Source organism: Pleurodeles waltl, chromosome 8, assembly GCF_031143425.1.
Source record: "Pleurodeles waltl isolate 20211129_DDA chromosome 8, aPleWal1.hap1.20221129, whole genome shotgun sequence".
In the NCBI taxonomy this organism is placed as follows: domain Eukaryota; kingdom Metazoa; phylum Chordata; class Amphibia; order Caudata; family Salamandridae; genus Pleurodeles; species Pleurodeles waltl.
The window spans coordinates 1,434,529,917-1,434,602,005 of record NC_090447.1 but is presented as its reverse complement, the minus strand read 5'-3'; the positions used below and the strand labels follow the sequence as shown (position 1 = coordinate 1,434,602,005).

The window sequence follows — 72,089 nt, the reverse complement described above, 5'->3', positions numbered from 1 at the left end:
CCTGCATCCCCCACTCCAAAATCTGGAGTTGGATAAATCCCTCTGTTCCCCACAGATCCACACCCCGTGGATATGACGCATCACACAGAGGGTGTGTAGTGTGGTCAGTTTTACATATCCTTTGTGCATTAGCTTTCAGGCTTTAGGCCTTTGTGCACTTTGCCCTGGATATATTTTATTCATTTGCTTGCAGCTTAGATCCTCTGTGCACTTTGCTCTAAACACTTTTTATTAGGCTTTGTACTGTTATTTTTCAAATAGCCAGTTTTACGGTCTTGTTTTATATTCATATCACACTGTTTAGCCTACTTCAGCACTGGTGTTCTCCATAACACATTCCTGTTCACTCTGTGCTTCAGTCAAGGATACAGTCTGGTACATTGCCGATAGACTTGGTAGGAGTTTAGTGTTAGGGTTTGTACACAGCAAAGAGCATGTCCCCTCTCACTGCACTAGTGGGTTCTGTAATAGCTCCCTTTTAAACTTACTATTGAAAGCCTTTCTTGTTATCTCACCTTCCCCCCCCCTAGGCTTCTGTGTATGTTGTTTAATGTGCTGTTTTGTTTACACATTGGGCCTTGCTTTTACCAAGGCTTCTTTAAAATACTCCTCCCTAGGCCATGTGTTAATCCAACTCATTTGTATAATAACTGAAACTCTGCACACCTTTCAAGAACATGTGTAGCATGTGAGGACCACACCCAGCTCTTCAAACCACACCCAGCTCTGCACACCTTCCAAGAACATGTGCAGCATGTGAGGACCACACCCAGCCCTGTCTATAAAAGGCATCCCGAGCCTCACCCAGTGCTTGTGCTCGTCTACCTCCCGCTTACCTGAGAACAGATCCCTCGGCGCTGGCACTCCTGCTCTTTACAGACTTTCATTGACTTCAATGGGCGCAGCTTCTGGCTCTTCCTTCTTCCGGTTTCCGGTTCCTCCTTGCTTCAGCCTCTCTCCTATGAGTAACCTGCAAAAGAGAAAGAAGACAAGGTTAGACTGATCAGTATCTCTTGCCAGCAACAAGTAAGTGCAAAACCTTTTATTACCTGAAAGAACTTTGACAACAATTTCTGGATTCGTGTATAGACAATTTGAAACGAAATACCTTCCACGAACATTGTGATTCAAACTCTTTGTTACAAGAATATTTTGCAGAACTTTGTGAAGCAAACATTGTTTTTTTCTCATGGAACTTTTAAGAATCGAACAGTGGAAACCATTAACAGCAAGGCAAACAGTAAATCAAGGACTTGCACAAATTACATGCTGTATTTTGATGTAAAAGTACAGTATTTGTTTTATAAAAGATTCTGGAAATATGGGAAAATGAGTCTGCTATTGGGAATTTAGGCTTTAGTTATATTATGATGAATGTTTGATATTGGTAATTCTGATAACGGTATTTGTTTAATGTTTTAGAAGCTTTACAGTAATAGAAAACACATCCCAGAGCAGTAACATTCCAAACCTGGAAACTAGAGACCAGGATCCAAGAGGTACTTTTAGAAGAGAATTTCTAATAAATAAAGGGATAGTCAGGAACCCATTTAGGAATGGGTTGCACTTATCTGTTCTTTGTTTATGTTTCATTAGGCACCAGTTTCTACAGAAGTCAGAAAGGGCCGCAGATTTGTGCAGCACTTCAACAGTGGAAACGCAAGAACGGTGTTGTCTCTCTTTTTTATTTTATCCACTTCCCCCCTTCCCTTGAGCTTCTGTTCTTAGTGCACTGTTTTAAAAACTAGTGTGCTGGAACAAGCAGTTTCAGGGTGGGGTCGGATTGTCTTCAACCTCCATCAGAACTGAACAAGAACTCAGGTGAGCTGGGCTTTGACAGAAGCACAAGCCTTAAAAAATTTCAGTTCTGGTGGACGATGAATACCGGGGAAGAAATAGAGGGCATTGACGTCACGGATATGGCGCAGGCCCTAAATGAGGACTTGGCTCATAATGAATCAGTGTCTGGCATCTTGCAACATATGCAAGAGGAAATAGAGAGATTAAAGATGGAGAATACCTCTTTAAAACAGGGTTTAAGCAGGTATAAATTTAGGGGATCTCAGTGGAACACAGCTTCTACGCCTTTGTTTAAAACCTCCTCAGAGACAGGGGCGCCATCAAAACATACAACTTTGCCTTCCCCAGTTGAGGTTACTGTTAATGTTCCTAATGTTGTGCCCTTAGCAGCACCTGAACGTTTTCATGGAGATAGTAACAAATTCCATGTTTTTATCAATCAATGTCAATTACACTTCATTTGTAAGCCACAACAGTTCCCTACTGATGATACGAAAGTGGCATTCGTCTTGTCTTATTTGGGTGGCACAGCAGCCAATTGGTCAATTCCTTTCGTGGATAGAGATGATCCCATCCTCCATAATTGGAATCAATTTAAACGTACCATGACCAGCCTTTTTGCAAAACACACTTTCATGCAGGCAAGTGATAATGAGCTTTTAAATCTTAAACAAGGTAACAAGGATTTATTGACCTATCTCACTAGTTTTAATCGTTTACTCACCGAGACACAGTGGCCAGAAGAAAAGCGTGTCTCCCTTTTTTATAAAGGTTTGAGAGATGAGTTAAAAGACGCGCTGGCTCATATCGTTGATTTGCCAAAAGACTATTCGGACTTTGTAGATTTAGTTGTGAAATTAGAACATAGACTAGGAGAAAGAAAGGGAGATAAATACAAACTGGAATCACGGTTAACTTTTATTAGACACGAGAAGAAAGACACAGATAATAAACTCCCTGAACCAGAGCCTATGCAAATAGGGACACTCAGAGGTCCACTCACATCAGAGGAAAAAGAAAGAAGGAGAAAATTTCAATTATGTTTATATTGTGGCAGGGCAGGTCACTTTGCCAGAGAATGTCCAGTAAAGCCTAAAACTCCACGAAAGGGTGCTGTTTCCTCCACCTCCTCAACTGAATCGGGAAACGATTAAGCTCGACAAGGGGAGAGGTTACTTGTTCGAGAAAACATCTTAATCAAACCTCTAATGCTGCAGCCTTCATGGTACCGCACATACCTAGACATTTCATAATTCAGGTCGTTTTAATTGTTACTACCCAAGTGAGGCATTCTCTCCCTGTCCTACTAGACTCAGGCGCGACAGGAAATTTTGTGGATAATAAGTTAGCTGAAATCTTAGGACTTCCTATGTGCCTAAAGCCTTGTCCAGAAGCAGTATGTGCAGTGGATGGGTCAGAATTGACCTCTGGATTAATCACAAAACAAACAAGTCCACTTGTTATGGTCTGTCAGAACGGGCACACAGAGGTGATTAGCTTTGATCTGATAGATACTCCTAATTTTGGTTTGATTCTCGGGGTACCCTGGTTAACAACTCATAACCCAAAAATTGATTGGGTGAATAGAACTGTTACTTTGGATTCCTCTTTCTGTAGAACCAATTGCTATCAAGAAGCAGGTACAGAACAGAGCACAGTATTACACTGTGCTAGTGTTACACAAGATGAACCAAGTCTCCCTCCTGAATATTCTGACTTTAAAGACGTCTTTGATCCAGTAAAGGCTAGTGTGCTGCCCCCACATCGGTCTTATGACTGCCGTATAGATCTTATCCCAGGGGCCCCTTTACCTAATAACAGAGTATATGCTTTGACTGACGAAGAAACCAAATACTTAAGAACCTACCTAGATGACCTACTACAGACTGGGTTCATCCGTCATTCCACATCTCCGGTGTCATCTCCACTCTTTTTTATCCCGAAGCCGGATAAATCCCTGCGCGCGTGTATCGATTATAGAGGACTAAATAAGGCTACAATAAAGAATAAATATCCTCTTCCTCTAATACCTGTGTTGTTGGATCAATTAAGACATTCTACTGTATACACTAAACTAGATCTGCGGGGAGCTTAACACCTGGTCCGAGTAAAAGAGGGGGATGAGTGGAAAACAGCTTTCAAGACAAAGTTTGGTTTATTTGAGTACACAGTAATGCCCTTTGGGTTATGTAATGCCCCTGCGGCCTTTCAGTTCTTTATAAATGAGGTCCTACACGAATTCCTGGACGTTTGTGTCATAGTATACATAGACGACATCCTCATTTACTCTAAGAACTCAGAAGAACATACCCAACATGTTCGTGCAGTATTATCAAAGTTAAAAGAAAATCATCTTTTTGCTAAGTTAGAAAAGTGTACTTTTAATGTCAACAAGGTGGACTTTTTAGGATACTGCCTGTCACCTCAAGGAATAACTATGGATGTAAAGAAAATCAGTGCTATTGCTGATTGGCCAGAACCATCCTCTGTAAAAGATATTCAGAAATTTCTGGGTTTCGCCAATTTTTATAGGAGGTTTATTGCACATTTTGCAGACATTGCGGCCCCAATAACTACCTTGTTGCGGAAAGGGCAACGATTTCTTTGGACTGATGAGGCGGCACACGCCTTTCAACTCCTAAAACAAAAGTTCACTTCAGCCCCAATTCTGAAACATCCTGATCCTGACTTGCCTTTTTTTGTTGAAGCGGATGCTTCACAAGTAGCTTTAGGAGGAGTTCTCTCTCAACGAGATGCAGTAGATGGCCAGTTACATCCTATAGCCTTCTATTCTAAAAAGTTATTGCCAGCTGAACAAAATTACACTGTGGCTGAAAGGGAACTACTAGCTATCAAAGTAGCCTTTTCAGAATGGAGGCACCATTTAATGGGAGCCAAGTACCCAGTTACAATCTTTTCTGACCATAAGAACCTACAGTTTTTTGGATCACTTAAAGCACTAACACCACGTCAGATGCGCTGGTTAATTTTTTTTAGCACATTTGACTTTGTTATAACCTATAGACCAGGTGCACAACAAATTCAATCTGATCTGTTATCTAGATACGGACATACCTCAGACATTAAACAAGATAAAATAGGAGAACCCATTATTCCTCCCCAAAAGTTGTTGGCACCAGTACAACAGAAGGATTTCATCACAGATCTATATAATGCACACATGCAAATAGCACCTCAGGATTGGTTAAAGGATTCCCATAACACAATACAACGAGGTTTATTGTATCACGACAACATGCTGTTAGTGCCCACCTCTGAATTGCAAACACAGGTGATAATTTGGCATCACGCCTCACCGTTGGCAGGTCATCCTGGTTGGGTAAAAACCCTGGAAAATGTGCAAAAACACTTTTGGTGGGACACTATAAGAAAGGACATTAAGCAATTTGTCACTACCTGTCCAATTTGTGCAAGACATAAATCTTCTCATAAGGCTCCTGACGGCTTGTTAATACCAATGCCAACACCCAAACAACCTTGGCACACTGTGAGCGTAGACTTTATTGTAGGTTTACCACCCGTAAAATCCTTCACAACAGTGTTGGTTATAGTGGATTTTTTATCTAAAATGGCACATTTTGTACCATTACGGAAATTACCCACGGCGGCAGAATTTGCCGATATTTTTATAAGGGAAATTGTGCGTTTACATGGTTTGCCAAGCAAAGTGGTGTCAGACCGAGGGAGCCAGTTCAACTCCAGATTTTGGAAACAATTATGTGAAAAACTGAAAATAGATGTGGCCTTATCCACTGCTTTCCACCCAGAGACAGGTGGACAGACTGAACGACTGAACCAAACCTTACTTCAAACGCTACGTTGTTTATTGGCTGATTATTCTAGTGAATGGTTGGAAGCTCTCCCTGTAGCAGAGTTTGTTTATAATAATACTGAGCATTCAGCTCTACTTTGCTCACCATTCTATTTCTTGCAGGGGTATCATCCAAGATCTATACCCATTTTGTTAGAAGATTCCCTGTTGCCTACAGTAACGGATAGACTAACGAGGTTAGGTGACATACAAGACAAAACCAGGAAACATTTATTAAAGTACAAGGAAAGCATGAAAAGACAAGCAGACAAACACAGGTCTGAGGCCCCAATGTATAAAATTGGTGACAAGGTATGGCTCTCCACAAAGAACCTAAACATAGAGGGATCCCGAAAGCTGCAACCACGTTTCATTGGACCCTTTAGTATAACTGCCATAGTAAACCCTGTAACAGTAAAATTAGATTTACCAAAAGAATATCCAGTACATACTACATTCCATGTGTCCTTGCTTAAGCCGTACAACTCAAAAACCCGACCTGAACCACCACCTCCACCCATACCAATTAAGGGAAATCTGGAATATGAAGTGAAAAGCATAAAAGACTCAAAAAGAATTAGTGGACGTCTGTTTTATTTAGTAGAATGGAAAGGATATGATGAATCTGAGAATTCATGGGAACCAGCATCATATGTACATGCCCCACAGCTGATTAGACGGTTTTATTTAAAAAATCCAGGAAAACCCCGTCCTGTAGGAGGGCCTTTGAGGGGGGCAACTGTTAGGGTTTGTACACAGCAAAGAGCATGTCCCCTCTCACTGCACTAGTGGGTTCTGTAATAGCTCCCTTTTAAACTTACTATTGAAAGCCTTTCTTGTTATCTCACCTTCCCCCCCCCCCCAAGGCTTCTGTGTATGTTGTTTAATGTGCTGTTTTGTTTACACATTGGGCCTTGCTTTTACCAAGGCTTCTTTAAAATACTCCTCCCTAGGCCATGTGTTAATCCAACTCATTTGTATAATAACTGAAACTCTGCACACCTTTCAAGAACATGTGCAGCATGTGAGGACCACACCCAGCTCTTCAAACCACACCCAGCTCTGCACACCTTCCAAGAACATGTGCAGCATGTGAGGACCACACCCAGCCCTGTCTATAAAAGGCATCCCCCGAGCCTCACCCAGTGCTTGTGCTCGTCTACCTCCCGCTTACCTGAGAACAGATCCCTCGGCGCTGGCACTCCTGCTCTTTACAGACTTTCATTGACTTCAATGGGCGCAGCTTCTGGCTCTTCCTTCTTCCGGTTTCCGGTTCCTCCTTGCTTCAGCCTCTCTCCTATGAGTAACCTGCAAAAGAGAAAGAAGACAAGGTTAGACTGATCAGTATCTCTTGCCAGCAACAAGTAAGTGCAAAACCTTTTATTACCTGAAAGAACTTTGACAACAATTTCTGGATTCGTGTATAGACAATTTGAAACGAAATACCTTCCACGAACATTGTGATTCAAACTCTTTGTTACAAGAATATTTTGCAGAACTTTGTGAAGCAAACATTGTTTTTTTCTCATGGAACTTTTAAGAATCGAACAGTGGAAACCATTAACAGCAAGGCAAACAGTAAATCAAGGACTTGCACAAATTACATGCTGTATTTTGATGTAAAAGTACAGTATTTGTTTTATAAAAGATTCTGGAAATATGGGAAAAGTGAGTCTGCTATTGGGAATTTAGGCTTTAGTTATATTATGATGAATGTTTGATATTGGTAATTCTGATAACGGTATTTGTTTAATGTTTTAGAAGCTTTACAGTAATAGAAAACCAATCCCAGAGCAGTAACACATTCCAAACCTGGAAACTAGAGACCAGGATCCAAGAGGTACTTTTAGAAGAGAATTTCTAATAAATAAAGGGATAGTCAGGAACCCATTTAGGAATAGGTTGCACTTATCTGTTCTTTGTTTATGTTTCATTAGGCACCAGTTTCTACAGAAGTCAGAAAGGGCCGCAGATTTGTGCAGCACTTCAACAGTGGAAACGCAAGAACGGTGTTGTCTCTCTTTTTTATTTTATCCACTTCCCCCCTTCCCTTGAGCTTCTGTTCTTAGTGCACTGTTTTAAAAACTAGTGTGCTGGAACAAGCAGTTTCAGGGTGGGGTCGGATTGTCTTCAACCTCCATCAGAACTGAACAAGAACTCAGGTGAGCTGGGCTTTGACATTTAGTCTTTGGCATTTCTGCGTAGGGACATTTTGTGATCACGCTGACATGTTAGTTATAAAAACACTTCCTTGTCCCAATACACGCAAGAGGGAGATTCCGACCAGGGAACCACAACTAGACGCTGACTGCCTCGTTGCAGATGCTGAACCAAGATCACAGGCCTTTGCTCAGGTATGAGGGCTGATGTCTCCCCAGTGATTCAGAAAGGCAAGTTAGAAGCTTAACATGCTGTGCTCGAAATAGAACAAGCAGAGGGAGAGTAGAACCTATTAGACACGATGATAGCTTTGTTCTTATGTTTTACTCTCCTGGTGACTATTTCAATCCTACTGTGTTGTATGGTTCTGGTTATTGCGGCTCACGCCTTATTATCTAAAATGCAGTCGTTTTATTAAAACATTATATAAAACTTATACTGCCTTTGTCATTTGTATATGAGATCATACTGTAAATGAGAGAGTTGGTTTGGATCTGAGTGACCACGACTTCCCTGAGAAGTTCCAAAGATGTCATGCGCTCGGCTGCCCAATCATCTCTTCCCTGTGGGAGAAATGAGGCATTGCTAGTTAGCCGGAGCAAAAACCGGATTTAGGGTGACAGAGTTCCTTACACGTGGGTCAGACTCAGTCCCCCACACCGTTATCGATCCTGCTGCCTAGAAATCCAGTAGTCTCATTTAGGATAATGAGAGCCCACGCGACATGGCGCCACCAACGATTGGTCTGGCTCTAATTTTTAGGTCCGGCTGACTCTCTCGGTCTCATATATATATTGACTCCTCAGTTCCGTAAGCGGAGACGTCCGTGGGGCTGAGGATTTCCGCCACCACGGGATAGGCATCCTATTACTTAGTGATTGGTTGTTCAAGCTTGAACTTTGAAAGGAAAACCCCAATATTGGTGTGCCTTCTCTGACCTGGTGCTGTTTTTTCAAATGGCGAATCCTAATGTAGTGAATATAGCGCCTAATATGCGACACCCGCTCACAGGACATCTGATAGCACATGGACTGACGGTCCAGGGGGGTCCGGTCACTTTTGTGGTGGACGCCCATGCAGCCTATAGGACAGAACTTTTTTATTCTTGGGTCGTATTTCCAGCTGTTGATTGAGGTACAAACACTTTTCACGAATACACTGTTGCGAATGCCCCTGGACAATACAGGGCTTATGCATACTTAGAGATACCTTTATCTTATCAAGAACACCATAATTGGCTTGATGGCGCCCTCCCACACACAGTAGCACAAGTTAGGTTAGGTCCACTAAGTAATGATGGTCCTACCTGGCGTTTAATGGCTACATATACACCACATCCTGCGGTTACTCAATTGGCAGTGGCTGAAGTTCGTAGTTTATATGCAGACTTAACGGCTACATATAGACGATTAGTTCAATTTGTGATGCAGACACTAAATACAAACGCAGCGCGTGCTGCTCCGGCGCACCCACAGGCAGTGGTTCCGGGTATTAATCCGGCCACTGTACACTCAGTTATGGGTAGAGTACCGGCTAAACGTGAGGAAACTTCGTTTTGGCTGGCGCAAAAAAATAATACGCTGGAAGCAGTATTTCCCCATACGGGACCTCAGGATAAACATAGAATTTTGACGATGTGTTTGCCGTATGGGATGGTTCCTACTGTGGATCATTGTAATACCTGGGGCACGGTGTTTGCCGCGCTCTACACTATGGCACATGGAACACCGACATTAGCTAATTTACCGGAGGTACTTAAACAAATTCAAGATGAATATGGGGCTGCCCCTGCCTTAGATTTGGGCATGCAGGTGATGGGCAATTTTGCTGCAGTTTCTTCTATTATTTTGAGTAATCTCAAGGGAGAGGCAGTAGCACTAGCAGTGCGAATGCGTCTTCGGGACGTTCCACAGGTTAATCAGGAACGGGAACTCCCGAGAATAATAGCAAAAACATATTCCAGTATTGGTCGCGATAGCCTAGCGGCTAGACCGCAAAAACCCCAATTACAGGGTAAAAATAATAAAGATAATGCTAAACAGCAGCAACCTGAGGGTACTAAAAAGCGCTGGGAAAAGAAACAGCAAACACCTAAGAAAGATGGGGGACTGTCTCCGCAACCGGAGACCCCGCAAAATAGGTATAATCTCAGGAATAGGGATGATTTGAAGACGCCTGATAGATATCAATATACTGATACACGCCAATATCGTTCCTTTCAGGACTCCTCGGACAAGAGAAGTGAGAGAGGTGGGCGGTCTCAGCGCAGAACTGAGTAAGTGAAACCGAGACAGGACTCACAACGCTCAACAGAGGTTTCTATTAAACATGAAGAGAAACCGCTGCAACAAAAACAACAATTTAAGAAGAAGAAAGTGGCAGCAGTCTCAGTTAGACATGCCGCTCAAGAAGAGAGTTCTCTTGACGAACAAGACATGGGCGTTAGCACTATTAGACAGCGTGGCAGAGGTCACAATAGTTCGCCGGAGTCTTCTAGGGCATCTGGAGGTGAAAGCAACTGATGACTTCATACAAGTCGAAACGGCGGATATGCGAGTCTCTGATCCTGATAGAGTATATAACGTGACTTTGCGATTTGAAGGGGACATTGACCGCGTTGTGCACGTCATCTTTTGGGATCATGTGGTAAAATCATATGATGTTCTGCTGGCCGAACAAGATTGGCCACCTGACTTTGTTCGCGACTGTCCGGTTGGGGAGGAGGTTATTACACCTTCCTTCTCACCACTTGTTCTGAGAGAACTAGCGGAGTCCTATAGTAAAAAATGGTCTCTAGCACAGGCCCCTGCCCTATATAGAAATAACGTGGGGTGGGGTAGACAATCACCTTATCATGTAATTCCAATAAAGGGCGAACCTCAGCCGCAGCCGCAGTATCCTATCAAATTTGAGGCAAGGGCATCGGTTAGGAAAATTCTTACACAATTGGAGTACCAGGGTGTAATTGAACCCTGTGTCTCACCGATGAATAATCCCTTATTTCCAGTTGCTAAACCGGACCATTCATATAGGATAGTGGTGGATTACAGACATTTAAATGGACATACACGCACATATGCAATACAGAATTCACATAGCGCAGCGCTTATGAATAATATTGTGCGTAAAAAATACAGAACAACATTAGATATCTCGAATGGATTTTTCTGCCAAAATATAGCGCCCGAAAGTCGGGACTATACCAGTTTCAGTGCGTTTGGCTCTCAGAAAAAGTTTTGTTGTTTGCCTCAGGGGTATAAGAATAGCCCAGGACTATTTTCGGCTTGTGTTACTGAAATTCTGCACGAGTTGGACCCTGAAGCGTTATCATATGTTGATGATATACATTTGACGGATGATGAGATTCTGCAACATCTAAGGCGTGTAGCACGCATTGTTGTGGGGTTTGCTGAAATTGGCTATAAGTTTAATTTTAAGAAATCAAAGATTGCCTTCCTCAGCGTCATTTTCCTGGGATATGAATTGTCGAGTGAGGGCAAGAGCTTAGCACCACATTTTTTAGAGAAATGTGCTCAGTTGCAGCCTCCTAATATGGTTCGGAAGCTCCAGTCATTGCTGGGGTTTCTGAATTTTGGCAGAACTTACATTACTGATTATGCTACGCGTATAAAACCCTTATACGGGTTGATTCGCCCAAATTTTTCGAGTAGATTTTGGACGATTGAGCATACACATATACTACGAGATTTGCAAACTGATCTCTTAGCAGTTCAACATTTACACACACGGGACAATAAAACGCATTTAGTCATCAGGGTGATACCTGGGGCTGTTGGGTTTACATATGTCACCTTTAATGAGGGTGAGACAGTCCCGATTGCATACAAGTCCCACTTGTATTCTGCTGCAGAACAACGATTTGCACAAACTGAGAAAATACTCACTGAAGTACAGATGGCTGTGATTAAAGAAAGACCGCTTGCCCAGGGAGAACGCATCATTGTCGTTTCCCCGATTCCAGCCTTAGAGGCTGTTACAAAAGCGAGTGTTCCTAATTCGAAAGCCTTACACCTGCGATGGATACAATGGGCTACGTCTTTAACAGCCACTGATGTAGAGTACATATTTGACCCTAAACTGCAGACTCAAGAATTTCTTCAATATGAAATGGAATACCCAGTTCCTGCTGGCACATTGCCTATTGACCAATATCAGGTGGTCATGTATACCGATGGCTCTGCGCAACCAGCGGTTGGGACTAAACAACAATATTCTGCTGCATGTGCGGTGGTGAGCGGCACTATGGAGGGGGAAGTGTTCTGCCCCCGACATACTTATACTCAAACTTTGGGAGATTGTACAGCACAGCTGGCTGAGCTCAAAGCTCTATTGTTAGCATTGGAGCACGCGGATCCGGCGACTTTAACCTTTCTGGTCTGTGACTCCTACTACTGTGTTCAGTTTTTTAATGAATATTTGCACTATTGGAAGTTGAATGGGTTCAGAGATTCTAAAGGCAACACCATTAAACACAAATTGTTGTGGGGTAAGGTTACAGATCTGAAAGAAACGCTTCCTAAGGTCCATGTGGTACATACACTTGGACACCAGCGCGTTGGAATACACGTTGCTGAGAATACTTTGGCTGATGAAGCCGCGAAGTCGGCAGTGGCTGTCGCCACTGTGGCCGCAGTGACTCGTTCGAGTTCCAAACCAGACACAGAGATTTCAGCTGCGATAAGGGCTACGGCTGATGGCACGCCCTTTCCTAAAGGATTTCCTTCTAAATATAGTTACTGCTTGAGTAGTGCGCTAAATGCTGTTGTTAACATTCCAGGCATTGGTGTACGTGAAATGCCCAATAGAATTGAGAGACCTCGATTAATTTCTGCAGCACATGAGGGGGCGGCATCTGCACATGCTGGTGTGGCTGCCACAATTTCACTTTTACAGGCTTGTTACTGGTGGCCTGGTCTCTATAAAGAGACAAAGCAGTATGTCCTTTGTTGTGACTTTTGTCAACAAATTAAAGCTTCGGCGGCTAGACGCCCGCAGCAGACGCCCCTTCTGATTTCAAATAAACCTTTACAGTGTGTGCTTGGATCATTGTGGTCCACTGACACCAGATAGTGCATACAAATATATTTTGGTTGCTGTAGATTCGTGCTCCAGATTTGTGTGGGTCTGGCCACAACGCTCGGCTGACGCTCAAACTGTTATTAAAGATTTGCGCATCTTTGTCGATACATTTGCAGTTGCGGCTTTTCATTTGGACCAGGGCCCTGCTTTTGCCTCCAAGGCATTCAGGGACACCATGGCTTCGCTGGGGGTCCAACTCCAATTCTCGTCTCCATTTCATCCCGAGGGAAATTCTGTCGTGGAGCGTTTAAATCGTGATTTAAAGCAGTCCTTAACGGCCAGAGTTATAGGTACGGGTCGTGGTTGGCTAGCCCACCTGTATGGAGTACAGAGAGCACTTAATAACTTGCCTAGGAGGTCACTGGGGGGTCGTACTTCATGAGTGCCTGTTCGGAACACGAATGTATGTTCCTGATCTAGATGGTCCTGGTGTGGAGGCGGCAGATACGCCTTTTGACATAAGTGATCGTGTCACTGTTTTGCAGGATTTACAACAATTCCGTGAAGATAACTCTTCTGCGAGTGCTGCCTCCTCAGGAATTAAGGATGAGCCAGTAACACCTACTGGTTGTATACCCAGGATTGGGGATCTAGTGCGTGAAAAGGTTGCAGTAAAGAAAGAATTTGGTCCTTCTTATTGAGCACCAGTCCCTGTATTAGGGGTTAGCGGCACGAGAACTGTAATTTTACCGCCGCTGCACGGGGCCAAAGGAGATCGCTTTGTTTCCATTGATAATGTCAAGTTACAACATGTGGCCGATTCTGTACAGCAGACCAAGAGGGAAACCCAGTAGTTCCGGAATCCCTCTCACTACTGGGGAAGAAGTCCTGCTGCAGGTGATTTGCACCGATGCTGTTTCCTCTCCGACCTTGGGGAGGGTGGAAGATGATCTTGCGATTGTTCCACAGACGACGATCAATTTGGAATCTTTTGATCAAGTTGCTGTACGTTCTACTGATGTTTCTGAACATGTGGTTTACAGTGTGCTAAGGCGGGAGCCTCCATCTGCTTCTTTGTTCACAGTTGCACCTTTTGCAAGAACTGCCTCTGGCTGCTTCAACGACACTGATGATGCCGTCTCAGGATCCTCGTCCTCACTATCTTCAATCCGAGGTCCACGTAAGCTGCTGTGTTGGCTTAAACGCACATACTTTGTTTTTCCTTGGAACTATTTGTGGCTTTTTATGGCTGTAATGACTTTTTTTTTGTGGTTGGGATTTGTGGTTACTTTTTTTCTAGTGATACATGGTCATTTTCTTCTTGATCGATCTGATATTGAGCACGTGGAAACTGTGTTAAAACCACATTTTTCGTCTCATATGGTTCGAAGAGACTTGTCCAATGTAAACATTTCTGCGATACCGATTCCGGATGGGATTGTGTGGGATAAGGTGATGTTTGATATATATGGTCCTACTGAATTGATTCAAATACCGTATGTTCTCAAGTTATCAATGAATGATGTTGTTATACCAGGCATTGTTTCTGATGATTGGGATATGAAGACAGTAGATTCTATGCTGACAGAATTGCAATATTATACTGTCTATGACGATGAAGATGCTTACCTATTTAGAGATAATCATGATGACATGTTTTGCTACAACTATCACGGACACCACTTTATTCATAAAGCAAGTAGCCCTAAGTCCATATTTGATTATGTGCAATGGGAACATTGCCCGACTCCTCCACAGGGGAGTTCAAAAACATATTATGATAAATTTGCATATTTTTCTGGGCATAATCAACGAAATGCTAGGTCTTACTTTTTTAAAGTTACTCCGTATGCTAATAAGCAAATGTTGTTAACCGATACTAAATTGTTGTATTTGAATTTATTTGTGTCTAGACTTTTGGTTGAGGGGTATGAATATTGGTATAAGACTGTTGACTTAAAAAGTGTCTGGGGTACGAAAAATTGGCAGATGCCAGGCAAGGACACGTTATTTAGAGCGTGTATTATCCCTGTGCAGATGATTTTCCTCAATGACACAGTACAACAGGCTAGCTGTCTGGGCTTGGCGACGATTAGAGAGTTAAATTTGCCTAGTATACCTGTCCCTTCCAAATTGAACAATTGGCAGCGGTATGTTAATGCCACATTTAATGAGTTTACACACTGGGTCCAGAATGGTACGCTTAACACTTCATTGATACATCCGGGCGGGTGGTTATTATGGCCTGTAGACACTAATAAGTGTCATCAACGTTTTGTCACCTCTTCAGGGGGGTTCATGACTAGTAGGGCAGACCCTCGCTACATTTCACCAGAACATGCTGATATCATAACTACATACAGCGTGGGAAAGCTTTGTCAGCAATGGTTGAAATCATCCACGCTGGATGCAGTTAAATCACATCTCACGTTACTGTCTAATGATACTGACTTACAAGATTTTTTGTCAGGACCTAAGGTACCTCAGAAGAAACGATTTTTATACGAAGTATATAATGAGATTTGGAAGCTTTCACAACAGGAGGCAGCGGCCCGGCTGAGGCAAATTGATCAGAAAAACCTGATACAGGCTTTATCTGTTGTGGATAATGGCATGCATACCCTTTCTGACCATGTTTACACTATTGACAGCATAATTTCCTCTGCTATCGACATTATTAAATCAGATATGTCTTCTTTATATCATGGGCAGAGTCAGACGCGGTCCATCATGCAGCTGGGTTGGACTCTTCAGACCTTGAAGGCAGGTCGCGTTCAGTGGCAGCACATTCGTGCAGGAGAGATCTTTGTCTCCTTTAATTTAACTCGTCAACAACAGCTGATGGCAAAAAAGGAAGCGACGTATGTCATGTTGAATATTGAAAAATTGGAGAAACTGCCTTTCACAGTTGCTGAGATTCCGTCAGCTGAGTGGTTGATTCATGGGGTAATTAATCTGCCTATCTCCACTCTGCAATTTACTTCTTGTTTGAAGCATATTCCGGTGGGTAGATACAAATGGTTGGGAAACAGTTACATACACGAGGTGTGGGAGCTTCCCTTTCTATACAGATGTATTAATGGTTTGAGGGAGGTTTTTCTTAGCGGTAGTGAATGCGAAACTTCTGTCAGCCATTCCATGGTTTGTAAACAGCTGTCCTTGCACGGGGCGTGTAACGCTTCGATTGCTAACTTAGCTTGTTATCTGAAGGGAGTTCCAGTCCCGGTTATTAAAAACACTTTCCAGGTGCTTTCTAATGGCAGTTACATTGTTCTTAACAGCGAACGCTGCTGTGGCATGCGTGCCGGAATAGTTTACGTTGTCGTTGTCACCAAGGCCGTTACGTGCTGCGGGAATGTGTTGTTTCCCCCCACTCAAATTAGGGAGGTAGCGGACATCTGGCCTCATATTGCTACTTCCAAGGTTAATTTCGACAAGTTGAGTCGACTGAAGGCTTTATTGTTTCAAAAGCATGTGGCCCTTACATCTGCTAGTGAGACCTACGCACTTCAAGTGGCAAGGTCATCGGCGGAAATACAGTCCCTTTTGAATACTAACTTTCCGAGTCACTTTGGTGAACTTGTGGGACGTATATTTAATGCGTCCAGCACTGCTGGTATTGCAAATTTTTTCAAAGCTGTTGGTGTTGGTTTTGCTCACACCTTCTCTTACATATTCAGTTTAATACCTTCGGCTATACACTCTATTTTCGGAAGCATTTTGGGGGGTTTCCCGATTACTTTGGCTTTATTGGCTGGAGTCTTGTTATTGCTGCTGTTCTTCCGCAATGGCTGTCCTGCCACAACGAGATCCTATATTGATGCTCCCGTCGGCGCAGCTGTGTCGTGAACGCATGATGCAGCATTTTGGAGCAACACTCCTGGGACATTTGGAGTGTGACTGGTCTCTGTCATTCCGACCAGTTTTGGATTGTGTGCAACCCGTGTTTCGGTGCCTTCGGTGCTCGTTTGAACATGCACTGGCTCTCTGTCTCTCACTGCAGCGCCCTCCGATGGTCGATACTGATCTGTTGATGTACCCGATTAGGGCTCATTCCCAGGCTTGTGTACTACGGTTGCGTTTGCTTCGTGAGGCAGTTTATGAGATTCCCTTCCTGGAGGAAGATGGTATTGTCTCATTTATAGGCCCGGCACGGGGCGCCGCCCTGAATGGTTTTGGGGCTTTGGAACACACCTGCTCCATGGTACTTTTTGGCGTGGATCTTCCGATATTGACATATATCGAAGTGGAGGAGCTCCTGCTTGCTATTGCTTCTGTCTGACGATTGGATATATATTTTTTTTTTCTCGAAAATTGACATTCTTTTTGAATTTGGCTTTCTTGTCACATGCTTCCCAAATTTATGACTTTGTTGTCCTCTGACCTTGTCGAAATATCATACTTTTATGTTATTGGAACCACTTGCTACCGGCAAGGGGAGGGTGTAGTGTGGTTAGTTTTACGTATCCTTTGCGCATTAGCTTTCAGGCTTTAGGCCTTTGTGCACTTTGGCCTGGATATATTTTATTCATTTGCTTGCAGCTTAGAGCCTCTGTGCACTTTGCTCTAAATACTTTTTATTAGGCTTTGTACTGTTATTTTTCAAATAGCCAGTTTTACGGTCTTGTTTTATATTCATATCACACTGTTTAGCCTACTTCAGCACTGGTGTTCTCCATAACACATTCCTGTTCACTCTGCGCTTCAGTCAAGGATACAGTCCGGTACATTGCCGATAGACGTGGTAGGAGTTTTGTCTTTGGCATTTCTGCGTAGGGACATTTTGTGATCACGCTGACATGTTAGTTATAAAAACACTTCCTTGTCCCAATACACGCAAGAGGGAGATTGCGACCAGGGAACCACAACTAGACGCTGACTGCCTCGTTGCAGATGCTGAACCAAGATCACAGGCCTTTGCTCAGGTATGAGGGCTGATGTCTCCCTAGTGATTCAGAAAGGCAAGTTAGAAGCTTAACATGCTGTGCTCGAAATAGAACAAGCAGAGGGAGAGTAGAAACTATTAGACACGATGATAGCTTTGTTCTTATGTTTTACTCTCCTGGTGACTATTTCAATCCTACTGTGTTGTATGGTTCTGGTTATTGCGGCTCACGCCTTATTATCTAAAATGCAGTTGTTTTATTAAAACATTGTATACAACTTATACTGCCTTTGTCATTTGTATATGAGATCATACTGTAAATGAGAGAGTTGGTTTGGATCTGAGTGACCACGACTTCCCTGAGAAGTTCCAAAGATGTCATGCGCTCGGCTGCCCAATCATCTCTTCCCCGTGGGAGAAATGAGGCACTGCTAGTTAGCCGGAGCAAAAACCGGATTTAGGGTGACAGAGTTCCTTACACGTGGGTCAGACTCAGTCCCCCACACAGTTATCGATCCTGCTGCCTAGAAATCCAGTAGTCTCATGTAGGATAATGAGAGCCCACGCGACAGGTGATCACCATCTTCAAAAACAGCAGACAACTGGCTCCATTTCAGGCAGTACCTGAGCCAGGCTGTAGACTCAGCACCGAGGATCGAAGTGGGAGACAAAGCACAAAGGAGACAGCAGGTGATACAAGGACGGGGGGGAAGAGCTGGGCCAGATGTGCAAGCAGAGAACCTGGGGAAGAGAAGACGGGGGCTGACAACTGAGGCATGCAGGCAAAACCAGTGAGATCAGAAACGTCATGAACACTGGAGGCGGGAGGGCAATATAATTACCAGGAGATAACAGGCCAAAACAAGAGTGGTGAAAGGTGCTGCCTTCTGGAGGAAGATTGAGGAGGCAAGGAAATGTTAATTATTGAAGGGGGGCAGGCAAAGAAGTGAGGAGAGAGCAATGTAGGCCAGTCAAGGAGAAAGATAGAGTAAGGAAGTGAGGAGCGAGTAGACAAAGAAGGGTAGAGGTGGAGAAGAACATTTCTCACGAAGAAATGTCATTTTAAAAAGTCCTGTTTCCCGACCTCCCTGGAGGGTTCTGGCCCTTTACAACCACAGACTACATAAGGTGTGCCCTGCTCAGTGAATTAAGAAAATATTTTCAACCATTTCTAGAATGCTGGGGCCATTCTCTGATACACGTCCCCACCACAAGTGCCCGTGCTTGCCTGCCCCACCCAAGCCTCCATCGTAAGGTCAGGCATGTTTAATGTGACGCGTTCCCTGCGTGGGCTTTAAATGCACACAAGTATAAGATGGAGACTGTCATGCTGTGCCGGGGGAGGGAGAGAAGAGTTGACCAAAGGGGACCGGGTAGGATGAGGGAGGGAAGAGGAGAGAAGGAGGGAATATGCCATCAATTTCAGTCGGTATTTCCTAAAGGCTGCATGCCATTGCTGTTTTCAGCAGTGCCCACAGGCTTTGGTAATTGGTATGTAGATTGAAGCAATACTTTGCGTCTGTTAGACTTGGCATCCTTGGTGTGGTCTCCCCTAACTTTTACTTCTGCTTCCCAGGTTGTTGATGTGTGCTGGACTCTATTTTTGCTGTTTTTGATACTCTGGGCTCTTTACCAGTGTTAACCAGTACTAGAGTGCAGGTGCTCCTGTATAGAATATATGTGTAATTGGCTATCCATGATTGGCATATTTGATTTACTAGTAAGCCCCTAGTAGAGTGCAATAGAGGTGCCCAGGGCCTGTAAATCAAATACTACTAGTAGGCCTGCAGCACTGGTTGTGCCACCCACGTTAGTAGTCCTGTAAACATGGCTCAGACCTGCCACTGAAGTGCCTATAGGTGCAGTTTTAAACTGCCAATTCGGCTTGGCAAGTGTACCCACTTGCCAGGACTAAACCTTCCCTTTTTATACATGTAAGGCACCCTTAAGGTAGGCCCCAGATAGCCCCATGGGCAGAGTGAAGTGCATGTTGAAGGTAGGACATGTACTTGTGTGGTCTTACATGTCTTAACATTGAAATACTGCTAAATTCAGTTTTCACTGTCATAGGTTAACATGGGGGCTGCCTTTAAATATCTTTAAAGTGCAAATTCCATTTGAGAGCAGATAGAAATATGGAGTTTGGGGTCTCTTAACTCACAATTTAAAAATACCACTCTTAGTGAAGTTGGTTTTTAGAGTTAGTTTGAAAATGCCACTTTTAGAAATTAGGCATTTTCTTGCGTTAACCATTCTGTGACTGCCTTTTTGTGAATTCCCTGTCTGGGTCAGCCTGACAGTTGGGCTGTTTGGTGAATTCCCTCTAGACAGTGACACAAAGGGACCTGGGTGTAGCCTGCATATCCTGATGAGCCATCTGAGCGAGAGTGGAAGGAGGAATGGTCATTTACACCTGAATGGGCTGTGCCTGCCCTCTCACTGCAGTCTCCAACCCCCTGGTATGTATCTGGGGCTAGTCCTGGACAAGGCAGGATCTTGTGAAAAACAGAGACTTTCCTTTGAGGTTTACCTACTTCAAAGGCAGAAAAGGGTATAAGTATTGGACCCAAAACCCCAGACTTTTAGATCACTTCTGGGTTCAAGAGGAACCTCTGCCAAGGAGAAGAGCTGAGGAGAAGTGCTGCCCCTGCCTGTGACTGTGCTTTGTTGGGCTATCCTGCAGTTGCTGCTTCTGCCTGTGAAAGGGGACACAGACTGGACTTTGTTGTGCATTCCTGCTTGAGAAGACTCTCCAAGGGCTTGAACTGAGCTTGCCTCCTGTTTTGAAGTCTCAGGACCATCATAGACTACCTCTGCCAGCACCTGGACTCTCTGCTGAGACTGCTACCTAGCCAAGTGGTGCCCTATCCAGTCCCTGGGCCCTTGAAAGGTGAAGTTGGCACAACAAGAGCTGAAAATCCACACACAAAACGCTGTGCGGGTAATTTTTCAACGCACCATCTGCAAAATGGCTCACAAACGACGTGCCGTCGGGTTTGCGGCTGAAATCGAAACTCCACCTGCATCGCAGCTGGGAGATCGACGCATTGTGGCTGGAGAAACAACGTGCAACACCTGCTTGCAGCTGATGATAACGATGCGAACCCCACACAGCACACAGCGCGGTTTTCTAACACTGAGCAACCAGATTTTCCACGCATCATCCCTGGGCATCAAGGTCATCTCGACTCTGCGCAGATTCGAGGTGCCCTGTCCGGAAATCGACGCATTGTTCTCTTGTGAGGGAGAAAAGGACGTATCGCAGAACAAAGGATGCACAGCCTCTCTTGCGAGGAAGGAATTGACGCATCGCTGACTTTTCCGATGCACGCTCGCCTGTGTGGCTTTATTTTTGATGCAAACCAGGTGCTTTGTGCGAAATCATGGTTTCCATTGTTTTCTAAGGAGTAAGACTCTTAGGGGGTGATTCTAACTTTGGCGGGCGGCGGAGGCCGCCCGCCAAAGTTCCCCCAACAGAATACCGCTACGCAGTCAGAAGACCGCCGCAGTTATTCTGTGTTTCCCGCTGGGCTGGCGGGCGACCGCCAGAAGGCCGCCCGCCAGCCCAGCGGGAAACCCCTTCCCACGAGGAAGCCGGCTCCGAATGGAGCCGGCGGAGTGGGAAGTGTGCGACGGGTGCAGTAGCACCAGTCGCGATTTTCAGTGTCTGCATGGCAGACACTGAAAATCTTTTAAGGGCCCTCTTACGGGGGCCCCTGCAGTGCCCATGCCATTGGCATGGGCACTGCAGGGGCCCCCAGGGGCCCCACGACACCCCTCACCGCCATCCTGATCCTGGCGGTCAAAACCACCAGGAACAGGATGGCGGTGAGGGGGTCGGAATCCCCATGGCGGCGCAGCAAGCTGCGCCACCATGGAGGATTCCTCAGGGCAGCGGAAAACCGGCGGGAGACCGCCGGTTTTCCGTTTCTGACCGCGGCCATACCGCCGCGGTCAGAATGCCCTTGGGAGCGCCGCCAGCCTGTTGGCGGTGCTCCCGCGGTCGTTGACCCTGGCGGTCAATGACCGCCAGGGTCAGAATGACAACCTTATTCTTTTGAAAATTCATATTTGGACTTGTGTATGTTGGATATTTGTCGTTTTGGTCTTGATTTAGATAAATATCACCTATTTTTCTAAACTGGTGTGGTGTCCATTTTATAGTGTTTTCATTTTATTACTGTGTGTGTTAGTACAAATACTTTACACATTGCTTCAGAGTTAAGCCTGCCTGCTCGTGCCAAGCTGCCACGGGGCGAGTGGGGGTCAACCAAGTGTGTTTCTCCTTTGCCCTGACTAGAGTGAAGGTCCTTGCTTGGACAGGGGGTAACCTGACTGCCAACCAAAGATCCCATTTCTAACAGTGTAGTTTTGCCCCACATGCAAAACCTTAGTAAATAGTCCCCACAATTTGCCAGAGAGGGAGGAAATTAACCCATTACTGGCAAAACCACATCTATGAGGTATAGTAAAGAAAAAATGGAAGTGCTACAACTCAGGTGTCATCAGAGAGAGGGAAAGTACAACATAAAGGGAGAGTCTGTGGGAGAAATAAAAAGGGAAAGACAGTATTACAGCTACAACTCCCAGGTACTGTAGAGAAAGAGAATATTCATGCCTCCCAAATGTGATTAGAGAGACAAAGACAGGGCTCAAGTACATTACAAAAAAGTATGGGAACTGTGATGCAGGGTGAGTGAGCGTGTGGGCGAGGCCAAAGGTGTGGCTAAAAAAACGAAATATTCTGTAACATTTTCGTTTTCTCACGTTTAAGAAACTACATATAAAATAAGGCACAGCTTAAATGAAAAGTAAATGCAAGGTAGGTTAAGCAGTTGGAAATTAACCATTGCACATTATGAAACTTCTGTTAGTTAAAGCACTACAGAGGTCTGTATCCAGAGAGCCACAGAAATGAATCTTGGTTGATTAGGTGGAGAACACTGATTTGTGCTTCCAAAATACAGATTTTAGTAATACCCAGACTGTACATAGTGCATTTTTAAAGCTGTCTATAAAGCACACCTTTCGCTGCTCAGTTGGTAACTCTCTTGCAATACCACTCAAAAAGAATAAATATGTGTCATCAGGAAGCTTCAAGGGATTCCATCCATTAAAGCCAATACCGGCTTCCAAGCACCATTTACATTTACAGATTAAACAGCTGTGCACATTTACATTTCTTTCAGGTAAGCTGGCAGCCTAGCAAAAAGGCTTATTTAGTTGTCTGCCCCTCCCTTGGTTTTGCAACACAGAACACTCTCTCTGCCTTACATTTCAGCTGAATAATTTAAACTGTTGGTTGCCTTTTCAGAAAATGTAGGGTAACTGTTTTTCTTAAATTAGAAAAGTATGGGCAAGTTGTGCCCCTCAGATATGTCCACTGTGACCATTGAACAAATAGAGAAAAAATAGAGGATGTGCCTTCTAGGGGAATGAGTGCTAGGATGCTAACTGTCCATCAAACACTTGCACACTGCCCTGCTTAGGCAGTAGCCCCACCCTGCCCAATGGTTTTATTTCACTGCCTGGCACGTAAGTGCTTTGCCCCTGCATTAAGTGAAAATTTCTGAACATGAACTTACGATACATTCATGACACCCCACTCCACTCATGGCATGAAGATACCATGAGTAAACCAAGAGACTAATCAGTTGTCATGTGTCCCTTGTATGTAGTCAATAGTTATGAGAAAGGAGATAATATACTCTGTCAATCCATATAAAAGTGAGGTATTGTGCAGAGCACGTCTTGAACTGAATTACGTCACAGTGGGCTTAGGTGTGACAGCCAAGTGAAATGAGACCAAGTGAATAAATTGACAAAGTTGCCACAATTTGGTCAAGCAGAGAATCAGCATATTTGAACACAAATTTCTCAGTTAAACATTATGCAAGTTTTGTTTTGTTTTTCTTGTATTCTAGCAGTAGCTAAATTTCAGGACCTAAATTACACACTTTGTTAAATAAATTGATTACATATTAAATCAGTCTGATAGAAAACATCTGTAGCAAATGGGTTCCACCCCTTTGGTCCACCAGGACCTTCGCCATTGACTGTTTTTGTGAACAAGCCTCACTACCTGAGTGTCACTCATGGTAAATTCACAGTGATTGGACTGAGCATGCTAATCACCAGTGTCCGCTTTCTAATGTAAGGCTGCTGCTGCACATCTAGGATAAGAGGAACTGGGCTGGTTACACATGAGCACACATGTGCATACATGTGTAGGTTGTGCGTGAGACTACTGTCATGCCCAGCCCAGTGTCTGTGCTCAGATAGCCTGCTGCAGAAGGCACTCTTCCAGGACTGATACCGACCTGGGGTAGGCCTTATAATGTGAGTGGGCATTCATAGTGTAGGTCTGTAATGCTTACACTGTGTACACATCACAGGGGAAATCTTCACTAAATTCAGTTTTGGTCCACTTAGGTCTGCAAGGTCCAGCAAGGTATCAAAGGCATCCTCACACAATAGGGCAACTAACAGCGCTTGACCCAGTTCCAGGGAAAGGAAGGGTTGTGAAGAACATAAGTCTGCATCGGTTAATTAGCTTGTCACACTGCACCTGGACTGTGACAACCCAGATCCTCTGGTATGAGAGCCAAACCTCTGGAACATACACAGGAGGGGTTTGCCTTTGATGTTTTGGTGGGAAGGGAACAGGCAACTATGTCATCAATGAGCAAAACTGAAGCTCTCAGTGGAGCTCTTTCCACAGGCAACTTGAGGTTGTCATGTTGGTTTGTCCCAAAGTGCTATGTAGGAGGGCTAGAGGAATGGTGTGGCATCCTAGGATTGGTCATGGCTGCCTGCCTCCTAAAACTTTCCAGCCCTACTTAAAATCTCTTGCACAAGGGAGAGACAGTTGGGAAGATCTTGGACCTGGGGGCAACAAAGGAGAAACAATGCCCAGCTAGAAGGAGGAGCCATCTGATGCTCTGCAAGGATGGACTAAAAACTCTGATTCTACCTGGCTCCCAGCACTAGGAAGGGTCTCTCCTGGGCTAATAGTGCTGACCCCCTTATGCCCTCTGATTAAAGGTTGGGGAAATAGATTTGCTGGGGGACCCTGGATGAGTCTCCTAGGGCGTCCGTGGACTGGCCATGAACACCAGTGATACAATTGTGCCCTTCAAGGATCCAAGAGGCTCTGCGACTTGGGGAGTGCAGCATGGATGGTGCTTTACTGGCTGAATAAAGAGAGGCTGCACAAGATGCCTCCACCAGCAGGAACAGAACACCAGGAATTAGTCAGAGGACAGATCTGGTGCAAGGAGACAAAAATTCAGCTCCCCAGAAAAAAGCACACTGTGGAGGCCAGGAGGCCTGAAGAAAAGGCAATCTAGAAATGAGATACGCAGGTTTAGTTTTTGCCCCTTTTAAAAGGAAACAAGTGCACAGCGCTCTGCCCAAACTTGCAAGAATTCTTCTAGGGAGCGCCATGTTCCTGGGGGTCACCTCAAACCTGTTTACTTGTGTTAAATGGGGAGATGGCGTGCTTGGGACCCCCTCCCGAGAGGCTCTGTTGGCCATCTCCCAGGGCCTGAAGGAATTATCAGTGTTGAAGGGACCCCATCCCCAGGACAAAGAAGGGAAGCTCGCAGTGCACCATAGTGCTCTACTTTCTGCTCCTGGAGGAAGTCAGAGCCCTAGAAGCGATGTCTTGTGTTTTTTCTAACTCCCATGACAATGTTTGGGGGGTGGGCAGAGAGCCTCAAGCAAGCAATGTCCCACCCACAGTCCAAGCCCACGGTAGCAGAAGCACCAGCAGGAGTGGGTCAGAGGAGCCAGCCAGGTAGTGTGGAAGTGGGCTCCTCATGCTGCCCTAGAAAACTAAAAAGGGGAAAAAAGCTTGTGGATGCCACAGGTGATACCAGGGCACCCAATAAAAGAAGAGAAAACAAAAAGAAAACGACGTGTGGAGGGCCATTTGCAGATCACAGACTAATTTATCAGTAATTCATTAAACAGGTCTTCGAAGAGGCAAATTTGCATATATTTTATCTTCTGTGTTGCCCTGAACTGGGCAGTGGCACCAACAACATTTATCAGAGACTGTTTGGGAGGCTGCAGAAAGGCAGAAGCACCTCTCAACTATATTTTTTAAAAGTAACTACGGGCTACATGTACGTACGTTTTGCAACTCGCAAATTGGTCGCAGCGCTATTTGCGACCGTGCAAAAAGCTAAATGGTATGTACCAATGCCATTTTGGAGTCCCAAATAGCGATGCGACCAATTACCGAATCTCAAAAATTTGCGGCTTGTGATTGCGACTCGCAATTAAGAAATTGCAATTTGTGAGTCACAAACCGCATTGTACAAGGCAGTCGCAAATTGCGAATAGTCACAAAAAGCCAGTTTTGCACACCCAGATTAGCACGGATTCCAAGCAGGTGGTAACCAGAACCAAAGTATAAAGGCAGATCCAGAAGGCATCTGGGTTACTCAAAATGGCTGCACTCTACATGATTGCATGGAGGAGGCGAGTCCAGGCTGCCTAGCAGAGGAGGAGGAGGCGGAGACAGGAGAGGATCTACAGTACCAGTTAGACCATATTTCAACAAACTGAGGAGGAAATATATGACAAATACAGACTGAGCAGCGCAGTTATCTTAGAGATTATTGAACTGCTGAAACCTAAGCTAGAACGCTAGACCTTGCCCAGCTGCTCCATCCCCACACATGAGCATGTGCTCTGCTCACTGCACCTCGTGGCCTCAGGTAGCTACCCGGGGGTGATTGCAGTTGCTGGTGGGCTGTCCCAAAGTGCACTGTCATGATTTCTTTAGACGGTTCTTAGATGCCATACTCACACACATGTCCAGATACATATACCTACCCAGGAATGAGGGGGAAATACACAACACCAAATTGGGCTACTACAGAATTGCCAACTTTCCCCATGTAATAGGGTGTGTGGACGGGACACATATACCCATTTGCACACCTGCAAATCTGGAATATGTGTTCCACGATAGGAAATGCACTCACTCACTCAACATCCAGGTGGTATGTGATGCCCATAATGTCATAACTGATATAGTGGCAAAACTTCCAGGGAGCACACATGATGCATACATATTCAGGCACAGTGGGATACATCAACGCCTAGAACGTGGGGAGTTTGGTGAAGGATATTTATTAGGTACAGTGTAGTACACACCAATGTCATAGATACTTGTCACTGCATAACCATGTGAAGCCATGCTCATAGCTGCTGTTTTGTTCCACAGGTGACAGTGCATATGCTCTGAGGTCATGGATACGCACCCCATATCTAACACCTGCCAATCGGAATGAGAGGCGCTACAACACTGGACATCGGTGAATCAGAACCGTCATTGAGAGGACCTTTGGCATGTTAAAGTCACGTTTTCGATTCCTGCACAAAAGTGGAGGTGCACTCCAGTATGCCCCAGAGATTGCATATAAAATTGTGGCAACATGTGCCATCCTACACAACATAGCAACCAGACGTGGGCTACATCTCACCCTAGATGACACAGATTCGAAGGATGAGGTGCAAGAGCCACCACAACGACAGCCTGGGGATGGTAGCAGACGGAGACTGGACCACATTGAAACTCACCACTTTGGCAAGTACGTGACAACCGTTACAGCACTCACAAATGTAAGACACACATAGCCAGGTTGTGCAAAACAAAATTTCCTTTAATGTCAGGAGTATATTGAAATGTTGGTGTTTAGCTAGCAGTAAAGAATGAAATGTAACAAAGTCTGACACATTAATATCATGTGCCTCAGGCTAAACCCAGGTAGACAACATCACAACCTCCTATGGCTACGTCCACCATGGCCCGTGCCTGATTGGTCCCCTGATGTCTGGCAGGCACTGCTACTACGCAGGATGCGGGCATCTGAGGCAGGACCGCTGCTTACACTCGAGATGTACTCCCTGTCCTGAGGGGTGTCACCAATACCTCTTGCTGCCTGAGAGGTATGAATGAGGTCAACTGCAGCACTGATGCGCCCTAGTCCCATTGCCACATCTCTGGCAAAATGGCCTAGTTCCACCTGTAGCGTGACAGTGCGCCTTGACAGGCAGGTAGTTCTGGTCGCTAGGCGGCCAATGGACTGACTGAGCCGGTCCAAACATGCAGCAGTGTTGAGCTCTCTGCGCCTTGCATGGGCCTGGTCCGCAACCATTTCCCTACACAGGTCATTGATGGCGGTGGTGAGGTTTACCATGTTGGTGCTCATATTGGAAAATTGTGATTCAACATTGGCAAATCCCTGTGTGAGGGTCTGTTGCAGTCTGTGCAGTTTCCGGTTCATTATCCGCATTTTTTAATGTTGCAGGCTGTGACTACTCAGTAGGGATGCCTCTTGTCCAAGGAATTGTTCAGTTGTGACATTCTCCTCACCTGCATCCTTTGTTCGACTACGCCGTCTACACCCAGACCCAGCAGTTCACAGTGGCGACTCACACCCATCTGTGGCCCTGGTGTCAGGTTTCCTGCCTCAGTGTCCACATCTGTCTCTTCGGTGGTCTCATGTGCATGGTGGACAATCGGTGTGGTACTGCACTCCCCTACAGATATGCTGACTGCCTCCTCTGCTGTCATGGTGACATCTTCATTTCCCTCCACACTAGGGTCATCGGTGGATACTTGAGGTAGACCTGTGGGACACAGGGGATACACTGTCAGTGCCTCTCTGATGTGTGGCGTAGCTAAATAAATTTTCCTAAACAGTTGGACTACTGTACTACATTGCCCATAACGCACTGTCCCTGAGGTTGCAATATAGGCAGGGAACAAATTTGGATGATGCATGCTTTTGTGGACTGTGGTTGTGTGCATGGTGCCTTGAATGGTGTAAATAAGAGAGATTTGCTACTTACTTTTGAAGGTTCCAGGTGCTGAACTGTCCATGTCCCCAATTCCTACGACAGCCTCTGGCTCCACAGTGGTCCCCACCATGCTCTCTATAGCTGTAGGAGGTGGTACTGTGGATGGTCCTCCATCTGTTCCGGGCGCCTCTCTCATCCGCTCTGCCACCCTTTCATTGGTTCTCGACCTGAGGTCGTACCACCTTTTGCGAACCTCCTCGATGGTGCGATGGCTGACTCCTATCGCATTGATCTTTCTCTGTAAGTCCAGCCAAATCCTCTTTTTTTGTGTGTCAGTGACACTCATTGCTGCCTTGCCAAACAGGACCTCATGGTGTAGGCAGCACTCCTCAGTCAGGACCTCCAACTACTTATCAGAGTTTGAGCTTTCTCTTCCTCCCTGCAGTGGTTGCCTCCTTAGTTTTAGTTGCCATGGCTGCATTTGCTCCTCTCAGCTGGGTGTGCCTCTGCTGTCTGTGCTGGCTAGACTCCTCCCAGTTCCATGGGCGGTACTTCCTGGTTCTGATGTCATCAATCAGCACCAGGAAGTGTGTTTTCTCTTTTCTTTTGCACCCGTTTGCTAATTGCGACACAGTCGCAATTTGCTACTCTGTGACACACCCATGTGCAATTTGCGATGCGACATGGCACTGAATCGCAAAATGGAATTGCGATTTTTTCTTATATCCCGTTTTGCGAGTCAGAAATAGCGATTCGCATTGAGTCGCTATTTCCGACTCGCAATTTTTAAGCTTCGTACATGTAGCCCAATATCTCTGCCCAGGGGACTAAATCCCTGACCCTAGGAGAGGTTTGCCATTGTTTCAAATACTTCCAGAACTGGACCTTCTGTTCTTGGGATCTAGAATGTAGCAACCCCCTGTAGTTGGTCCTATGGTGCACTGTGCAGCCCGAGATTGAAAAGAAAGATGCTAAAACATGTTTAAAAATACTTTATTGGCAATACCGTTGATGAACAGTGCAGTGTTTACACTTTTGATAATTGCTTTTAAGTAATGCCATTATTTCAATTCATTGAAATGGTGTTACACTGACAAAGCATAACATGTGGTTATTGTTATTAATTTGGTATTACCCTGACAAATACACTTGGTCTGCTTTATATATACTGACACCCCCTCCTTATATTGTGCTGTTTCTTCTAGAATAGATTGAGGTATTGTGAAAGTAGGGTTCTGGTCCCACTAGAGGTGTAATGTGATAAGAGGGTGTCATCAAAGGTACTTCCACCTACCTGAGTGAATATATTTGTAATCTAATGTATAGTATTTAGCTGTGTGTGTATTCAAAGTGTTTTCTTTTCCAAAATGAAAAAGCACTGACTGGACAACAATTTATAAAATGTTGTTGCATGCCTGCAAATTGGGATTACTGGCCAAATCCGCCTCTCATGAATGGGCCTTGAACTGCTCTGCTTCAGTACCATGAGGGAGTCAGGTGCTACACTGAGAAACTTGATTCCCAGTAAAAAGGCAATTACAGATTTACTACTGATGCATGTTTTGAATTTTTTTAAAAACTGCATTAGGGAGGAAAGAGGTGATGTCTAGGATGCCAGCCTTGCTCTTGTTGGATGTGCCATTCCCTTTGTTAAATGCTAAGCTGGAGCCAGACATTCAGCTTGAGACTTGCTACAGTGGACCACCTATAATCTTGGGTAATACTTCTCATGTTACCTCTGTCTATCTCACACTTCCCCTGAGTTTCTACCTAAAGCCGACCAATGTCACCACTAAATCCCTTCCCATATCACAGTCCTAGTTGTAGCTCCTGCTTCTCTCACAGCTTCTTCCTTTCCAGGGATGCTGTGTCCTACACTGCACTGAGGCTCTGTTTTCCTTGATTCCTTTCTCCTGGCTCTCAACCAAAACATATAGAGTCTGATTTAGAGTTTGTCAGAGGGGTTATTCCAAATGCGACGGATATCCTGTTCGCCGTATTACAAGTTCCATAGGCAATCATTGACACCAACTCCAATGCTGACTAGGTAGTCCATTGGTATCATGAAAATATGGGGTACTGCTCTATTTTCTAAGCTAACACTGGGGATAACTGTGATGCAGGTCATTACAATGTTGCAATGGCAAATTTAGTCCAGATTTAACAAATATTGGCTCATATTCAAAAGAAATTCTTACTTGAAGTTGGTGTCAGCAAAGAACCAGGGGTGCAGTGACAGCTTAATCATCTATTTGGTACCCCTCTACAATCATAACACGTCCTTATCATTCCCCCGAAACAGAAGGGGTCTTTCAGAGGTAAATGCAGTGTAGCAGGAAAGTGAATGTGTGAGTGCAGCAGTGAGCAGTAGGTACAAAGTTCAACTATAACTTTGCCACCGTTTGACGAATCTTCACAAAATTTGCAAAGTAGTTTGCCACTCAGTTCAGCTGCTGTCTTGGAAAGTTGGGGGGTGATTCATCAAGGTGGGGGGGCGAGAAAAAGTGGTGTCCCAAAACGTATTTTTCCCCATGCAATATCCCATACCGGTTTGGCAGAAAGCTAGGTCTTGGTACAAAAAGAGTGTTTTTTGCAATTTGGTGAAAATCTGTTCAGTAGTTTTAGCGTTATTAAAGAAAAGAGATTTATGTATATCTAGGGAGATGAGGAGAGTCCGCGGAGTCAACAGGTTTCAAAATTATATGCGATTGGCTGCCATCACTTCAACCAGGAGTGGTGGCAGCGATCTTGGGGCTCCGACTCAGCTGAGTATCAGGAAAAAAAAACAAATGGGGGCAGGGTAGGAATACCCTGACCCCGAGGCCTGCCAGGTGCTAAAAATGTTTTATTTTTATTTTACTGCAGATTTGAGGAGGATCTGCAGGCAAATGAAAAAAGGAAGTGCAGCTCCTCACAGTTGCTTTTGTGCCTCCCTAGGTCTCGGGGGTAATATGTGTTATACATTAGGGGAAGGGGTGCATGTGGCCCCCTTCCCAGGTCAATTACAGCCCTCGAGATCGCCACCCCCAAGTCCCAGCAGTGAATGATGAAGGGGAGGGGGGGCACACGGCCCACTCTTGGGCCAATTTCAGCCCTTAGGATTGCTATCTCTGGGGCCCAGTTATCAACGATGAAGGGGAGGGGGGCATGTGGCCCCCTCCTGGGCAGATTTCAGCCCTAGAAACCACCCCCCGGAGTCCGGTCATGAACGATGAATGGAGGGGCCTTGCGGTCACCCTCCCCAGCTGAGTTTGGCCCCAGGGGCCGCCACCTTCCGGGGCCTGGCTGTGAGCATAAAGGGGGGGTGCCGCGCGAACCCTCTTCCCTGGCCGTTTTCAGCCACATGGACCCTAACCCCCAGGGCCCAACAATGCACACAAAAGGGTAAAGCCCCCCCCCCCTCCCTCCGAAGCCATTAATAGCCCTGGGGACCTCATTCCCCTGGACCGGCTCCAGCTATGTACAGGATTGCGCACCCCGGAACATATCCCATTTCCTGCCCACACCAGTGCAGGCAGGATAACTTGTGTTTGCTCTCGCTTAGTGGGAGCATTTTTAAACCATCCACCAAGCAAGAGCAATCACTTAGGGCCTCATTTGGAGTTTGGAACACATGTTATTCCACCACAAGCTTGATCTCCATAGGCCTTAACTGGATCGTAATACAACGGACGGGATACCCGACACATTTGTGACAGAGTAACCCTCTCCGCCAAACTCTAAATTAGGCCTCAAGTCCGCTTCCAGTGGGCAGGAGCATGAAAAATGCTCCCACCCGCTGGGAGTGGACGTTTCATCTGTTTTCCTGTTAGCTATGAAGCAGGCACGGAACCAGATACAACAAATTGCTTCCCCCTGGAGGATGGGGTCCTCTGGGCCAAATATGGCCCAGGGAGGGGAGCCACATACCCCTATCTCCTACAAAAATGTGGCAGGCCCCAGGGGACGGGGTCCCCAGGGCTGAAATCGGCCTGGGGAGTGGGGCAGTCAGCCCCTGTGCTCTGGTTGGCTGCGTGCGGGGGCTGGTCACAGGGCCAGTCTCAGGCAGACAAACCCTCCCATCACCCCCATGTGCACAGCTGAACTGGTTGGCTTAACATAAGGTACTTCATTATTACTTTTTGCTAAACTAAATAAAAATTCAATAAAAAAAACAAAGATAACAGGGATAATATAGTTAGTAAATAGATTTTTAAAAACCCTTAGAAATTCACAAAAAAAACAATGGTTATAGGGACGTTATAGCTAGGTTTAGATTTTATACACAAAAAAACATAGAAATTCAGCAGTTATAGCTAAACTTATCTGAGGAGGCTATAACTCGTGCCTTAAAGTAACTTTAGGACATGAGTTATAGTTTCTTAACATAAGGTCCTTGTAACTTTTGACTATTTTGGTGAATTTTTAAGGTTTTTTTAATTATATTTCATATATATATATATATATATATATATGTATAATTATGATGTACAATATTGACGAAAGAATATGTTTAGTGGTACATTTCATAGCCAAGATGAGAAATGTTCTCAATAGATAAATCGCTGTTTCAAAAATAGTAAAACAGCCACGTTTTAAGATTCAATGGCAATTGAGTCGTGCATAGAAGCTGTTCACAGGAGCAAATTGCTGATTAATCAGGCAGATAGGATTGATCTTTGTGCCTCAACCCTTGCTCTCCTCCCAAACTGCACCATGAAATACACAGATTATTTCATGAGAGCCCTTTCAGAGTGTTATTTCAGCTCTGCGGCTTTTTTAACAAATGTAAGTGAATATTGAGATGTAAAATGCACTACTTGACCCCATTTTAAAAAACTTTTCTTGGAAGAGAAGCCCTTATGCTCCCTGCCTAAAAAACACTTGGAAAAGTGTGATACGCTGGCTTTGCTTGCTCACTGCAATGATATTTTGGGAACTGTCCATGTAAACACTGCACTGTGCTAGTAAAGTAAGGGGCAGATTTATGGTAAGTGGTGCTGCACCGAGTGCAGTGCCACTTTATCCTGCACCACTTATCACCCACTACCGCCACCATGTGTGCGCCGTATTTAAGATACAGTGCACCATGGCACAGGGTAGGGGGCAATAGCGTCATTTCTCATTACTCTATTGATGTACTCTGCAGGAATAGCGGCAAAATATTGTCCCTACTCCTGCAAAGTACATAGGGCCCCATTCTAAAGAATAGAAGCCCCCTTTTAAACGCCTGCTCATGAGAAGGCGTTAAAAGTGGCATAAAAAAAGACGCAAAGAAATCTCATAGATTTCCTTATGCCATTTTTCCGGCTCCCCTAACAGAGGAACGCCCCCTTTGCATACATATGCCATGGTGCAGGCATAATGTAGCGCAAAGGGTTACAGAGTGGCGCAATACATGCATTGCACCACTCTGTAAATACGGCGTGGGGATTTCGGCCTCGTTGGGCCACATTAACGTACAACATAATGACGTTAATGAGGCACAAGGTGGCGCTAGGGCATTATAAATATGCCCCTAAGTGTGCAGTGCCAATGGGGTAAGTAGGCAGTGGCCTCCGCAATAAGCATTTTGAGCACCTGTGCTTAAGTGTTTTGTTTATAAATTAAGCATTGGGTGTGATGCTGTCACCTCCGGAGTTGTGTAACTCTTGGAGTGATGGTCTTAGCATTTTAAGTAAGATACGTGGGAAATACCATATAATGCTGAAGACAGCTTTGTCTTGCAGTTTACTTATCTCTTCCACTTGCTGTACCCTGGAGGAAGAATATACTTTGAAGAGATTGGCGAGTGGTGGAGGTTTACTGGCTCATTTGTGTGGACTTTTTTGTAATTTGGTGCAAATCCATTCAGTAGTTTTTGAGATATTATTGTTACAAAATGTTGAGAGCCAGACTTTGAATGCTTAAAAATGTTTTGCGATATCTTGACCATTGCAAGGGTGACAGTATGTGGAAGTGTGGGTTCTAGTCTGGCAGGGGGGGGGCTTTATATGACACTAGTGCTGTAGGAGGGGGGCAGGCCATGGGGAGGAACAAGGATTTTCCAGATTGTAAAGTTTGGTCCAGGGAATTTCAGGTGTTGGAACACAGGATCATTTGTAATCAGGCAGAGGTGTATCCCAACCGGGGGTACTCCTCTGTCCAACACGTAGTCATAGCCTGGAAAGATATGTTGCAGTGTAAGTGGGTGATGCACAAAATGAGTGAGAGCTGGGTAAATGTGTGACTGTGAATGGGGATTCACTGGTGCACTGCGACGGAAACCATTTGACTTGAAGAAGAAAGAGGTAGCAAATGTGATGTGGAAGGTACTGAGACTTGGCTTTTAGAGATCTAGGTAAAGGGGTGTTATGTTCTGTTGTATAGAGGTATGGGAAAGATAGGTCATGGCAATTGAGGCAAAGGAAAAGGGTAGTTGGAGAATAGTGTATGTGTCTGAGATGTAGTTAAGTAATATAAGGCAGAGGGAGAAAAGAAACTGCATTTGAGGTTATGGTGTGGAAAGCAGTGTATGTGTTTTGAGAAGTAGTTAAGTGCAGAAGGAGAAAAGAAACTAATTTTAGACTATATAGCCTTACAGGCTCTGTTAGATCTAACAGGGAATGGGTTTGTGAAACTAAACTTTTAAAAGCATATAAAGCACTCCATGCAGTACCCTTTAATGGAAATACTACAGGAACGAACTGTTTGTCACAGTTGTTATAGAACTTACTCAAGGAAATAAGTTAAATTACCCTATGGTAACAACTGAACATTATTTTGCCATGGTTTGAACCATTATTTCTGTGTAAGTCATTACTGTGAACTTCTTGGGAACTTGTAAAACGTTGCTGTGTGTTAAGCCCATTAATCATAATTATTATGAGACTGTATGCTACGTTCATGACAGAAATAACAAATACACTCAGCATATAAATCTCAATACCAGGATATCTAAGTGTTTAACGAGCAGTTGTAGGATTTTTTAGATGTAATGCTGAGGATAATTCAACTTCCAGCACCATCAATTATTAGAATGGTTTAAAATTAGGGAATTATATATACCACTTCTCAAGTTTATGTCTCCCTTGACTTATTTTTCGTTTACTCTTAAAATGTGCATTTGCAAATTACTGTCACATCATAGATATTAAAATGAAACCCATGTTATGCATAACTCTAACCTGACTTTGAAGAACGGAATGTTGAGAGCTCTACTGAAGACAATGAAGTACCTCTGGGATTTTAATGGCTGATATAAACCTTCTTCTCCAACAGTCCAATGTTTGTCAGCTTCTCCCTTTTTAATTTTGAACTTTCTAACCTAAGTTGGTGGAATCTTCTAACGACCATATAGTCCTTCTGTTCAGCCTATACCAGTTGCTAAAGGCCCTCTCCTTAGTTAAATCCCTTGCCTGTTGCTTGCGCCTATAACTAGTCGTCAGGGCCTTTAACAACAGTTATTGCCCTCAACACATTTGTTAAAACTAAAATATAGTAATGAGGCTTATGATAACTGTACAAATGATTCAACATTTGTCTTTCATAAACGAGAAACTTGATAAAGTATTTCATGTGCTGTAACAGATACTGCAAACTTCCCTTGGAGTACTATAAACAATAGCATTAGACATACAGTACTTTAAAAAACTTGATTGGCCACATATCTGAAATGTGTAATATAATCTTAATTTTGGCTAACAGATGGTCGAACTGGAATTTCAGCAGCTTTCCTCTGTGGTTCTGTTCAACGCATTCCAGTATATCAGTAACTCACTAGGTCGGATGTGGTGACATGTTACAATTTTTCTAAATCTACAAATCGAGAATTCAATCTTATCAGGGAAAAATGTCTCTTCGCTGTAAAGAGGCTCAGGCATTATGTTGAGCTTTTGAAGGCACATCCCTACAAATACATCTTCCAGTTTAAAAAAAGGAACGCTTTTCGAAACAGTTAAGACATTGTGGGCAACATCAGTGGAAAGAATGTACCCTGTACCAGAGCAAAATGGTGGATAAAGTTGGGCAGGGTATTCCTCTTCACTGACATACCACTTGCTAAACCTACTCCGGATTGGAAATTCATTAAGTTTTTGGTAACCAGTGAAAAAATGAGTAGTTCTGTTCTTTTTCACCAGCAATTCAGTCAGGTAAAATACATTGACAAACATGTCTGTGTCAGTCTTCATCACAAACTTAGTTTGCGGGCAAAAGTGGTCGATCCACTCAAGTCCCATCACAGTCTTTAGCGTAAGATTGTAGTAGGTGTCAGTGAAATTCTTCTGGATGATATCTCTGTAGATTAGGCTTTCAGCAGCAATATTGGCCTCTGCTTTTTTTTCTTGTTCCGCCATTGTTCCAACAAGGAAAAACACTGCAATCCTTTTGTTTCCAATAGTTTGGTCTTTTCCCCAAGTGCGGCGGATTGCTGTTCTAGCTTCCACTTCTTTGTGTCTTGTTGCCACAAGGATCACCAAGAATGGAGGCTTCTGTTCACATCGAGCATTCGGTAACAGCAAAAAGGTTCCATTATCACCTCCAAAATTAAACATGAGCATTCCACTACTATTGAGACAGAAGAAGCACACTTTCATGAAGTTCAATTGAAGTGAAAGTATGAAGAAACACAAACAGGAAAACAGCAATAACATGGTGAAGACCACCCGCCTTTTATCCATCTGGAAAACAACAAAAGAAAATAAATGATAGAGAACACATTGTTTTTAACAAATTGAGGTTTTGAAGTAAGAGACAGAATTTTAGTCATGAAGAGAGTACCATTGAGAATACCATTGCATTGTAAATCTTGAATTAAACAGTGATATCAACATGCAGTGCGCCACTTTGTAACCCCTTGCACCACATTATGCCTGCGCTAGGCATAATGTATGGAAGGGGGGTGTTGCCCCATTAGGGGGACCTCAAAAATGACGAGGTAGAATCTATGAGGTTCCACTGCACCATTTTTAGCAACTATTTTTAACACCTGCACAGTAAACATTTTTTGCACTCATCTTGCAATGTACTCAATAGCGTCAAAACATTATGTCGCTATTGTCCCTAATCTGCGCCATGGTGCGCCTTATGTTTAATACTGCGCACACATGGTGGCGCTAGGGGGACACAAAGGGGCGCAAGAAAAGTAGCGTTACATATAATGCAACACCACTTTTCTTTAAAGTGGACCTAAGTGTCCTGTGCGTCATTGATGGGTTTAGGCTTTCAGTAGGTCATCATACATGCACTCTTTTGACTTTGCACTAATGGATCCATTCATCCCTCCACTGACTGATTCCTGCATACACACTCTGACACAACCACAATAAAACACAGACAGACCCAACAACATAGGCAAGATAAGTGAAAGAATACAAGCGGGAAAAGAAAATATGCTATCATCTAAACACAGCAGGCATTTGCATGTAATGAAACTGAACATGGCAGCAGGTGTTTGTTTTGCAGGGATATTGTAAATAGTCTATTGTTGTTTTCAAGTTCCAGCTTGGCTACCACATTTAGAACTAACATGCTAGGCATCCTGGAATGGTGAACCAGTGGTACTCTACGGATAAAACCATTCCATAATGGTGTCCCTGTGGCATGCAGCACACTGCAGATGAGATTAGTGGCAAGCAAGCAACCTATTTGCACTACCTGGAGAGTTGTAGTATGCACTCTTAAGAAACATTAAAATAAAAAGAGGAGAAGCAAAGAATAAATGGGAAACTATAAAAGGAGAAAGTTGAAATCCAAAGGACTGGCCAACCAGCCCTGACACTAAACTGCACTCAGTTTCAGTTAGAAGTACGTCATCGGAAAATGCTGTCATTCACAAGGCAAGATAGCAAATAACTAATTTGGACTGAACAATTACCCCATGCAGTATTGTGTCATGGCTGGAAGTAAAATGTAAATTACACTAAGACAGATCAGTGACAGAAGAGATGACTCAAAGGCCCTATATGTTTCTATGTGGATATATATTTATATATGTGGATGTTATTTAATTATTTTTTAATACAGGATCCAAGCAGATGGCAAAGAAGCAATACAGACAGCAATTATTGCAGTGTATATCTTCTTCACCTGGGGTTTGTCAGGAGAGGTAACAAACATCAAGATCCTGCCCTATATAGGTAATCTCTGACATTTCATGTAACAAAATATCTATCTGTAGACTTTAATAAAGAGAAATACCACTCTACTGTTAAAAGGCAATTGGCTTTACAATATGCTTTTCACAATAAATTTATCAGGCCTCCTGCGTTTATTATACCACCATCATATCATATCATGTTTATCAAACAGATCAGTCCTATGGCATCAGAAATATTTTTCTCCTGAACCAATCAGGTCTCTCATTGTTCACTGGCTTATCACCAAATCCAACTGAGACCTCATGTGCTGAGCTTAAGCTTTCTCATGAAGCAACCATCAGGCATAGCCATAAAATTACATAATATAAAGATTAACAGTTGGCAAAGCAAAAAACTTTCTCTCTTTACAGAGATTATTGTAGCGCATATCTTCTATAGTTAATGATGGAAGAGTAGGGGATCTTTACTGCTGCCAGAGACAAACACAGTAAATTATCTTGTTATCTAGGACAACTTAACAAAATCACAGTGTCATAGGTTTTCCCTGAAAGCTCATGCTCACACAGCCATGTTGCTACTTATAGCTCAGGCATCTAGATAAATAAAGAAATCCCAGCTGAGTGAAGGGTAAGCACTTTTTCTGTGAAAGCACATGACTTCTGGCCAAACAAAACATATACTACTAGCTACTATCATATTGGTGAGCCAAAGCTCCTCTCTGTAGTACTCCTGACAGACCTAAAAAGCATTAGAGTGTACTTTTTCTTCCAATTTATACACAGGTTAAATTTGATATAATATGCAGACATTTTAAAGTGATTCTAAATTTATATCACTCACTTGAGAAAATGATGTCTTAATTATGTTTGATCTTTACAGAGAATAAAATATTATACACCGTAAATAATCGATTTGACAAATGCACATAGGACAATCTCTGTTTAACCTTGGATGAAGAAATCAAGAATACAAGTTGAACCAAAAATGAAAATATAATTTTTACAAGGGCAATAACTTTGGGGAAATACTTACTGAAATAACAAATCAAGAATCACACTACAAGAAAAAGTGGATATTGTATGCGAAAATACATCAAATTACAATGTTTTGGTGGTTTGCAGCTAAAGGTACAGCAAATTGTGTACCTGGGACACAGTAGGCAGAAACAATTAAGCTGTACTGTTAAACCACTTCTAAATTCTGTTGTCTAAAATGCAGATCACGTGAGAAAAGGACCACCATGACTGTATCTAAACGTTGAGCCTGTTGCTCTAAATTTATTCTCTCTAAGTGTGGGGACATTATTTATCTACAATAAATGAAAAAGCAGCCCCAGAATGTCAATCTATATTTTGGAATGGAAAGGTACGCTGCTACTTGGTAATGGACGTGTACCACTGCCCTGGGTGACCAATTGTACTGTTGTTTGGCTTCCTAATGCTGATTTTTGTGTCATAGGCAAACACGGATCTTGTGTGTGTGCCATGACATATGCCTGTCTCCTGGATTGTGGTTTTGTTGGGCCCGGTGCCCAGAATGCTACCCACTAGTGGTTGAAGATTACTGCCTTCACCAGGAGTTACAAAAATTGATGGATGGAATTGTTGAATTAATCTACGCACTTGTAATTGCTCAGGGCCGCATCGTACTTCATTATTATTTTGCATTCCATGTCATCTTAGTTTGGACCCACCATATACAAATCATCTTGACCCTGCTCCAATTGGAACAATCCAGCCCAAACTGCCAGCCAGGTATTCCCTAAACCAGAAAGCAAGCACCCAGGACTGGTTGTTCCCTAGTTATGGGCTCGTCAGCCAGGTAAAGCTTGGTTCCAGTGACACAGGCCCTCATTACGAGACCGCCAGCCTTGCCGTGGTGGTCCTTCTGCCATGGAGCTGGCGGTAAGGACCGCCACATTAAGAGTTGTGGGGCTTGGCAGATGCCAAGCCTCCACAACCCCGCATGGCCCGCCGGTGCAGTAGCACCACCGCAGCCGGCGGTGAGCACCTCCAACCCAGCGGCAGGCCTCAGCCTGCCAGCCGGATTACAAGGCTGCAAATCGCTAGCCTTTCCCTGGCAGTCACTCCACCACGAAAACCCTGGCAGTCACGCACCCAGCGACAGGAAACTCCATTCCTGTCACTGGCACACACATGCACACATGTCCCCACACATTCACACATTCCCCCCCCCCACCGGTTCACACACTCACAAACACCACCCAACAACTTCACGCACGCAAACACACCCATTCAGCATATGCATACATGCACTTAGACACCCCCACTGACTTGTATTCATCCACACAGACACCCCCATACGCACGCACATACATGCGCACACACATTCACTCGCATACACGCAAGCATTCACCACCCCTCCCCCCTCCGCAGACACGCACACACGCACCCAAACACACAGACACCCTCCCCCTCTTTCAGACGTCCACATACCTTCTCTGTCGAGGAGGACTTCAGGAAGGGGATGGGTCCTGGCAGTCTTGCATCGCCAGTACCACCACGCCAGCAGGACTCTGCCAAGCCGTGTTACAGCTTGTAATAAGGCAGACAGAGTCCTGCTGCCGTGGCGGTGCTGGCAATGGAACCACCTCTGCACCGCTGACCGCCAGCATAACTGCTGGTGACTTTTCACCTCAAGTATGGCGGATGGCTGCCAGCAGTCGTATTATGGCGGTCTGCAGACTTTGGCAGTCAAGTGGCGGGTTTGGCTTTGGTAGTCAGACAAATTGACCGCCAAAGTCAAAATGAGAGCCACAGTGTGCACGGAACCCATGTCTGGGTATACCCGTCCCACTTAGGGTGACAACTGAAGTATACAAAAAAGTGATGGATGGAATGCTTGAATTAATCTCAGCCACTGTTAGTTACCCTGGGCTGCATTATAGTCCATTGTTATTTTGCACACCATGTCACCTCAGTTTGGACCTAACTATATTCAAATCAGTCTTTATCATGCTCCATTTGGAACAGTCCAGTCCAAACTGCCAAGCCAAGTCCTCCGTGAACCAGAAAACAAGCAGTCCAGGAACACAAGCAACCCAGGACTAGTTATGGGCTCATCAGCTGGGTACAGCTTGCTTCCGGCGACACAGTATGCATGGGACCCTTGTCTGGACATACTCGTCCCTCTTATGCCGACAAACTGAAGTATATAAAAAGTGATGGATGGAATACTTCTGATTTCCAAGCGGCTACTGCAGATATCAAGGGGAGGGGTGGGGGAAAGGGGGTTGAGAGTGGAAAAATACCTTACAGTGCGTCGCCACCACCGCCGTCCTCTCCTGCCGCCTCGCTCGTCCTCCTTTCCTGTTCTGGTACCCCAGCATTGGCTGGGACAGCAGAAGAGGCTCCCCAGCAATCCTGGTGATGCTTTCATGCTAAAGCACCTAGCATGAAAGCAGAGTTAGGATTAGTCTGAGCCACAATGACTGCCGCTCAGACACAACCCTGGGGCCTGTGCATGTTCCTCAAGTCCAGCTTAGTACACAGCCCGGCTGGGGAAACATAAGTACATGTGTGTTTGGACAGCCGTATTAGGCCGTCCAAACACACATGTGCACTTAGTGCACACAATTCCTCATCCCCCCTCCCACCGCCCTTGGCCCAGCCCCACCCTCCCTGCACCTGCTGGATGAGCCAGCAGAAGAAAAATAAAGTGATATTCAAATATTGTTTTATTTTTCTGCTGCTGGCGCTTAGCAAGTGGGGCGAAGCTCTTCCGCGGCTGTGGAGGAGCTGCCCACCCCTGCTGATTTCAACCAGAATAGCAGTCTAAGATATAAGTTAGAGTAATAAGCTCCAAATTTGGAGTCCCACTGCGGGAAAAAACAATTACACAAGGTCATTATATTACCCTGTGAGTTTTTTGTACCTGATTCTCGGGCCAGAATTACAAACATTTTGTGCTGTGTATGTGTCACAAAAATGGCACAAACCAGCGCAAAATGTTTTTCGCTTTTTTACTTTTCAGCGCAAAATGTGTTTTGCACTAGAAAGTTGCTTAAAAGTAAAGCAAAGCAGCACTAAGCAATGCTTTGCATTACTTAGCGTCAAGGGACATTACATGTGTGGTACATGGGCGTTCCTGTGCAACCATCCATGCTTTTTGACACAAAATCCTATCTACTAACAATAGAACACAGGGTTTTGCGTAAAACATTAATGCCACTTGAAAGCAGGCATTAAAAGGATAAGTGTTTTCATTTCTTCTTCCTTTTCTGACTCTGCACGTGTGCTGCACTGTACAGCACACATAGGCCCTCATTCCAACATTGACGGGCGGCGGAGGCCGCCCGTCAATGTTGCGCGTCAGGAATACCGCTCCGCGGTCCAGAGACCGCTGAGAGTATTCCAAGTTTTCCCCTGGGCTGGCGGGCGGCCGCCGAAAGGCCGCCCGCCAGCCCAGAGGATAACGACCTTCCCACCATGAAGCCGGCTCGTAATCGAGCCGGCGGAGTGGGAAGGTGCGACGGGTGCTGTTGCACCCGTCGCGTATTTCACTGTCTGCAAGGCAGACAGTGAAATACATTTTGGGGCCCCCAGGGGCCCCGCGACTCCCCCTCCCGCCATCCGGTTCCCGGCGGGAGAACCGCCAGGAACTGGATGGCGGGAGGGGGAGTCGGAATCCCCAAGCCGGCGCAGCAAGCTGCGCCGGCTTGGAGGATTCCTTGGGGGCAGCGGGAAACCGGCAGGAGACCGCCGGTTTCCCTTCTCTGACCGCGGCTAAGCCGCCGCGGTCAGAATGCCCCGCGGGGCACCGCCGGCCTGTCGGCGGTGCCACCGCGTCCCGCGGCCCTGGCGGAAGTAATCCGCCAGGGTCGTAATGACCACCATAGTGTAGCAAGGTGGCAGTATTATGTGGTATGAGTGGGGTGACTTACCATGTAATACTTACACATTACCCAGAAGTGGACCTTGGGTTCAAACCAGTAAACCTTAGCTAAGCCCTAATAGAGTGGCAAAGAGCAGTCAGCCTACTTAGAGGAACCTGTGTAAAGCATTTCACAACACCAACAAGGATGATAAGTAATTGACATGACTCGAAAGAAATCCAACATCAATTTAGAAAGATAAAGCAGATTTGCATCCTAATTTAGACACCAAAATGAACTTTGTATCTTATGTACAAACAGAGTTGTGGATTATTAAAGCATTTAAGAATAGATTCACTTTTAAATACCATAGAAGTCAATGGGGGAAAGCACAGTGTGCAATTAGTCACTTGTGGGGTGAGCTCTGTGGAACACACCTGGAGTTAAGGTCTGAGGGGTCAAAAGTTCCTATAGAAGTCCCTTTTTACCCTGCCCAAACAGAGGTGCAGAGGTACCCTTGCTGTCCTTAGAAACGACTGGGAACCACAAGTGCTGTCAATCAAAGATGCAGCAGTCTGTAAAACCACTGTTAGAAATGGAGTTACACTCTACCCTCGGACAGTAGAGGCCTTTAGGGTCCCAGGACCTGCATTCCACAGCTGGCATCCCGCCACCATGTCTTGCACCTCCAGATGCAGAGGTGGGCTTGCAGCTGTCAATCACGGAAGATCACACCAAAGATGCTTTGTCAATTAGTCAAAGTCACCTTCTCTAGGATGCAGGATCTCAGCAGTGGGGTCATTGCAGATGTTAGTCACTATTGCTGGGAATTTCTCTGCAGTTGGTGATGTCCAGGGATGGGTTGGTTACCTGGCTGGTGACCAACAAGCCTTGGCAGTGGCAAAAGTAATCCACAGGTACTTCATTGGCTGGAAGTCGACAGGAGTGGTGTAGCAGCTTGAAACTTGATGCGAGCCTCACTACAGCTCCTGGGAAGCAGGTCACCAATTTTCTTTGAGCTTACTCAAGAGGGGCTCGCCGGGTTGCACTTCTTGTGACACAGCATTACGATTCTTCTGCAGGTTGTAGGTGACTAGTTCCACAACTCAGTTACTGGCATCCATTGGAGTTCCTCTTGCTTGGAGCAATGAGCTTTTGCCACAGGCACATGTCAAATGTCACAGTTCCAGTATATGGTCTCCTCAGGGCATTTAAGTGTCCTCTCTTTGCGCTGAGGCGGAGTCCAAAGTCCTGTTATCTGTGACATCTTCTCTGTGCCTCTTCTCGGATTCACAGTCAGAACTGAGGTTTTGGTGCCAGGGGAGCCCCTTAAATCCTAGTTTAGGGGGTGTTAAGGGTGTGAGGGACAGTGGCCAATGGGCCCTGTGGCTAGTCCGCACCTGAGCTGATGACTTCCTGTGGGAGTACATCATTTTACACCCAGAACCAACTAATTCAGGGTTCGCCAAGATGGCAGAACCTTTCCTTGGCTGTACAGACCTCCTAGCCTATCCTAAAGGTGTGTGCGTACTCCTCCTGCATAATTAACTTTCCCACCTGTAAATCTGGACGGGGTGGGAAGGGCTTTGTCCTCGAGTGGGAGGCAAGAGATTACATATCAAGGGTGCTGAAAGCCTTTGAGGCTCACCTCCTTGATTACTATAAACACTAGCCATCCTGCGATGGCGGTGGTGTGCAGTGAAGGGACTCTGCCTGCAATTTGTGTGGGTAGCATCAGACTTGAGCAGACAAGATGCTCGTGCAGGCTGAAATGGCAGCTCTGCAGGCTTTGCTTTTATTCGTGCTAAGCAGGGTGGCCCAGGGCTGCCATTCTTTGGTCACGCAGGGAGAGGAGATTTTGCGGAGCCACAGATTCCGCCTCTGGACTCTGAACTTGACCAGGTGCATCCTGCCTTGTTGCTTGGAGGAGAGGAAGGTGGGAACAAGAGACAATTGTTAACTCAGCAAGGTGAGTGGCACAAGTCCACCCACTCTAAGTGGAGCACCACCACTCATAATGAGGGCCCTAATACATCCGCACACTTAAGCAACTCCCCGGGTATTGCACGTATGCATCAACACTGAGCGAGCTGACATTCCTCAATGTTTTTAAGCATTTTTCAAACTGCACTCTGAGGATAGGCTCTGAGGACTACTTTACTTTGACAGCAAGCTCCTGTTTTTTTTTTTATCACACAATGTCATGTACTGCTTTATATATTTGTCCAATCCCCATTTTTCCTAGTTGACAAAATAATCAGAAGGTTGTTGTGTAAATTTGACTTCTAGCCTAGGCGTGGCCTTTCAGAAGAAATGGCTTCATTGTTGAAGCCTTCTATAGTGTTTATGACAATACATAATTTACTGTACGTTATGAAGGGAAGCATTTTCTATCTCTTGCAAATCCCCTAGACAGAAGTTTAATTTAGGATACACACTTTTAAACACCGGAGCCCAGGACTCTTAGCCGCCTCTGGAATGGTCAACCCTAGAGAGGACGACACCCAATGGCTCTTGTCCTTTCTGAGACAATGAAGGATTGCCAACCATAAAATCCCCTGGTAATTCTTGAATTACCATGTTAAGTTGAGCAAAGAAATGGTGTGAGTAAGAATTCAACATTGAGAGAGACACTCAGGATTCAACTGGGTCAAGACTGAGAAGAAACCCTTCTAGTGTGGTTTAGAAGCTGAACACCAACCCACAAAGTTCTTGGAGAAAAATTAAACCCATGTGCCAGGTTAATAAACTGGTACCTTTTGCCCCTTCTTGTTTGCCTGAGACTAATTTAACCTAAATTGTACTGAAATGCTCTCTTATTTGTCACTGTTAAACTTCACAAACTAAATAAAGCTCAAAGCTGGAATTGGGCAAAAAAGCAGAAGTGTCATGGGCAAGAAATTAGAATGCAGTGCCATGTTACAGTAAAAAGTCAATGCCTGAGGAAACCTATATGAAACTCCACAACCCGCAGTTGATTCACTCAGCACTGGCTGGCCCCTGAGACATGACATTATGACTGATTCAGCCACTCTGTCTGTCCGTAGGTCTATGGGTGAAAACTGTTAAAAATAAGTAAGACAGATCCAATAAGCAACATAAAGGCTTTCCAATTGAGAGCCTCCATCATACATTACTACAGACAGAACGCCATAGAGCTGAAACATCAGTTGTATGAAAAGCAGGGTTAAACTGAATAGAGTAGGGATAACAGATAAATGCCCAAAAAAGACCAACAAAAGTAAATGCATAGGTTGGAGAAGTCTGTGTATCTTGCATGACTCTCCTGGGCATTGGGCCATTGCTCTAAAAAATGAGATAAATATTGAACCATATTTAGCCATCACAAAAATCCACATGTCAAGAATGAAGTATTGTCAACTACAAGGTGGCTAGAAGCTGGAGATTCTGAACATGTAACTAAAGCCTTGAAGCCTTGTGCTCAATTTCTTTTGTTGACAAGCACAAGACATCATGTTAGGACTTTGCTTCTGGCTAAAGCAGAAGCTTCGCGATTGGCTGCTCTTTGCTGATATGTTATCACTAAATCAAACTCTTCAAAATACAGGGCCCACCAGAGCTGGCCTAACTGTTGTCTATTAAGACATGAGCAGATTTATGTGACCTGTGAACATCGCTGGATATTTTCACAAAGATGTATAGGCGTATGTAAACTTGTAGTCCTGTAATACTGTTTTGCGTATTTTTACATGCCTTTGTGAACTAGCAATAATACATGTGAACTAAGAATAATCGGGGAAAAGTAATATACAATAAGTACAAATAGAAAGCACTGTGCCCTCGCAGCACTTTCTCTAATATAGACTCAGGTGTTTCTATGTCAATTCAATAGACATGTAAGCGTGCACATAAGAGTACTCCTGTAGTTCTCTTTCTAGTGCTCATAAGTGGCTGCTAAAACTGAACGGGAAGGGTCTGCTTCGACTATGAATCGAGTTTATTCATTTGCAGGAGCTAAAGTTAGTGGAGATGTAAAAACTATCATTCAATGTCTGGAAAGCCTTGTCTGCATCTTTAGACCATGGCCCTTATATAGTAAAGGGGTGACTGTGAATCAGTGCTTAACTTGTGCTTGTTGTTTCCGGTGCTGAGCACCGGCGCTTATTCTTCTGCCCCAAGCATTTGCTGCGAGCAAAAGACACAGATGGGAAAGACAGAGGAAGGGGAAAACCGAAAAGGCTTCACAAAGGTAAAAGCAGAAAGCTGCAAGAGTGAGCTGAAGGGGCAGGGAGTGGCTTTAAATGGATTGAAGAGGCCCAAGAAGGCTTCAGGATTACGCTGCCTAGGTATTCCGTGTTCCTAAATTTAATTGCACCAGCTGTGTGTTTAAGAGGAGGGCTTTGAGTACCGGCACATTTTTATTTACAAATTAAGCACTGCTGTGAATAAAGTGTGAGAAAACTCTTGGATGATGCGCCTTTAGAAATCGGTGGAACCCGGAAACAGTACATCTTTGGCCTCCTGGGAATCGGCCAGTGCGTAATTGCCCTGATCTTTTTGTCCGCCATTTAGAGACATCATTCGCGTGATTGCTGGTCATTTTGAAACATGACTATCTGTGTGTATGCCCACACTGCATAGTGCATTCAGGAGTGTGTGTTATTCTGCAACAGTCACAGCAATACTGATTTACAAAAGTGCACCTTGAGTATAGATTCTCTGGTTACAGTCGCACATTGATTTTTACTTGTGATTTCAGCAATCAGTTTGTTTGTACTCACAAGCTTTATTTAATCAATTATATATATATTTATCAGGTAAAATTGCATTTGTCTCCTATAGAAAGCATTACCAATAAGTGGTTAAAAAGTGCGTCCGAATTCAATGTAGCTGTTCCTGGCGTTCAATACAGGTGAATCAATGTACACCAATATTTTGTACTGGGGACGCTACATCGATGATTGTTTTATGTTATGGACAGGAGATGTTAGTACACTGGATGATTTTTGCAGATATCTCAACAGTAATGATGTTAACATCAAGTTTACATATAAACATAGTGAGACATGTTTGGAATTTTTGGATGTTGAATTGTTCGTTGAAAATAATACAATAGAGAGTAGATTGTATTGTAAACCAACATCATGTAATAATATACTGCATTCCACCAGTGCTCACCCACAGCATCAGATTGAGGCAATACCACTTGGGGAAATGATCAGAGCAAGAAGAAATTGCAGCAAAAATAGTGATTTTCTCCAGGAAATTGACAATATGGGACATAGATTTCTTGCCAGGGGATACTCCAAGAATACGATTAAAAACTCTATGCAGAAAGCAAAGAGAATGTCACGCGAACAGACATTAGGTTGGGTTGCACAAGAAGATGATACCCAAGGTAGAGGTGAGGCTCGAAAGATTAGGATTATTTTAGACTACACTGAGAAATCGAAGAGATTACTTAGGAGTATGAAAAAATACTGGTTGATACTGACTCAGGATGATACACTCAAGAAGTATATTGGTAACAGACCTGAGGTTGCATATAGAAGGGGTAATACCCTTAATAATATATTGAGTCCAAGCTACCCTATGGAGAGAAAGAATTTAGATTGGCTAGGGAAGCGTAATTTAGGTTTTTTTAAATGTGGTTCATGCACAGTTTGCAAATGGGCATGGCAGCCCAAGACGGAATTTGTGGATTATTATGGTAACCTAGTGTCTATCAAATCACATATTGATTGCAACACGAAATTTGTGATATACATGATTATATGCAAATGCGATAAGATTTATATAGGTAGTACGATACGTCCATTAAAGGTTAGAATTTCCGAACACTAGAGGGCAATTAATTTAGAAGATGAACGTTACCCTATAGCTTCACATATTAAGAATTGCCAAGCACAAGATAAATACAAATTGTTTACATTTATTGGTTTTGACCATTGTGTAGCTAACCCACGTGGTGGGAATAGAGAATTAGCTCTGAGGAGAAAGGAGTCTTATTGGATTTTGAAGTTTAGAGCTGTAGAGCAGGGTTTAAATACTGATCATGAAATGGAGTACTTCTTGGGAGACACTTAAGCAACATGTGGATAATTACCACATATTAGAAATAGGTTGGGCTACGCCCTACTATATAAGAATTTAATGCATAATAATTATGTGTAAGTTTAAATTTGTATATTGGCACATTATATCAATTGTGATACAGATCATAGGGGGTTACCCATATAATATAACATAGTGATAATGATATAATAATCGGGGGTCTATAGGAAGTTGGAGTTCTAATAACCCATACTATTAATAGGGTTTATTTTCAGGATGTTTCCGGTATTTTACTTGGAAATCCAGATGATAGCTTATAATTTTAGGAGCGATAGGGAGCCCCGATATTTGTGTGTATAAAATAATGACAACTCGTTGGTACGGGAGTCTTTCATCTATTTCTATCACTGGAATATACGGACGTTCGTGAGCTGTTGTCCGTTTTTTATTTTAACATCCGATAGTTGTATTTAACGCCGGCAGCTGAGGCGCCGCGTTGTTAGATATTACAAGCCGTCGGAGCAGCGTACTCGCGCGACGAAGTCAATATAAATAATATATAAAATAGCGGTAAGCGGTCTAATATAGCCCAACCTCCGATATCTTATGATATATTAATAAGTGAACATTAGGAGAATGTATTTTACATTGTACTCTGTTTTACTAAAGGATCGTGGAGTACTGAACAGTTGACAATGGACATATCATCAATTTCATTAGTGGAATAATTAGCTAAAGGTACGACTACGGCATATATTAATTTTAAGAGATATTGTTTAACAGTAGGAGGTTAAGGGTCACGTTCACATAGCATTCAAAAACACTTAGTCACAGATAATAGTTTGGTCACCTACTTTCATGATAATTATTAAGGACACACAGCATGGGGTTGATGAAATACAATTGGTAATAATTGGGTTCTCACTATACACTTATTGAGTTATAAATGTAAATATTTCATTATGACTAAGTATATTACAAGATTACACATATAATATTGTTGTAGGAGGTCCTGAAGAAATCCGTGGGTACTCCCAGGATGAAACACGTGTTGACAGCAGGGACAACGGACAGCAGGGACAACGTGATGATGTGATGGATACTTACTCATGAATAATTTTGAATTGGATTATACTTATTTTGGAATTTGAAGAACTTTTGGGATTTAATTGATGCAATTGTGACAGTGGAACATGGAATGGAATAATTTTTGAATTGGAATATATTTATTTTGGAATTTAATGAACTTTTGGGATTCAATTGATGCAACTGTGACAGCGGGACGATGGAATGGACATTTTCTTATGAATAATTTATGAATAAGATTTCATTTATTCTAGAACTAGATTAATTGGTGAAAACCTTATGAACTATATTGTATATAATGGTTTGATGAAATCCTCCTTGGAGTAAGTTAATTTTGTTATACTAAAATGTGTTGTTTCCTTTTGGGATGTATATAATTTCTATGTAAATAATTAGCATGTGAACTTAGTGATCATTATACAATTTCTTTATACTATTGCATGTGTGCTAATACCGTTTATTTGACTACAGGTAACTTTAGGTTACCTCTTTAGGGGAGATTGGAGGGTGCAACCCCAGTATTTGACACCGTGCATTATAATATTATTGTTGTTATATTCATAGAGGAAGGAGCGCCATATCACTCCTAATCCACCCCCTTTTCAGATTTTAGGTGAATCAATGTACACAAACTGTGCTCAGTTGAATAAGTTTGTAACTGGTCGACTGAAATTACATCTGGATAACAAAGGGCCAGAATTACAGTTCAGCAGATAGGTTACTCATTATAAACGTGACAGATATCTTAAATAAGCCACAGGGTAGAGGACTTATCAGATATTTAACTGATACAAACAGATACTACCCTGCCCTGCAAGTGACACTGGGTATATGCACTTGTGATGTGGCGGACGGGATATCCGTCACAAACGACAGGATATCCATCACATTTGTGAAGAAGCAACCTTTCCGCCAAAACTCTAAATCATTCCCCTTGTCTCTAAGGCTTGATTTAGATTTCATCAGACGGTGGTTCCTATGCATAACAATAATGTTTGATTGCTGAATTACCTGTTTGTGTTTTGGAAGAAAACAGAAAAAATCCAATGAAGAGTTGTTGCAACAAAAAAAAAGTTCAGCAGAGGGGTTACTCCTTCACATATGTTTTCTATTTTACAAGTGACACTGGATAAAATGCGTTATTGCAGACAGGACATCTGCCACTTTGTAACAGAGCACCCCGTCTGCCCATCTCTAAATCAGGCTGTGAGTTTGCTGAGATGTAAACTTTGTGAGCTAGATTTATTTAGCATGCTTTGCAGAAGCCCTCGGATGTGGTCGTATTTTGTTAATGGTGTGTAGAAAGCCTGTATCTTTTTTCTCAGTTTTGGAGTGAGTTTATAAAAGAAAAATATAGTTGCTATGCTTTATTAATATGCATAACTTATTTTATCAGACTTCTCTGTCAAGGAGCTTTAAAGAAAAAAGGGGGTAATGTCCATACTTTGCCACCAGCCCGTCAAGAGTCACCCATCATGTGTGACACATACACCTTTTATTGCACTGTATTGCATACCCGCAAGCAGAGGAAAAGATCACGCAAAATATCCTCAGAGTGCATATTGCTGAAGCCACAAACAACTATTTTTCATCCTTTATATTTGTAACATTGTTTCCCACATTGTTGCTCCACAGCACTTGCCTCCGCTCTCTAGTCTCCCGTTTACTGAATATTCCTTTCTCCTTTACCCATCGGGACGGTTGTGCCCATGCTCTCTCACAACCTTTTCAAGTGCCATGACAACCTACATCGGTTGAAAGCTGCCCCCACAGACTCGCTCAGCACACAAGTGTGGAGGGACAGAGAGACTAGCAGACATAGGCCGAAAAGTGGGAAGAGAAAGATAGAAACAAGATAGAAACATTATAATAACAAGAAAGAGTACCAGCTCAATGGTGGTGAAGAGGGATTAAAGATACTTCGGAGGGTAGGGAAAATATAGGTACTTCAAGAAATCGGTGAGTATACATATTGAAGTGACAGAGAGGGAAGTGGAACAGGCACATTTGAGAGGCGAGGCTATGATGAGAGAGAGGAGGGCAACGAGAAACATACACAAAGTGTGTGTCTGTGTAAGAGTGTCCTGGAGAGAAAAGGATAAGTGAAAACAGAGCAAGTGACAGTAGGGAGTGGGTGATGGAACGTAAGTGTGGAAAAAATGTTGGCCTCGCTCCATTGAAGGAGTGTTTGTTACAAGGGTCATTTGAGATGGGGCACGTTGCTATCTAGCTCCTAGACTAGTAGGATACCAACTGGTGGAACTATGCTTCTAGCGGTTGGACTAAGAGAAGGCCGGCATCACACCCGTTCAAGCTATGGTTGGGTAGATGCCCACCTGCTACGCTAGTACAGGATCTATGAAGAAGGGGTGCTTCTACTACTGATGCTCTGCTGTAGCTGTTTTATGGAGAAGGGTTTTTGTCCGCTGTTTTTGTCCACTTGTGCCTGTTTTGTAAAGCAGAGAAATTTACCTCTCGATTCACAAGTTATTTTCTGAGGAAGGGTAGCTTCCAAGTTCATCCATTTGTTGGACCAGTTCTAGCAGTGTGAGAGAACCTTGCACTTCAGCCACCTTTTCTGTGCCCACTGCTCAGAGTGTGCTGGTGGTGACGGTGATTTGCACCAACCTTACTTTTGGGACCAGGACTATTTATAATCATTAAATTGTGACACACTACATAAGAAAGAAAGGCAGAAAAGTGAAAAAGGCGAATGAAAAAAACATAGGTTAACAGTGACAATGAAGAATGAAAAATAACCCTTTACAGTGACATTAAGGGCCAGATGTATCAAAGGGTTTTACCCATTCTGTGTCTATGGGAAAATGTGTTCGTACATATGGCCCTAAGAAACAGTAAGTACAGGATGATAGAGGAAATAACTAGGATAAGGAGTCAAGATTATATTGTCTCCCTTATTGGCAACCCTGGCATTTGGCAATGTTCAGAGCATTAGTTCTCTTTTTTTTTTTTTTTTTTACAAATCAAGCACTGCCTGTAACCACGGGCGTCAGTTCACCAAAATGTCTGGACTTGTGGAAGTGACGTCACATACCCTTTGACCCTAATGACATCACAAGGTATGACATCAGATGACTGTCTACTCTGGTGGCGTCAGGGGAAGTGTTTCCACATAACCTTCAAGTCCAACCACATCATAGAAGCGATCTCTCACCTAAAATGTAAGCTTCGTCAAAATAGAAAAATATTATAAAAGTAAAAAATAAGCATTATTAACTGGAGGACGGTAATGATATGCCAACGGTGCAGCTCTGAAATGTCATGGGCACATTTCCAAATAAAATATAACATAAAATACTCTATTGTTCACCTGTTTTGGAAGACCTGTGCCGGTTTGTACCACCAGTTCTGCCTACAGTTGTACTGAGCCTAAATCAATACAATTTGTGCAAGTCTGATATTCTTTTTAATTTAGTTACTATGAAAATGTGTAAATGTTTCACTACACTGCTGTTCGGTGACTTTTTTCTGGTGTTTTATGTTCACTGCAACTTAATTATGTGTTGGCATTTTCAGATCACAGCTCAGACAGGAGCAATTCCTTGAACAAAGATTAGTACACGCAATTCTGAGCTTATTTTTAATATCGGACCCTTCTGCGTTACACTCTTTAATCCTCTAAAAAAATTGAGAGAAATAAAGACATATGCTAAGGAAGCTTTCTCACCTTGCCCCCTCTGATGCTAGGGGTCGCAAGGACCGTGCCAGGGGTGGCAAAAGTCACATTAGTGGTCGCAACTGCGACCCCTGGTTACCCCTAAATGATGCTCATGCTTGCAAGTATTCTTTGTGTTGGGGAAGCTTGCACTTACTCCGCCCAAGCCGCAATTGTGTCGTATGTTAGTAAAGCGATATATATAGTTTTTCACTCTACAAAAGCCAAATCAGTAGCAATGTGAATTCTTCTTTTAATGCACTCTGTGAACGGAAGAGTGCACTACTGCGAAATGAGTGAACAGCGGGCAGTTTTGGTTTAACATATAAGTCAAACAAATTTCAAAATAGACTGAACAACTTTGCTGAATTATAAAACATAGGAGTCAACAGCTTGAAGCCATGCCACATTTTCCTGCAATCCTGGCTTTTTAGCAAACAGCATTTGCGTGTTTAGACTTTTGAGCCCATGGGAACCTATTATGTGTCTGTGTTATGCGCCATGGGGATACTGCACGAGCCAACTGCAAGTGACCAGGTGTTGCCGCACCAGGCAGGGATTGCTGGGTTCCGGAAAACAGAGTCAGAAGCTTCCAGGTCTGTTCCTGCAGCTGGTAAAAACAATCGCACGTGGCTGCAAGCAGGGGTTCCAGGGCTAGGCATAGCCCAGCCACCCCCTTGTAGAGTCCAGCTGGACTCATTCTAGTGTTTCTGCCGGCCACTCTGCTGAGGGCTGGTCTTGCATATGTAACCCACACCCACCCAACACAGACGTCACCAGTCAGGTGACCCTGCCAATAAAAGGGCCCGGGCGCACGTGCCTGAGGCCAGTTCAGTACCACCCTATCTGCGTCACCTTATTTACCAGCATGAGGGCCTAGGGCCCCACATTACATTGGCGACGAGTGGGATCTGAAACCCCACGTGGTCGCAGATATGGACTCAACTCGGTGGAAGAAAGAGAGAAGCGAGGCCGTCGCAGCCCCGGTCCCAATGGTGTAAAAGGGGGTGAGTGATGCTGATCAGCGCGTCCCGCAGCACTGCCAAAAAGGCTGCGGTGCTGAAAGTAAATAAAGCGCTGTGAGGCATGTGTTCCCGGTGCCCCCAGAAGGAATTGCCCTGAGCGCGCCCCACCCCAGAGTCAGCACATGGGTAGAAGGCGCTTTTGCGCGCCGTGAAGAAATGAATGGCCAAAAGAAAAAAAAAAAAGATTGGGGCCCGTTTAATCTTAAATAATGGTGCTCCCGCGCACCAAAGAAAATAAGGAGGAATGCCCAGGGCCGCCCCTCTGCACAAGCACTCGGTGCTGACCTGCACTGGAATGGAGAACATGGTGCGATCCGCACCGAGGAAAAAGAAAATTACCGGGGCCGTTTCCCCTTTCACTTTTAAAGTGGCGCTGTCGCGCGCTGTGAGAAGTTGCCAAAGTGTGGCCGGGGCCGGTGCCCCTTTTCATCTGAAGAACGGTGCTCTCGCGCACCTACGAAAATGCCCAGGGCCGCCCCCACCCCAAAAATGCCGAAAAACGGCCGCAGCACGGAGGACTGCTGCGGCCGCAAGGTGAGATCCCCGATGGTGCTGTAATGCACTTCAAAGGAAACGAAAATGCCCAGGGGCTGCCCCCCTTGTCCCGGCAGGAATTAAAGAAAGTGGTGCAGACACGCACCGAAAATGATCTGAAATAACATGGTGCATCCAAGCACCAGATGCCCAGGGCCGCGCCCCCACCTCCAACAAATGAATAAAGGTGCTCACACGCACCTAGATAGAAAGAAGAAGAAAAAAAATGTGCCCGGAGCCCCCACCCTCACTGCCGTTGGTGCCATCTGCATGCCTCTTCAAACGAGGCTGTGCAGTTTAAAAAAAAAAAAATGGACAGAAGAAGAAAACAGGAAAGAGAGAAGATAGAAAATAAATAAAATTGCACTTACCTGCAGCCCCCACCAGCATGAGGAGTCCTCCGGGCAGCATGTCCTCCTCACCGGCATCTGTTCAAACAAACGAGGCCGGTGAGAGGTAAGACTGTCTTCAAGCTAGAAAAAAAAAGAGTGCACTACTGGCATCCAGTGGCCAGAATCGGTACTGCACCCTATTTCTGTTTTAAAGGTAAAAGAAGCTTGGATGAAGGCAAGTTTACAGCAGCACCTTTAGAAAGTGACTGCTCCAAACCAAGAGTGCGCCCGCAGACAGAAACGGCGCAGAAGACGGAAACGGCGAGGAAGAAGGAAGCGACGCTGGAAAAGGGAAGAAGACTGCAGCTGTCCCAGCCAAGCTGCAACTGTGAGAAACGGACGCAAGTGCCACGTGAGGTACGAAGAGAGCGCGCATGGTCTGCGCAGCCCCTGGCGGCCAGCTGCCGCCACCGCCGAAAGAACGCCACATGCCCCAGCAGTGATGGACATCACCGCAGGACAAGAAAGGGACATGCCAGGCGTTGCCACGGGACGCCCAGAAAAAAAAGAGACTGTCACGTGCGCAGCGTGCACAGAGAGCTGTGCCCGAGAATGTGACGACATGGGTAAAGTCCGTGAAGATGGAGAGAGTACCCGATAGCGTGACGTAACGCACGGAAAAAGAGGCCATGTCAGCTGGCCACACAACAACAGAAGATGGCCACCGTTGGCCCATCACTGAGCAGGTCATCTGAACTGACCGACCCTGCCAGAGCAGATGGCAGGAGTGAGCGCCGAAACAGCGCAGCCTCGAGGCGCAAGAATGGTGCCTTCGAGTGAAAAGAAGGAGGAAGAGAGCGGGTACCCTCCTGCCAGAGAGAGGTCCACCAAGAGGATCCGGGAACAGACCAGACCGGGAGAGGTCTGCCTGAAGAGCAGATCATGTCCTACCCGCAGGACTCAGCCCGTGAGAGGCTGCGACCGAGGAAGATGCACCAGCAAAGGTGCAGTGTAGGTCCGTGTGAAGCAGCATGCGACCCGTGGCACAATGCCACGTCAAGGACAAAGAGGAAGATGTACCAGCAGAGGTGCAGCGCAAGGTCCATGTGCCGCAACATGTGACCTGTGGCACGACGCCACACCAAGGAGAAGAGAGAGTGGCACAATGCCAACAAGAAATGAGAGGAGTGTGACAGACCGGTCACACCACAGATCATCTCCATCGCAGGTGTGAAAGTGGAAGGAAGTAGAGTGACACAACTGAGGACTCGTGCGAGCAGATGAGGAGACACCCATCAGTACAAGACAGTCACCGGGGTGAGCAGACGTCACTGAAGACAGCGATGCGGGTAGTCCCCCACGCTTCCCAGTACGACCGTCCTGTCACCGGCTGCTTGGCTGTGATGGCATCCCTGACGCCGACTGCACAGGCCACACAAGACCCGCCGTGGCCACTACGTCCATCAAGTGGTCCTTCCGCTGACGAAGCCGCCGCCACCTGTTTGATCTGCAAAAGGATGAACAAAAACATCATCATCATGATGAGGTGCATCGCCCAATCATCGAAGGAGGAGCACAGCACCACCTGAGTGGAGACAGTCAGCAACAAGAACCGACGCTGACAAGGCATGTCTGGCAACGTAGAAACTTATCATCTGAACACCTGCCATGAGCCCCGTGAACCAGACGCCTGCCGGTGAGAGCAGACCAGATCATTTGGACCACCCACCTTTGGGGTTGCACAAGACTAGGACGTGGCCCTGTTAGGAGTTCAGAGAGACTCCTTTGGCGTGGCCGACGTTGGCCCGCACAGCCCACGCAGTCCCGCCGCAATCCAGGGACAAGGGCCTCCAACAAATTCCTGTGAGAGCGGAATATCGCTGAGAGATAATGCATCTGAGACAGCTCCACATCAGGCATCCGGAAGCACGGAGGTCTCATATCGAGAGACTGGTCACCTGAAGACTTTGCACTATGGCCAGAGCACCTGAATCCAGATGGCTCGAGCAAGCGGACCCTGCATCAACAACCCTTGTGGCTCCATGCGAGACTAGGATGTGGTCCTGTAGGCTGTTCCTCTGAGACGTCTTTGCTGGGCCTGAGATAGGCAAGCACAGCCCACACAGTCCCGTGGAAGCCCACGGAAGGGCCTCGAGGAGACTCCTGCTTGATGGAGGTCTGGCACGAGAGGGAAGGCTGCCGCTGCTCTGCCGCTGGACTCCCAGGTGCCCCAGGCCGTCACGTCATCTGCAGTCTTAGGAGGTAGACAATCTCCAGAGTCAGAATGCCGTCCAGAACTGTGTACAGTGGACTCACCACTGCTCCAGATGCACCCGCATCAGAAACTGTAAATAGACTTTGACCACATGAGCCCAGGCAGGACCCAATCAAAAATATCCAGCGAACTGTGAGGTCGTGGACAAGCAACTGAAGTATCTGGACTTCATCCACACAGTGTTCGTGCCCAGCTGTACCTGGTTAAATTATGGACTTGTGCGGAGGTGTCCGGGTGCTCCCAGCTGCGCCATGTCCAATGCAATTCTGCAGTCTGCCTTTTCGAGGCCGAGAGACGGATTGTGGTGCTTTGTTATTGTTTCTTTTACAAGTTGGACTTTTGTTTGGTTCCTCAATAAAGTCTGGGAGGGATGTAGAGTCCAGCTGGACTCATTCTAGTGTTTCTGCCAGCCACTCTGCTGAGGGCTGGTCTTACATATGTAACCCACACTCACCCAACACAGACGTCACCAGTCAGGTGACCCTGCCTATAAAAGGGGCCGGGCGCACGTTCCTGAGGCCAGTTCAGTACCACCCTACCACCGTGTCTGCGTCACCTTATTTACCAGCATGAGGGCCTAGGGCCCCACATTACACCCCTGACCCGCATCAGCACCACCAATGCTCTCCCTACCTGGCCCCGAGTCGGACCCCGCCCCTTATGAGTGACGAGCAGGGATGAGGGGACTTAGGAGGCAGTGGAAAGGGAGAGATATGCGAATTGTACTAAGTGAGAGAAACACAATATTCTGTAAAATAATGACCATTTTTCGGGCTTTCAAAACAGAGACAAGAAAGTGTCTTTGTTTTTGGCTTGGACTGAAAGCTACTGTTCTCAACAGTTCTTCAGAAAATACTTTTATTAGGGGAGGGGGTATAACAGCCCCAAATACCCCCTCCCCTGAAGCTACGCCCCTGCAGAGATGCCCAGATCAGCTTGCGAGCTGTTCCCCAGAGAGAAGCACGTGGGATTTGGAAAGGTCACACAGAGGCAGGCGGAAAATAAGAAACATCGCTTATTTTCCTATTTCAGTGTCACAGAGGCGCCTTGCAATCACAGCACGTGCACCCCCTTTCTTCCAGCCCCGCCTGCACCCTTGTTTGTGCAGGATGAGCAGCAGGGCGGCTTAAGGGTTGTGCGAGGGGTGCGACTTCAGGGGAACGCGGTGTAATAACAAAGGAAACTTGCGATTTAAAAGCACCTGCTGAAAAGTTCCTTGTGCATCTAGCATTCAGGAAATAATTAAAATGTCAATAAACATTTTGTGATTAATGTTCCCACTAGGGAAGGAGATGGGAGTTTTGTCTATGGGCAGCTTTAACTCACCATAAAGTAGCTAGAGGGTTAATATGCCTGCTGCTAAGAGCAGAACTATATTTTATGTGGGTAGCTGAGTGGATTAGTAAAGTCAGCCTTTACAGGTGCTTTAAAAAAAATTGATGTATGTGAAAGGGGAGCTATGGCAGTGGTCTAATGAAACTGAAGGACCTCCCACCCCCACTTGCAAAGTACCTGAAGGGGACTCCCTCCTCCCTGGACCAACTCAATCAATCAATCAATCAATCAATCATGGTATTTATAGAGTGCGCTACTCACCCGTGAGGGTCTCGAGGCGCGTGGGAGGGGGGTCACTGCTGCTCGAAGAGCCAGGTCTTGAGGCGCTTCCAGAAGGCGAGGTGGTCCTGGGTAGTCCAGAGGTGGGCAGGGAGGGAATTCCACGTCTTGGCTGCCAGGTAGGAGAAAGATTTCCCTCCAGCGTTAGTTCGGCAGATGCGAGGGACGGCGGCGAGAGCGAGGCTGGTAGAGCAAAGTTGACGGGTGGGCGTGTAGAAGGCGAGGCGACTGTTGAGGTATTCGGGGCCTTTGTTGTGGAGGGCTTTGTGTGCGGTGGTGAGGAGCCTGAAGGTGATCCTTTTGTTGACGGGTAGCCAGTGTAGGTGTTTCAGGTGGGCGGACTAGTGGAAGTGACGTCGCATACCCTTTGACCCAAATGACATCACAAGGTATGACATCAGATGACTGTCTACTCTGGTGGCGTCAGGGGAAGTGTTGCCACATAACCTTTAAGTCCAACCACATCATAGAAGCGCTCTCTCACCTAAAATGTAAGCTTCGTCAAAATAGAAAAATATTACAAAAGTAAAAAATAAGCATTATTAACTGGAGGACGGTAATGATATGCCAACGGTGCAGCTCTGAAATGTCATGGGCACATTTCCAAATAAAATGTAACATAAAATACTCTATTGTTCACCTGTTTTGGAAGACCTGTGCCGGTTTGTACCACCAGTTCTGCCTACAGTTGTACTGAGCCTAAATCAATACAATTTGTGCAAGTCTGATATTCTTTTTAATTTAGTTACTATGAAAATGTGTAAATGTTTCACTACACTGCTGTTCGGTGACTTTTTGCTGGTGTTTTATGTTCACTGCAACTTAATTATGTGTTGGCATTTTCAGATCACAGCTCAGACAGGAGCAATTCCTTGAACAAAGATTAGTACACGCAATTCTGAGCTTATTTTTAAAATCAGACCCTTCTGCGTTACACTCTTTAATCCTCTAACAAAATTGAGAGAAATAAAGACATATACTAAGGAAGCTTTCTCACCTTGCCTCCTCTGAGGCTAGGGGTCGCAAGGACCGTGCCAGGGGTGGCAAAAGTCACATCAGGGGTCGCAACTGCGACCCCTGGTTACCCCTAAATGATGCTCATGCTTGCAAGTATTCTTTGTGTTGGGGAAGCTTGCACTTACTCCGCCCAAGCCGCAATTGTGTCGTATGTTAGTGAAGCGATATATATAGTTTTTCACTCTACAAAAGCCAAATCAGTAGCAATGTGAATTCTTCTTTTAATGCACACTGTGAATAGAAGAGTGCACTACTGCGAAATGAGTGAACAGCGGGCAGTTTTGGTTTAACATATAAGTCAAACAAATTTCAAAATAGACTGAACAACTTTGCTGAATTATAAAACATAGGAGTCAACAGCTTGAAGCCATGCCACATTTTCTTGCAATCCTGGCTTTTTAGCAAACAGCATTTGCGTGTTTAGACTTTTGAGCCCATGGGAACCTATTATGTGTCTGTGTTATGCGCCATGGGGATACTGCACGAGCCAACTGCAAGTGACCAGGTGTTGCCGCACCAGGCAGGGATTGCTGGGTTCCGGAAAACAGAGTCAGAAGCTTCCAGGTCTGTTCCTGCAGCTGGTAAAAACAATTGCACGTGGCTGCAAGCAGGGGTTCCAGGGCTAGGCATAGCCCAGCCACCCCCTGACTCGCATCAGCACCACCGATCCTCTCCCTACCTGGCCCTGAGTCGGACCCCGCCCCTTATGAGTGACGAGCAGGGATGAGGGGACTTAGGAGGCAGTGGAAAGGGAGAGATATGCGAATTGTACTAAGTGAGAGAAACACAATATTCTGTAAAATAATGACCATTTTTCGGGCTTTCAAAACAGAGACAAGAAAGTGTCTTTGTTTTTGGCTTGGACTGAAAGCTACTGTTCTCAACAGTTCTTCAGAAAATCCTTTTATTAGGGGAGGGGGGTATAACAGCCCCAAATACCCCCTCCCCTGAAGCAACGCCCCTGCAGAGATGCCCAGATCAGCTTGCGAGCTGTTCCCCAGAGAGAAGCACGTGGGATTTGGAAAGGTCACACAGAGGCAGGCGGAAAATAAGAAACATCGCTTATTTTCCTATTTCAGTGTCACAGAGGCGCCTTGTAATCACAGCACGACATTTGTGGCCCCCTTTCTTCCAGCCCCGCCTGCGCCTTTGTTTGTGCAGGATCAGCAGCAGGGCGGCTTAAGGGTTATGCGAGGGGTGCGACCTCAGGGGAACGCGGTGTAATAACAAAGGAAACTTGCGATTTAAAAGCACCTGCTGAAAAGTTCCTTGTGTCTAGCATTCAGGAAATAATTAAAATGTCAATAAACATTTTGTGATTAATGTTCCCACTAGGGAAGGAGATGGGAGTTTTGTCTATGGGCAGCTTTAACTCACCATAAAGTAGCTAGAGGGTTAATATGCCTGCTGCTAAGAGCAGAACTATATTTTATGTGGGTAGCTGAGTGGATTAGTAAAGTCAGCCTTTACAGGTGCTTTAAAAAAAATTGATGTATGTGAAAGGGGAGCTATGGCAGTGGTCTAATGAAACTGAAGGACCTCCCACCCCCACTTGCAAAGTACCTGAAGGGGACTACCTCCTCCCTGGACCAAGTCAATCAATCAATCAATCAATCATGGTATTTATAGAGTGCGCTACTCACCTGTGAGGGTCTCAAGGCGCTGGGGGGGGGTCACTGCTGCTCGAAGAGCCAGGTCTTGAGGCGCTTCCAGAAGGCGAGGTGGTCCTGGGTAGTCCAGAGGTGGGCAGGGAGGGAATTCCACGTCTTGGCTGCCAGGTAGGAGAAAGATTTCCCTCCAGCATTGGTTCGGCGGATGCGAGGGACGGCGGCGAGAGCGAGGCTGGTAGAGCGAAGTTGACGGGTGGGCGTGTAGAAGGCGAGGCGACTGTTGAGGTATTCGGTGCCTTTGTTGTGGAGGGCTTTGTGTGCGGTGGTGAGGAGCCTGAAGGTGATCCTTTTGTTGACGGGTAGCCAGTGTAGGTGTTTCAGGTGGGCAGAGATGTGGCAGGGTATGTCGAGGATGAGGCGTGCAGAGCCTGCCGCCGCCTGTGCACTGTGCTGAGGGCCCCCCTGGAGCTGGAAACCGGACAGTAGGGGCTGCAGGGGGTTTTGTTACAACAATGCTAGGGAGAGATTTGTCCCAGGTGGTAGTGAGAGAATCCAAGAAGGTGGCCATAGGGTTGGGGGAGGGGCAAAAAAGACCGTCGCACAGGGCGCCACCAGCGCTAAAGCCGGCCCTGATGAGCAGTGGCGCAGGGTCGCTAGCGTGGTGTTGCCGGCCACCATCTTTACACAGCTTTCCCTTCGCTCCCAGGAACGAAGGTCGCGCGCCACTGGCATGTCCTTGTCGCTGTATCGAGCGCAAATAACACACGGATGCCAAAGCCGCTTACCGTTTTCATCAAGCTGAGCTTGTCCAGCCATAGCAGGGGGCAGCAGCTGGCCCTGGCCGGTGCCCCCCGGCGCTGCAGCCGCCCCGTCCTGCTTCCGCCCGCATCCTCCGATGCTTCTGTCGCACCGTGCGCCCCAGAGGTGCTCTCCGCTCCGCCTCGCAGCAAACAAGGGGCGCCTTGTCGGGTCAGTGCGCCAGGAAACTGCTGCGAGGAATGGGGAGGGTGATGGAAGGCGCCTCCTCCACGAGGGGTGTGCAAAAATAATGGGCTTTAAACAGAATGAGGCAAAGCGCCGCTGAACAAGATACCCACTCTCAAAGAGAAAACTGCGCCCTTCTCTGGCGCGATACCTACCAGCTTTTAAACTGGGTTTACACCAAAAGGCAGGTGGAAGCCAGTCGAATGTGCCGGGGCGCAGGCTTTACTCACAAATTCACAGGGCGTTCACTCACCGCTTCCTGTTCAGATCTGCACAATGAGCGTTGTTGGTGGAGGACAGCTTCTGTGCCATTACAGACTTTCAGCCTCCAAGAGTAGCAGCCAAGGGCATGGACGTCATTTAGGGGTCGCAGCTGCGACCCCTGGCTTGCCCCTTGCGACCCCTGGCACTGCATTTGTGACCACTGGCTTTTAAATTCATGTTGTGTACATGCATGCAGGTGAGAGTGTGCGCGGATGTGTGATTGTGTGCTTATGTGTAAGCATGTTGTGTGAGCTAATGTAAAGGCCAAATGGTGTATGATGTCAATTCCGCTACCCCAAACCATTTGGTGAATTGACATTCGTGACACCTTCAGTGAGCCACCGTCATACGTGACACCGTCATACGTGACACCGTCACCGTCATACGTGACACCTTCAGTGAGTCCCTCCGGCCGTTGCAGGCACGGGGAGATTGAGTGATGTGCCCAGGATCACAGGATGCTGAGTCCACCCCGAGACTGTAACCCGGTTCCTCCAGCTCCGACGTTGACAACTCAGATCCTTAACCTACACCCTCATGCACCGTTTAGGGCTTCTAGTTTTATGGTTTTAAACATGGGATTAAGAATCTCAGCATGCCTGCTTCGGATGTATATAAATCCAGGGCATTGATGCTCCAAGTGCAGTGGCACCAGGGTCAGAGGCCCGAGGTGCCCATTCGAACCTCATTATTGCTATCTTTAACAATTGAAAGAGCAAGGGGGGAGTAGGACCCATGACACACTAGCTACGCTATTTTGATAAAGCATGCCTGGAACAGAGTTGGCATTTGACTATCACTGAAAAACAAAACACATTGCATGTCTGCGAGGTCACATTTTTTGACAGAGGTCTGGATTTGGTCTCCTTAGTCTCTTGAGGCATAGTTGAAGGTCTCCCAATGTGTTGGTGATGAGAAGATCAACTTTGCAGAAAAAAGCTTCCTGGTGCAAAACAATGCACAGATACACCTGTGGTTGGAAATGCATGTACTGCGGGAGGACTGTAAGTGTCGAGGAAGATTCCAATAATGTGCCTGGTCACTTCCACAGCGTTGGTGGTAGCACATGACGGAAGACCACTGAAACACAACTTATGTAGTAATGTCCAGGGTTTGTGCCACTAAACATCAAAACAAGAAAAAAAGAAAACACTGTGGGTCTAATTCTGGGACTTTGTCATCTCCTGGCACTGGATTTGAGTAAAATGACCTTTTTTGGTAATTTGTTGAAGACCTTTGAAGTTGAGGAGAAGTAATTTATCGCCTCAGTAAGCATTGCAGAAGCGTTTTGGTCATAAGCTGATGCCACTATGTGTAGCCACTATGGACCGTATATCACCATGTGCACCATTGCGGAATCCCTTATTTGTACATCACGTGTCACACACATGGTATAAAACAGTGCACATTATTAGCTAGCACACATCTAAGAAAGCACAGAAAAGCCATAGAGGTGAATGTCACTGCTCACAGCATCACGGTATGCAACATACAACTCACACTGTCTTACAACATAACCTATTGAAGAGGACTCTGAACACAGCCAAAACACACAACAGGTTATTAGGGCACACAACATCCCCGTTTCCCTGCAGCTAATTACCACACATATACATCAGCTGAGCCATGGACATAGGTATTAATCGAGAAGATGCATAAAGACAATCCGTTGTAGCTCTCTGGTTTTACCCATCAGACATTTCCAGCTCATTGCCACTGGATTACATTTACCTAAGAGAGCTACTGTCCTGTGCACTTTACACACTGCACATCTCCACAAATCAAATCATACCCTGGTCTGTGATGGAAACCTCGGAATCATTGTCTAAAGTCATTTCATGAGAACAAACAGAGTTGGGAAGACACAGAAATGGCAAACAGTTTTCTTTTGTCCATAATGTGTGCAAGTGCTGGCCATTGGCACTAATTTATGGGGTACCTGAATTTATTTTTCCACATTCGATTTAGACCTGGAGTAACAGAGAACAGTGGAAAAAGGAGAAAGGAGGAAGAAGATAAATATAGGAAATCTGACGAAGGAAGATAGCAGGGATGAGAAAGAATTTGCAAGAATGAGATACACATATTGGGTGGTTGAATGAAGAGGCATGATATTGAATCAAAACTCAGCAGTCTAGGCAGATGGAAATCACCTCCTGGAACCATCTCAATTCAGCTTCAGACCTAATCACAGCACTGAAACAACCCTCATCTCTGCTATTGACAACAGCTGGGTGATCTTTGGCGCAGGTGACATTGCAGCCTACATCCTCCTTGATGTCTCCACGGCTTTCAACACCATCTTTCACACAGTCCTCATCCGATGCTTCCACAAGTTAGGGTTTCGTACAACAGCCCTTCAATGGATTGGCTCATTCCTCATTGGATGCACGCAGACAGTTGGCCTACCCCCTCTACCTTTAAATGAGCCAAACTAATCTGCGGAGTCCCACGGGGATTTTCACTTAGCCTCACACTCTTAGCTCCACGGTCCCAGTCATCACCATTGTTTGAACTTTCAGAATCAACATCATCTCATATGCCGACAATATACAACTCATCCCCACCTTTCCAAGGACACCACCAAAACCCAACAAGGTTTGTCGAGTCCATGTCAGAAATCACTCTCAGGATTAAATTACACTGCATCAAACTCAACTTGGACAAGAAGAAGGTAGTTCTCTTCGGAAAGGACTCAAATCTGAGCCTGGACCCTCACCCACCCCTTCCAGCCAAGCCAGAAACCAGAGAATCATGGTTGATAGCAAACTATTGATGGGCAGCCAAGTCAACTCACTCAACTCTTCCCGCTTCTACACCCTCAAGACCCTCAAGAAAATCTTCCAAAGGATTCCTCAGGAGACACACTGAACAATCACAGAAGCACTCATCACCAGATAGCTAGACTATGGGAACACACTAGGGGGGTTATTCCAACTTTGGAGGAGGTGGTAATCCGTCCCAAATGTGACGGATTTACCACCAGACGTATTACGAGTTCCATAGGATATAATGGACTCGTAATACGGCTGGTGGTATATCCGTCACTTTACCGTCACTTTTGGGACGGATTACCACTTCCTCCAAAGTTGGAATAACCCCCTATATGTCAGAATCTCAGTCCAACTCACCAAGCAGCTCCAGGTAATCCAGAATGGAACAGCCAGGCTCACACTCAACTTCCCTCCACTCACCCATTTCTCCACTAACCTCAGAGACCTGTACTTGCTTCCCACACACGGATGTGCTTTGTTTAACCTACTCACACATGCATACAAAGCACTACACAACTTAAGCCCCACCCACCTGAACAGCTACAACAGCTTCCACCCACCCTCCAGCCAACTTTCAGCTAACCTCCTGCTTGCTACTGTCCCACGCACCCACAGAGCCTGATCCAGTGACCACAGCTTTTCATACCTGGCTCCTAAAATCTGCTCAAACTCACCTCCATATTACAGCCGGTTAACCCTCTAATTCAGGAAGAAGCTTGGCTATACACAGCACCAGGGCACCGTCCCAGATAAGATGCACTCTATAGAAGTACACAGAACATAACAGTTTTAGTAGCCAGGGACCACAGAATTCACCAATGCAAGCACCATTTGGACCCCTGTGCTTATTCTTTTAAAAATTAAGCACTGGTTTGCTAAGTAGCTGACATGAACAATCACAATAACCAACTGAAGCTCTATGATACTAAGGGAAACCATTTGAAATTGAAACACGGTAAAAACATACACTGCGGCCATCGTACAGCTCTGACGGACGAGACGGCGTCTGACGGACGAGAGACGAGAAGGCGGTTCCTCAGGCGGTTCCTCAGGCGTTTTCCGGTTCCGGGTCAGCAGCGCAGAGCCAGCGCGCCGGAGCCAGCGCCAAAGCCAGCGCAGAGCAGAGCCGCACACAGCTCGCCACCCGCAAAGCGCACCGGTGAGCCACCTAGTGCTCCTGGCCTCCGGGCAGCGGGATCGCCCTGCCAATAGCTCGCACTGACAGCGTGCACAGCGCACAGCGTGCACAGAGGACAGCGCCCCCCCCCCCTCTGCGGACCCCCGCGGAAGCGGCCCGATCACGGGTGCGGTTTGCGGGGGGCATAGGGGCTCAGGGGGCTAAAATTCTTTTTTTTTTTTTTACAAATGTTTTGGTGGCGAGAAAGGACCCTTTAAGGACGGCACACCGGGCATCAGGCTTTGGGACACAGGCTACCGGCCCTCTGCTCCAGGTGCTGCCCGTGACCCCCAGCAAGAGGCAAGTGAGCAGGTGAGCAACAGAGGGCAAAGGGGCAAAGGGAGCAAGGAGGGCAACAGGGCGGGGGAAGCTGGTCCAGGTTCTGGTGCTAGTTCCACTGCCAGGACGGCAAGCACCCCTCACCCGACCCACCCTGGTAGATCCACCAGGCAGTTCGTGGCCTCACCCCCCCCCTGACCTGCTCCTCCACCCGCCCTTGCACCTTGCCCAGGGCAGCAAGGGCCAGGAGCGGAAGGGACCAACACGGCCCAACAAGGACTGGCACGGTCCAGCAACTCCGGACTCTCTGCACCTCCCCAGGACCCAGGCCCTCAAAAGCTCCAAATTCCCCTGAGGGTGATCGCAGACTCCGAAATCAACGTTCATTAAAGTTTCTTTTTGGAGGACGGCACCCCTAACTGCCTCAAAACAATAAAAGGCACAACAAGGCTCAATAAGGCCCTTCTCCCTCACTCCAACAGCCCGCCCAAAATCATCCCGCTCTAAGGCAGCAAAACTTACTGATCATGAGATCAGGCAAAGCACGAGGCAGTACTACCAACCGTCCAGCAAAACAAGGAAAGAGAAAAAGGAAAGGAGACCTGGCTCTGGATGAAGCAACCCCAAAAAGGAGAGCAAGCAGCTAACAGGATCACCCCCTCCCCCTCCCATGCAGGAGGCAAAACCTAACAAATGGCACACGCGGGGGAGGCAACCAAAATTCCAGCATGGAAGAAACGATCTGGGGAGAGCCCGGCTTTTGGAAAGCGGCGACCCTGCCGGAGGGGGTTTCAGAGACCATAGTCTCTCCCAAGCATCACAAGATAACCGATTATTTCACTACTGCTGGTACCAACGCCACCAGAAAAAGGATCAACTCCCTGGCTCCAACCCAAACAAGTTTTGGGGAAATAACCTCACCCAGCCAAGACCGGCAACAGCAAGGAAGCAGCGAAAAGAAACTCAGAATGAATTCTCCTCCTCCCCCCCCTATCGCCAACAGTAGTAATCAGGAAAAATCACCCTACGAAAGTAGACGCATCAAGTATAGTCCAGGACAATGCGGTACCAGCTACTCCTACACCTGGATCCCTCTACAATCCTAGGCAAGACTTAACTCTATGTAATAGATGTAAAATATGTTTATACAGAGACAACGACTCATACAAGTGTGTAAATCAATGTATAAGAAACATTACATAAGACATTGAGGACTACAAGGTGTAGGATTCCCAGCAAACACCAGAAGGACCGTCACGCAGGCCCTTATCACCAGCATACTGGACTACAGAAACACCCTCTATGTAGGAATCACTGCATGCCTCCTCAAGAGACTCCAGACAATACAGAACTCAGCAGCACAAATCATACTCGACCTCCCCAGAAGGACCCACATCACACCAAACTGTTTTTAGCAACATTAGAATAATGAAAGGTTGGACAATTGTGGAAACTGGCTAAGGAATCCATTTTATTATCCCCCCAGGCCTGACCTCATCCTGTGATACTCAATGATGTACAGGCCTGAAAAACATATGCAGACGGTTGGATGACATTTAGTACATTAACCCTGACAGGCAGCTTGTAATGCAAGGCTTGCTTACAAGAGACAGCTCATGCGACATGCATTGCTTCATTCGCCCAGCAACAGACAGACATCTCGATGCCAACATAGGTCTGAGGAGAGGTGATGAGGAAGCTGGATTGGTGATGCCTTGGAAAGTCCCAAACGTCTGAGAAATGTGAAGGTCACGCTTGTGGTCATCTTGTATCACACTGCCACCATGAAATGTTATTCTACTGTGATTGGATAGATGCCTAATACATGTGTAATACCATGCATCTCCTGATTAACATCACGCCATGTACTTGATGAAGAAATTATCTTTCAGTTGCTCTGATTGGATGATGTATTTTCACCCTTTTGTGGTTTTCATGCATAAAAGATTGTATTCGAGTTCCGCAATCCAGACTGCTTGGCCTTGGCCTTTCAAGCCACAGTCTCCATGCACGTATTATTAAATATTTCTGCTTGTACCTTAAGGCTGGCTTGTCTATGGTTTGTTCCTGAGGGCAGATAGAAAAGGACGCTTCAACATCTTGGTGGAGAATGCGGGCTGTTCAGGTGGCTACTCCTGCTTTTCCATTGGTGGCCGTGCGCCACGTGTCGGATTCTGGGGTTGTATGCTACTTTCCCTCTTCACTTGTCAATTCCTTACCCCTTTCTTTCTGGGATAATACTGGTATTTGTTTCCTCTGCTCCGAGGATGCGAGTAGGTGTCATGTTTTTATGAATGTGTGTAGCCGGTGGGGCTGCAGTGTGGTTTTCTGGACAGCTCGAGGGCTTGTCCAGGGTTGCAGCCTGAGGGGCTGTAACAGTGGAGCGGTTAGCCGGTGGGGCTGAGGCACGTGTTTTCAGGGCCGCCCAGTGGGGTGGTCTCTGGTCACAGCCGGAGGGGTTGTGACTGTTATGTACCCAGCCGGAGGGGCTGTGGGGGAAACCATGCCGGGGGGGCAGTAGTGGTCTGCCCCGTTACAGCAGGCAGGGAGTGCGCTGCTTATTTGCCTGTCACCTCCTCGGTTTGGTTCTTCTGTGAACCACGCTTCCGGACGCCTGGAGCCTGGGGGGCCCCCGGATTGTCCCCAGGGACTTTTTTGCCCTTGGTACAAGAGGTGGGTGGCGGGAGGGGTATTTCGATTGTTTAATAGTACCTGTGTTTTGCATGTTGCCATTTATCACATTGTAGCATTGTGTTGTTTTCCATACTGTTCAGTTTTGAGCGTCTGTTCTATCGTGGTGAGGGCCTCTTTTTGACATTGCAAGGAAACTGACAGTATTGTTACTGTGGCTTTGCGGACGTGTTGTGATTTACAATGCCGCCTACATTCTAGTAGCATATGGGATGTCCCTTGAATGTGGGGCTGTCCTGTATGTGGAGGATAATCTAAAAATAAAAAATGCCTGAACTGAAGAATGGTTTCCTCCACATGGTGGAGGGGGCTGACAAGGGCAGCACCAACATTCTCAATAAAATGTTTTGATTTTTGCATATTTTTTCAACATAAAAGAATTATGGCCCTCATTCTGACATTGGCGGGCGGCGGGCGGCACCCGCCAAGCGGAAACCGCCATTTGGCCGCGACCGCGGAGGCCATTCTGGCTTTCCCGCTGGGCCGGCGGGCGCCCGCCAAAGGAGCGCCCGCCGGCCCACCGGGAAAGGCCCTGCAACAATGAAGCCGGCTCCGAATGGAGCCGGCGGAGTTGCAGGGGTGCGACGGGTGCAGTTGCACCCGTCGCGATTTTCACTGTCTGCAATGCAGACAGTGAAAATCTTTATGGGGCCCTGTTAGGGGGCCCCTGCACTGCCCATGCCAGTGGCATGGGCAGTGCAGGGGCCCCCAGGGGCCCCACGACACCGGTTCCCGCCATCCTGTTCCTGGCAGTAAAAACCGCCAGGAACAGGATGGCGGGAAGGGGGTCGGAATCTCCATGGCAGCACTGCTTGCAGCGCCGCCATGGAGATTCAGCCCAAGCAGGGGAAATCCGGCGGGAAACCGCCAGATTCCCTTTTCTGGTCAGAATGGGCATTGAAGCACCGCCAGCTTGTTGGCGGTGCTTCCGTGGTCGTCGACCCTGGCGGTCATCAGAATGACCCCCTATATCTTTAGTAATGTTAGTATTTGTTTGGTGTGTACTATTTATTGCGAATTACTGTTTTCATGTTTGAAATTTAAATTGTGCAAATTGCTTGGGGGTCCCCGGCTTCCAGTAATGTTTCAATGGGGGTCCCCAGGAGTCAAAAGGTTGGGAACCACAGGTGTACAACAAATAAGAACTTTCTTATGTAGGGATTACATTTAAAAATATTTGACCCATGCAAAGGTTGCCAAAATTCTTACAGTGAACAAATTTAGGTGGTCATTACGACCTTGGCGGTATAAGGCGCTTACCGCCGTGCAGAAGACCGCCAATACACCGCCGCAGCCGCGGTAGACCGCC

General features: G+C 45.6%; 1 protein-coding gene across 2 annotated transcripts; it reads right to left on the bottom strand.

The window, feature by feature from the left end:
* Window positions 1-29,512: 29,512 nt before the first annotated feature.
* B3GALT5 (beta-1,3-galactosyltransferase 5) lies at window positions 29,513-63,913 on the bottom strand. 2 transcript variants are annotated; one of them, XM_069202584.1, is made up of 2 exons: window positions 63,397-63,913; window positions 29,513-37,174 (listed from the first exon to the last, which is right to left on the bottom strand). In XM_069202584.1, the coding sequence occupies exons 1-2, from the start codon at window positions 63,403-63,405 to the stop codon at window positions 36,218-36,220; spliced, it is 966 nt and encodes a 321-aa protein (XP_069058685.1). In that variant the 5' UTR covers window positions 63,406-63,913; the 3' UTR covers window positions 29,513-36,217. The 2 variants fall into 2 exon arrangements, with proteins under 2 accessions (XP_069058685.1, XP_069058684.1); XM_069202583.1 differs by lacking the exon at window positions 63,397-63,913 and adding an exon at window positions 56,135-56,347.
* Window positions 63,914-72,089: the final 8,176 nt, after the last annotated feature.

Coding starts and splice junctions, on each gene's coding strand:
- B3GALT5 (XM_069202583.1), bottom strand. CDS start 56,191: ATGCCGGTGAGGAGGACATGCTGCCCGGAGGACTCCTCATGCTGGTGG. Junction 37,175..56,134: donor CATGCTGGTGGGGGCTGCAG/GTAAGTGCAATT, acceptor GTTGTTTTCCAG/ATGGATAAAAGGCGGGTGGT.